The sequence below is a fragment of the Vigna unguiculata genome, chromosome 7 (assembly GCF_004118075.2).
Source record: "Vigna unguiculata cultivar IT97K-499-35 chromosome 7, ASM411807v1, whole genome shotgun sequence".
In the NCBI taxonomy this organism is placed as follows: Eukaryota; Viridiplantae; Streptophyta; class Magnoliopsida; order Fabales; family Fabaceae; genus Vigna; species Vigna unguiculata.
In genome coordinates this window covers 5144681-5216769 of record NC_040285.1, presented here as the reverse complement: position 1 = coordinate 5216769, position 72089 = coordinate 5144681, and the positions used below count along the sequence as shown (strand labels likewise).

Here is a 72089-nt window from a genome sequence, read left to right as displayed (position 1 = left end):
CATGTCACGTGTTATTTTTTTTTATAAAAAAAAAAAACTAACATCGGTCTAGCCAACACTTTTCACGAAAAGTAAAAAAAATATGGTTTTGGTCACTCAAGTTTAAATTTAATTTGAAAATTGTTCCTGGTTGAAACTTGGTTGAGCGGGATTGTTTTGGTTTGAGAGCCCTTGGCATAATTTCTTCCCTAATTTCCCTGTTTCTTGTTTTCTCCTTTGCTCCTTTTAAGTTTTTTCCTCTTTCTACTCTACTTTACCTGAAATTTACAAAAAACAGGGAACAAATGACTTCTTTTCAACAAAAAATTAGAACACTACAAAAATTTTATATATTAGCTACAGAAAATTTTGTACATGATCCGTAGCTAATCCGTAGCTAAACAATTTTGCGACAGATTAACTACTAAATTGCTAGAGAATTTTCCGTAGCTAAATACAGGTAGCTAATTAAAGAGGGATCAAATTCATAGCTAATTTGTAGCTAATTCATAGTTAATCCTTCTCTATTCCCTCTCTAATTGAAGTAAAAAAGTTTTACAATTTCTAGTTAATTCGTAGCTAATTCATAGCTAATTCCTCTCTATTCCATCTTTAATTGAAGTGAAAAAGTTTTAAAATTTCTAGCTAATTCGCAGTTAATCCCCAGCTAATTCATAGTTAATCCGTAGCTAATCTGTCGTAATTTTGTTATCGCTAATCCATAGTTAATCTATCGCAATTCTATTGTCGCTAATTCATAGCTAATCTGTCGCAATTTTGTTATCGCTAATTCGTAGCTAATCTGTCGTAATTTTGTTATCGCTAATCCGTAGCTAATTTGTCGCAATTTTGTTGTCGCTAATCTGTCGCAATTTTGTTCTCGTTAATCTGTAGTTAATCTGTCGCAATTTTGTTGTCGCTAATCTGTAGTTAATTTGTCGCAATTTTGTTCTCGCTAAACGGTAGCTAATCTGTAACTAATTTGTTGTAATTGTTTTCTCGCTAATCCGTAGTTAATTTGTCACAATTCTTTTATCACTAATTTGTATCACAATTGATTAGTTAATTTATTGCAATTCTCTTAATCTCCTACAAATATTATTTTGTTAATTATAATTACTTAATTGTTATTCACTCTCTATTATGAGTCATGTCCATAAACCTATGGCCATAATAAAAAAAGAAGACAAAGAAAATAAATTATTCACAAAAAGTGTCTAAATACCTCCAATATTTGCAATACCTATTTAAAAAGGATAGATAATCAATCCTACGATGATCAAAGTATATCCATCCAACAGTACAAAACAACATAAAAGTTTCCACCAATGTATAATAGTTTTAGGACACAAAAGCATTGGAGGGTATCAACAAAAAGTAATGCATCAACACAATTAAAACATAAACAAAGTTTTGGATTCTTTAAGACATGTCTTCATTATTGTTTCTTCAAAGCAGACAATAATTCTCTCTTAAAAGATTGCATTTGCTCTTGCATCTGTTGTTGCATAGTTGCTTGCATTTCTGCTTGTGCCTTCATTTGTGCTTGCATTAATGTTTCTATGAAGGTATTAATCCTAACGTTTCCTGAAACACAAACACAAATGTTTAATATGTTTATGAAACAAACCAGATTCACTACACTCTAGAATGCCGATAAAAAAAACAATACTCAAGAACATGACTAAATAGTGAGCACTTTTTACCTGATTAAGCATCCACTTCAATCCAATTGCAGCTGAGGCCTAATTTTTGGAAGAAACATTTCCTCTTCCTTCTCTAATAGAAAAAGTATCCTTATTCAAGCTTATATTAATACCACTCTGTAAATGACTTTGTAATTTCCTTTCTTGTGTGAGTTCAAACTTTTGGCACCTAACATGTAGTTTGTGAAGCGCCTATGAAAAGGCTTCATAAACATTATGCAATCTAATTCGTTTTTATTGTTACAAATATTTTTCTTTCTATCAGGTCCTACGATCAAACATTTAAAACAAGTAAAAATATCAAACTCTAGATAGCTACATTAACAATCAGAAGCTCTTGGCAAGTTGGCTCAAATTTTCAACCTTAAGTAGAACATAAAGAACAAATGCACTTAAAGAGCAGGTGCACCACACTAGAGAGATAAATAGTGATAGGTAACAGTCAAAATTATTACGCATCAATACCAGTACATCAATTTGATTACTAAAGTTAAAGTGGAGATAAAGATGAAAATCACACCTTCCCTTGGAATAATGATCCATCATATAAACTTTATAAACAAAGATCGTATACTTTGTATTGACCATGCACATTAAGGTTTCAAAAGAATAAAGTTGTGATAAGATAATAAATTATCAACACTCATTGCACAAAGATACTTGGAGAAATTAGTTATCGTAGCAAATCATGTAATGCACAAGAAAAATGAGTAAGAGTAATTGCTCAAATTTGTGGAGGAACTTGGAGCATGGCATAATCTTTAGAACTTTAGGTACTCAACGTATCTATTTACAAGCAGTAGAAGGGTTCAAGAGCACTAGTAATTATAATTAAAAGTTGAATGGTTATTTGGGATACTGTTGATTGGTGTTTTACACGGTATCATTAACCCAAGTGATTGGTGTTTCTTAATTGTTCAAAGCAACTCAGCAAAAAAAGTTATCCAATGATTAATAGAAATTAAATAATGGGCTGGCATATAATTATTTTGTATAAATTAGCAAAGAGAAAAAAATTATAGAATATATAAATGATAAAGAATGTATCAAATAAAATAAATATATTTTATTTAATTACTTTATATTTTTTCGGTTGTGGATCTATAATATCAATGAGAGATTACACCTCTGCAAAAATTTTGTTACTTAATGGATGAAATTTGAGGTGGGGGAATTAATTTAAACAATTAGGAAAATATGATTACTAAATGCAAGACTCTAAAACCAAAAGGACTAAAATCTAAACATAGCAATGATAGATGACCATCTATGTACAAATTCTGTTAATTAATGGATGGAATTTGGGGCGGGGGAATCACTTTGAACAATTAGGAAAATATGATGACTAAATGCAAGAAAACCAAAACTAAGAGGACTAAAACTGCACATAGACTCAAGTACACGAGCTAAAAAAGCAACCAAGCTTATAACTTACGAATGTCTTTCAGATTCATTTAATAAGGATCATAGGTCAAAGACACAATTATTTGAAACTCAAAGCTCAATTGCTCACGTGAATCCTCAAACAGAATCGTGTGCCCAAAATTATTACACTCACGCAATTATAAATTTCACATATTCGATCATCTCATAAAAGTTTATGAAATAAAAACATTAACATAAATTCACCATAATAAACTAATGTAAAAATATTCATCTAGTTCAAACAAATAAAAAAGTAGATTTTATCTATCTAGCAGAAGAACATTTCAACAAAACATTGTGAAGCATGAATAAGTGAAATCGCACACCTAAAAACGAATCGATGTAAGGGAGACTCTGGATTCTCCAACTTGAAACAAATGATACTTTATCTCCTCTTTCGTCGATTTTTCGATTAACCTTGCTCTTGCTATCAACATCAGCTTTGAGTCATCTTCACGTTCTGCAAATTCAAGAGTTTTTAACAAAAAAATTAAACCCTAATATAAAAATTTTTGGATTAAACTTACCTTCCCTGAGAAGCCAATCGATTCCGATTGCGGTCAATCATGTGAATCCAACCGTGAGTCTAACCTTGACAAAAACCATTTGAGAATGCCAAATGATAGGGTTTGGAAACCGTGCTAGTCTCCACGATGATCGTGAGATAGAGCATAAAAGCATCTATGAGGTTGAAGATGGTGTAGAAGTTGAAGATGTTGCTTTCAAAGACGCAAGTGGGGAAAAAATCCTAGACGAAGAAAACGAAAATTATAAGTTATTAAAGATTGGTTGAATTAATGTATTCAGATTTGCAAAACGAAAATATGAAAACCTTAAGAAAATAAAAGTTTGGTAAAGTGAAAGGAGAGGGTAGAAAGAAGACGCTGAAAGATTTGAAAATTTAAAAAATGTAGACGACTGATGATGACTGTTTTTGTCTTGTCTCTGTGGATAAAATATTATATAGTTAATTATCTTACATATATTTAAATTATTTTTAATTTTAACTTTCTAATATAACTTGAACTTTTATTTCTTTTAAATTTATAATATTCCGATGTGTAAAAGATAGTTACAAAGGTAACTAATAATATTTTACTTTATTAATTAAAAAATAAAAATAAAATTCTTAAATTGTCAAATTAAAATAAAAAAATATGTTATAATTTATTTATTGATATTGATATTGATATTTTATATTTTATATTTTAATATATACAATTATATTTAAAAATAATAATTTTAAATATTTAAATTAACAATAATTTTAAAATATTTAAATTTTAAAAAATATATATTTAAATTAAAAATTGTTTTTATTTTTGAATTTAATATAATTTTAATTGAGAAGGAACAATTACAAATATATATTATGGTAGCTATTTTGCTACGAACAAGTTATAATTTTTTTTTCATCGCTAATTTCTTGCAAATTAGCTAGGTATTAGCTACTAATATATGTTATGGTAAATTTGTAGTTATTTTGTTATGGATCAGCTACAATTGTATTCCTTCGCTATTTTCTCTCAAATTAGTGAGAGATTAGTTACAAATATATGTTTTGGTAAATCTGTAGCTATTTTGCTACGAATTAGCTACAATTTTATTTTTTTGCTATTTCCTCGCAAATTAGTGAGAGATTAGCTACAAAAAATTTTCCTCGCTAATTTCTCTAGCAAAATACAAAATTTCTTATAGTGGACACATGTGACTAAAGCTCATTTTACTTAGGTTAAAATACCTTTTTGGTCCCAATTTTCGTCAAGTTTTTTGAAACAAGTCCTAATTTTGGTTTTGTGTTCAAATAGGTCCCAATTTTCGTCAATTTTGTTCAATTGGGTCCTTTTTTGCTAAAACCGTTTAAATCATTAACGGCCATGAATAGTGACTGCCACGTGTCACTTCGTGATTTTTTTTATTTTTATTTTTATTTTTTTAAATTTTTTAAATTTTTTTTAAAATGTACACGTGTCAACCTAGGGGTGTGCCACGTGTCACTTTGTGGTTTTTTTGAATTTTTTTGAATTTTTTTAAACAAATTTTAAAATTTTTTAAAATTTTTTTTTTAAATGTCCACGTGTCAACCCAGTAGCGTGCCACGTGTCAAAGTCAATGTTCTAAATTCAATTTGGTCCCTATATTTGTTATTTTTGTTCAATTAGGTCCAAATTTTTGTTAACATTAACCAATTTGGTCCCTCTCCAAATTAAAACCAAATTTAATTTTTATATTAAAATTCATATTTTTTATTAAATATCTTTATTTAATATATTAAAATTCACATCATTATAACTATGATATAAAAATTAAATTTGGTCACATCCTCTATAGGGACCAAATTGGTTAATCTTAACAAAAATTAGGACCTAATTGAACAAAAATAACAAATATAGAGACCAAATTGAAAATGTTAACTTTGACACGTGGCACACTATAGATTGACACGTGGACATTTAAAAAATAATTCAAAAAAATAAAATAAAAAATTCAAAAAAACCACAAAGTGACACGTGGCACATAGAGATGGCAAATAAACCCGTGCCCGTGGGTATCACCCGAACCCGTCCCCGTTTTGACGGGGAATCCCCGCTTTGACTGCGTATGGGTATGGGTATGGGTAATACCCGAAATTTTCAACTGGGGATGGGGATATATATATACCCGCCCAAATACCCGTCCCCGCTTAAATTACTAAACTATTTATAATTTATTAAATAATCTAAAAAATATATATAAATAAATAATATATTTACACATAAAATATAATATAATATAATATAATATAATATAATATAATATAGTATATATACATATAAATAAAATATACTTTTATATATATATATATATATATATATATATATATATATATATATATATATATATATATTTACACATATACATGTAATATAATATAATATAATATAATATAATATACATATAATATATATACATAATAATATAATATAATATATATAATATATACGTATAAAACAAATTAATCATTTAACTAGTGAGATCTTTTATAAACAAATTTATAACATTACAAATTTATAAAAATTTAAAAGAAATATATATATATATATATATATATATATATATATATATATATATATATATAAACATAAAATATCTACGCATATAATATATATACATAATAATATAATATATATTATTATATTTATATTATTATATAATATAATATAATATATACTTAAAATAAATATATATCTATAAAATATATATATATATATATATATATATATATATATATATATATATATATATATATAAACATAAGATATCCACACATATAATATATATACATAGTAATAATAATATAATATATAATATAATATAATATATATAAATAATTTTATATATATATATATATATATATATATATATATAAACATAAGATATCCACACATATAATATATATATATACATAGTAATATAATATATAATATAATATAATATAATATATATATATATATATATATAACATATTTCTCATTCTCTTTGTTTTTTGTTATACACTTTGTTTACTCTCTCAATTGTCTGGTTTGTTTTTCAAGATTTAATTTCGAAGGTAATTTTTCTTCTTATTACATAATTTTTACTCTCTGTACATGGTTATGTTCAAATAGGTGTTCCTCAATTTCATTCTATGAAATAATTTTTAGGTTACACATTTGATTATCTTTATTTATTTATTTATTTATTTTTATGAAAATGTTTGACTCTTATTTTGTAGCTCTTCTTTTTGTTACTTTGGTTATACACTTTTTTACTCTCTTTTAATTGTTTGGCTTGTTCTTTAAGGTTTAAGCAGATCTTCAAAGTACTTTTCCTTTTATCATAATCTTAATTATACATTTTTTTTTCCGTTATGTTATGTTCAAATGGATATTCTCAAATTTGGGTCACACATTTAATTATCTTTACTCCTTTATGATAATTTTATTTATTATTTATTTTTTGCCAACTGATATTGCCATATGTTATAAGGATGTGTTTTTTAGGTTAAAGCAACGTGAAGCTCAATACACTTCTTTGCCAACTGATATGCAGTGGAAATTTGCAAAGGATGTTTGTCGAAGGCTAAAATTATTTAATGACATCACAGAAATCATTTCTGGCTCCAAATACCCAACTGCCAACATCTTTTTCCCAAACATTTGTGAGATCAAGATTGCAATAAATGATTGGGTTAAATCTCCTGAGATAACAAATATGGCAATACAAATGTTAAAGAAATTTGAAAGTTACTGGAGTGTTATTTATGATATATTGGCAATTGCTTCAGTTTTAGATCCAAGGTACAAGATGGACATGTTAGAATATTATTTTTATAAATTGTATGGTAATGATTTTGATCTGAAACTTAGTAGGATTCGTCAAATGTGCTATGATTTGGTTTTGGAATATCAATCAAAAAAGAATGAAACTTCTTCTTATAGAGCTACATCATTGGAGTTGGGAAAGGATGTTGATAATGATGCGAATGAATTTTTAGAGTTTATGGCAAAAAAGAAAAAATCTAGAACTACAGTTATGAAAACAGAGTTGGATTATTACTTGGAAGAAGATAATTTGCCGGTTACACAAGAATTTGATATCCTATCATTGTGGAAAACAAATGGGTTAAAGTTTCCAACCCTTCAAGCAATTGCAAGGGATGTTTTAGCTATTCCAATAACAACTGTAGCTTCTGAATCTGCTTTTAGTACTGGTGGTCAGATATTAACTTCTCACCGTAGTCGACTTCATCATATTACTATAGAGGCTTTGATGTGTACAAGAAGTTGGATATGGAACTCAAACCATCTAGGTAAGTTACTCAAATTTATTAATATTTTTTGTTAGTATTTTTTGTGAATTCTCATCTAATATTCTACATTTGGTGTTTGTAGGTGTTAAAAAATTAAAAGGAAAAGATGTTCTCATGAGTGAAAATGAATCTGATGAAGAAGGTACATTATATTCTAGTAATTAAAATTTTCAATTTCAATTATTATATCATATCTAATTTTTCATTTTTTTTCTATGTGTAGGTGGATCGAATGCAAATGAAACCACTGATCATTTGTAAAATTAATAAATATTTTGGTTATTATAAAATTTTAGTAATGTGTAATTTTTTAGCTTTTATATAATTATTTGAATTTTATTTAGTTGTTATTTGATACTTTAATTTGAGATTTATACTATTATAATATTTTTCTTAATATTTGACATCATGAAAATCAAAAAGAGTATGTTATTTTAATATTGAATATTTTGATAGTATCATGATTCCGTTGGTGTGATTTTTAAATTTTTTTTATAAAAAATATTTAATTGATATATGGAACAATAAAAAAATGGGTATGGGTATGGGTATAAGAAAATACCCGTTACCCGGTAGTGATGGGGATGGGTCAAAAGTTGTATACCCGTTGGGTTTGGGGATGGGGATGGGGATGAATTTTTATTATGGGGATGGGGATGGGATCATGATACCCGTACCCGCCCCGCCCCGTTGCCATCCCTAGTGGCACACTCCTAGGTTGACACGTGTATATTTAAAAAAATTTTAAAAAATTTAAAAAAAATATTCAAAAAAATAAAAATAAAAATAAAAAAATTCAAAAAAACTACGAAGTGACACGTGGCAGTCACTGATCATGGCCGTTAATGATTTAAACGGTGTTAGCAAAAAAAGACCCAATTGAACAAAATTGACGAAAATTGGGACCTATTTGAACACAAAACCAAAATTATGACTTGTTTCAAAAAACTTGACGAAAATTGGGACTTAACCTTTTACTTAAATCAGGGGAATCAAAATAAAATGAACACAAGTTAAAAGCATAAGTGTCAAACTTTTGTATGAATCTTTACTGAATTTTGGCACTTATCGGTCTTTAACAAAAATAGTAAACAAAAAAATAAATATTAATTTTAATAAATAATAGGGTAAGTGAGTTAGGGATTTATACCACTGGTGAGAAGTTTCTTACAAGTTAAATGGTAAGGATGAAATCATGTCATAAAACATTATTATGTCATGTAGGAGAGTTTTAAGAATTAGTAGATACTTTCAATGAATTGTTCATAGAAAGAAAAAAAAGAGACAAACCTAGTAATAAGTATATAGGTTTAGAAAAATGCATTAATTGATAATCAATGTTATTAATCTGTACACTAATCTATATATGGGGATTTTTATTTTTTGTGTCTATCTTTGTTTTTTAATTTTACTCTTTAAATAAATATTTTTAAATGAAAATAATTATTTTATCAATTTTAATGATAATTTATTTAAATTTAACCATTTTTTATTTGATTGTTTTTTTAAACTTGACAATTTTGTAATTATAAAACTGTTTACAAAATATATTAAAACTATTTACATTAAAAGTTATAAAAATTATTTTAATTTTATAATAATAATTTTATAAATTTTTATTATCATAACAAAAATTGTAAAAAAGAGAGAATAAAGATAAAAAGTTATTCATCCTAAGTATTCATTTTATGTTACTTTAACTCATATGTTAGTTATTCATTTCATTAAAAGACATTTAAAAAATACAAATATAGTGTTACTCTCGCTTAACTTAATTTTTTTTAATGTATATATGTATTAGTTTACAGCTATAACTTTAGTTTTTTAAAAAAAAGTTGTTTTTTTATCAAAGATAAATAAGGGTATTATAAATGAAGGAATGAATTTCATTCGATTAATTACTTTTATATTTTTATAATGTATAGATTGAATATATTTGTTTGTCAACACTGTAGATATAGATAAATTATTTTCTCAAATTAATTTAGAGTATCACCGATAAGAAAATAAAATTAACACCAGACATGTTACCTAATAGGTTGAGTTTCCCTAAAATGAATGATTTATTACAAATTTAAATTTAAAGAATTAATTATGTTTTGAGTTTTCAATGAATTTGAAAATTTGCGATTTAGTTTTTATCTATCACTTCTTTTGTGTGATTTATTGAGTCTTTATAATACTAAAACTTTTTCATTGAGTTAGATACTAGTTTTAATAGTATAACATGATAATTAAATTAATTTTTCGTTTTATTTAAATGACACCACATAATACTAAAAGTAAAGATGAGAAGGGCGGGACAATGATGAATTTTGTTATTCCATACCTATGTCTTGTAGAAAAAAATTGATCTTCATCCTTATGTCCAAATCCAACGGATATCAAATTTTTGTTTCATTCCCATCCTTATCGGATAATAGGTATCAAATTTTTGTCTCATCCCATCCTCACCGGAGAACAAGTATAATCTTGTACTCATGCTGGTACCCGTTTCTTACTACTTCAATATTAATTTTAATTAATTTTGATAAAATAATAAAAAAATTACGGTAAAAGAGATATAAATTAACAAATATTCAATATTAGAAGGATGATTGTTTCTTCGATATCAAATACTTTGAAATAAATTAAAATTGTTTACATCTTAGATTAGAATACCAAATAAATTTCATAAGAACCAAAATATTTATTGAATTTGCAAACATTAATGAAACCTACTTGATAAAATTTAAAACTATTTTTAAAAAAATATAAAGGAAAACAAATATGCAAATTAAAATATATTTAAAATGTTTGTTTACTTTAATTTTTTAAATTGTAATGAATCTTTTTTGTACACTAATAAAGGTTATAATACATCACTTGATCAAAATAACGTAAGGAACAAATAACAAACATAATAATAAAATTTTGACATAGATATTTGTACCTTTTGAACTCCAATATATGTTTGATAGTGATAAAAAAAATATTCATGTCAATTACATTAAATTTTTATATTGCAGTAAATAAAAATTATTTATACAATTATAGTAAAAAAATTACAGTATAATTGATAATGAGTTAAAAAATAAAAAATAAATAGATAAAATATATCAAAATAGTATTCTACATTATGATGAAAATAAACAACAAATAAAAATATTAAAAAATTAACAAATGTGTGTCTTAGAAACAATTTGAGAGACTATTGAAAGAAATTGCACAAAAGGAAATCAAAATGTATAATTAAGGGTATGATAAAATGAAAAACATCTTAGAGATCTACGAAAACTTTTCAAATATTAACATACATACTCAATGGTATAAATAAATAAAATTTTTTTAGGGAAACAAAAAAATAGTTCTTCAAATAAAACAAAAATGAATAATAATAAGTAAATATTTTTTTTTATATTACCTAGTAAATGAAATGTTTATGCTATTAAACATTTAAATTGAGAGTATTAAACATTATCACGTGAAAGAAAAATATTAATAAATAAAAATATTAAAAAATAATAGAAATATTCAAACGTGAGACATAATATTTTTTAATTGACATACATCATTTTAACATAATTACATAAATGTTATGATAAAATGAAAAATATATTAGAGATGCGAATGAGTATCATGACAAACCAGATAATTAAAAGAAATAAAAAATAGAATATATATATATATATATATATATATATATATATATTACTCAATTGATTGTGATTATTTTATTAATTTAAACGGAAACGAGTATTATACGTCATTTTAACATAATTAAATAAATGTTATGATAAAATGAAAAATATATTAGAGATGCGATGCGAATGAGTATCATGACAAACCAGATATTTAGAAGAAATAAAAAATAAAAGTATATATATATATATATATATATATATATGGTTACTTAATTAATTGTGAATATTTTATTAATTTAAATGAGAACGAGTATTATGACGGGGATGTGTACACATCTCCATACCTAATTGAAAAAGTTAGGGATTTCTTATACCCATACTCAGTCAATACGAAAATTCTCTTAAAATGAGGACAAGTTCGGACAATATCACGATAACAGATTTATTTGCCATCTCTAACTAAAAGATTTTAATAATAAAGATCTCTTTAAAATATTGTCTGTATTTAACAAAAATTTTTTTTAAAACAAATTAAAATTAAAAAATTAAAAAAAATATAAAATTAAAAGAATTTTTTATATAACTATAAATATAAAACTAGATAATAATAACATTATGAAATATAAAATTAAAAATATAATTTCACAATTTAATTTTCACAATTTTTTAATTATCTAATTTTACGAATAATATTTTTGTATTCTATAATTTGGTAATTTTAGATTTTTATAATTATAAAATTTTATAGTTTTTAAATTTATAATGAATTAATTATAAAATATAAAAAATATTAACAATAAAATTAGACAATTAAAAAAATAAAAAACTTATGAAACTTAAATTATAATTTATATTTAATAATTTAATAATTTTATTGTTATTTAATTTTATATTTTATAATTTAATATACTTTTTATATTTTAATTTTTAATTTTAATTCATTTTTAAGAATAATTTTCGTTAAATTCAATAAATCTTTGACAAGTAATTAACTATTATATAACAACATTTAAGTAAATAGTAATTGCCACACAATTAACGGTAAGATCTAATTACAGAAACTTAACTTTAAAATTTTGAGAACTTAATAAATTATCAAAATTTAATAAGGACTTAATTGATAATTTTTGAATTTATCGATAATTCAAAACGTAATTATGGCAAATTTAAAATACAAAGCTAAGTTTACAAATTAAATTAGATTTTCCTATTAAAATAACAATGAAACATTTTCTTTAAATAGTTTTGGTAAATTACATCTTAAAAACATTCTTAAAGTTTAACCATATTTCATGAATAAAACCATTTATAAAACTATTTTTAAAATATTTAATTAAATAATCATAAATAAGTATTTATGTCATTCCTTTTTAATATAATAAATATTTATTTTAATGTATTTTTTTTAATATTTGAAATAAATGAACACATTACGTATTACTTTAATTATTTTAATTATTTAAAATAAAATTAAAACTTTTGTATTGATTTTTTATTATTATATTAAAAGTAAAATATATTATATTAAACCCATTATTTATTTCAACAATTATTTTTATGAATTAAAAAATATAAACAATTTTCCTCTTACATTAGAAAAATGGATTGAGTGAAATGGCATGGACACATGTCCTCTTTTGGTGATTCCCAGCGACGCACCCAAATTAGTTCAAACCCTCCATCACCTGCCTCCATCTTCTCAAATAATAAAAACGTTGCAAACCAGAGCCAAAAAAAAAACAAAAATATAAAGCCAAAAATACAAAGAAAACCCAAATCCAAAACCAAGAGAGAGACCCAAATCTCTCTCTCCGATCAGATCGGACACCCTCCGCGAAACGCAATACACCGCACGCAATTTCGATTCCTTTGTTCCTCCCAAACTTTCTTTTCTCAAATTTTCAAATTATTTTCCCATTTTTATGAATTCCTTTCATTGCACCGTTATTGTTCATCAGTTCCGCGATCTGGGAAATTCCTTCTGATGCTAGGGTTTGGGGCTGCTTGATTCGGATCCATTGCGAGGGTGATGGCGATTTGCGCGTTGAGGTTTTGAATTTGTGCGTTTTTCTTTTTCGTTATAGATCGTTTGTTCTTGGTTCTTTAATGGCATCGGCTCAGGTGCTGCCTAACTCCTCCGCGTCGTCGCGGAAGCAAGAACATCTTGAAGCTGGCAAGAAAAGGGTATGGATTTGTTTGTTTGGTTGATTTGGGTTTGCTGTTTCGTTTTTGTCCTGATTGTGGACTTGTTGGAGATTGAGATTGAGAAATGTGTTGTTGATTTGCTTAATTCCGTGTTTCCGTTGCTATAATGTTGCGCATTTGTGCACGTGGGAGTAATGTGGGTGGTTCGGTATAGGGTTTTAATTTTTGTGGTTCGACTTGGATGCAGTTTTTTTATTTTTGCTTGTCATGAACGTTTTGTAGCTCTTGGATTATTGTACTGATTGTGATTGGGATGGTAAAGGGAAGGGAATAGTGAAATGATTGGAGGGGAGCTGAAAGGAACTGGAATTTGTGATCTTCAATGACGCATTACTTGTCAGTCTTTCAAGGTAGTTGAGGGGCAGGAAATAACGGGGGTGGTTGTTTCTGAGTATATGCAAGAGGAGGGTCTGTTGGATGGAGCTTGGTGATCTAGTAGCTTCTTGCTTGAGGATCCGTTTTTTGGGTTTACAAAGCTTATGATATTTTTTAGGCTGCTACGGTTTTAAATTATAGTCATGGTTCAGTCATGTGACTTGATATTGGTGGAAATTCTAGACAAATGTGGCTGCTATTGTGGTGGTGGATATTCCAACCAAAAACCATGACATTACAGCCAAAGCTGTGGTGGTAGGCCATTTCCTTAAAACCGTGGTTGCTATCGTTTGGTCTGGGGATGGTATAATTGTTGATTTGGTCCCCCAATTTTTTGAGTTGGATCGATTTGGTTCCCGAATTTTTGGAAGGTTCAATTTGGTCTCCGAGTTTTTGGAAGGTTTAATTTGGTACCCTTATTTTTTAAAGTGGTTCAGTTTAGTACCTCCGGTTATAATCTAGTTAACGCTGTTTGTATAGTGGTGAGTTGTCATTGCACAATGGAAACGTGGGTGAAGTTGTTAATCGGGTTGGCTTGTTTGTTGGGTGTACTTAACATCATTTTAGTCTCTATTGATGTTTCCTTGATCAAGTGTATTCAGGATGGTATTAAAATTAGTCTTTTAATTTGTTGCACAGAGACAACTCATCATTATACAAACAGTGTTAACTGGAATATAACGGGAGTTACTAAACTGATCCACTTTCAAAAACAAGGGTATCAAATTGAATCTTCTAAAAATTCGGGGACCAAATTGAATAAACTCAAAAAATTGGGGTACCAAATCAATAATTATACCTTTTGGGGATAGTGAGAATAATCTTGTGAGAGTCACTTTTTCTCCCTTCTTGGGATTTAGTTATCCTTCTTTTTGTATGTTACTCATACATTATTGCATTAATCTCCGTCACACTTATGCTTTTTGTTTAGGACTTGACTACTTGATATGTACTAGCTAGTTTCATTGGTGGCCAGGTCTGTTTCTTTTACCATCAGCTTATTTTGCATCGACTCTTGGGTTTGATTTGCATCATACAACCAGGATTTGCATCATACTGATCCTTCTTCCCGGTTCCCTTTTTGAAGAGTCCTATTTTAAGATAATCTTCAGTAGTCATAAATAATTCAAGCATATAATAATTTATCATGAGCATTTGGGGAGTGATAAATTTACCATGTAAAAGAATAAACTTGTTAGTTTATCATACAACCAGGGAAGCCATTTACCTAATAGTAATATTGTATATTGATAAATTTTCCGTGAATGATGCCTTTTACTTCCAGAGTAGTAAATAGCAGACTACAGCAGCCTTGTGGTGTCATGGCCATGGCAACCACTATGTTGGCCCAAAGACAGAACTTCTTAAGACGTGAATTCTTGGGATTTTGCTCTTTTATTTATGGATATTTTTATTCTTGAGCATCTATATATATATATATATATACACACACACACACACATGTAGTATAAACTATTTAAATTATATCTGGAATTCCATAATAGTGGTCTTCCTCCCATAACAGATTAGGTAGGTTGGCCATTCTGTGCAGCTACTTGGGATTAATAACTGTTTTTCATATGTCTAAAGAAGATTTTCCTTTAGGTGCTAAATGCCTCAAGTTATGTTTTTATGTTGTCTTAAATGTTGGACTTTGCATGATTTGTAACGTATATCTCAGTAAATCTTGATTTAGTTAATCTAATTCTAGTCCCTTTATGTAGTTATTCTGAAGTGATTCAGTCGTTTATTAGGTTTAGAATATAATTTCCTTTTGGAATGTTATTGAAATCAGCTGTCATACTATAGAAGTGTTCATTACTTCTCTTAATCTCAGAATTCTCAGTTAATTACATTAAGGTTCTTTGAATGAAAAGGGGCGTTCTTTGTTTCTAACTTTTACTTAAAGGTTCTATAGTGGGCATGTCACTGTGATAGTTCTGCATAATGTACCCTTTTTGTCAAGAACCCAGTATCTCTACTTACAATTGTTTGGTGAAGATTTATGAATGTGCTTTTTTATATTTGACACCTTGCCTTAAGCAATAGCCCTCTGGGCTTGAAGTGTTGGCAATTCATAGGTCTACCTTAGTCTGTGTTGAAATTTAACTTGTAATTAAATGAATTGGGCTAGGTTACAAGGAACAAACTGTAGATTGCATGATCATTAGAGGCTTTGAGACCTTGTCAAGAAATACATCACGCCTAAGCTCAACAGGAAGACACAGATGAATGATCTATAGATTCCATATATTTTCAATGCAATTTGATTACTCATTTCATTATTAGTTCTAAGTTACCGTGTTGTGCTACTTTGTAGTTTGTACTACTTCTGAAAAACTATTCTCTTTTGTGCTTTTCATTTTGTCAATCTCAAATATTTTGGATTTTTGGGTCTTGCAGCTGGAGGAGTTTCGTAAAAAGAAAGCTGCAGAGCGAGCCAAGAAGACTTCAAACTCTAGCCAAGTTCACAATTCTGATGATAACTTGAATAAAAAACAATCTTCTGAAGTTGAAAATGTACGCATTAACCAGTTTGATGGAGTTACGACATCTGATGGTGTGGGAGGAGCTGTTACTGACAGTTCAACTTTGGGGATTGGTAATGACAAGACTCAGAATTTGTTTAGCCAAAGTAGTAATCAAGGGTCTTTGGCTGGTAAAACTTCTTTTGTGAGGAATGATCTTAGTACACCTCCTACCAATTTGGTGGAGGCAAATTCCAATACTGATGAATATAATAGATATAATGCTTTAGTTATTGCATCTACAGATTTTAGACAAAACAATGTGACAAATAATGTGAATGATATGTATGGAATTCCATCAGGGGCAACAAACCACCAAAGTGTTCCTCTACACCCGCAAGAAAGTCAAGAATTTGATAGTAATGCTAGTCAATTTAGTTTACATGGGATGAATGATGACCAGTCAAACAAGAGTAACAGCTCGTTGAAGGATTATGCGGTTACTGATAATCTCACTTCACATTTTCCTTCAAAAAGCATACCTCAAAACTCTGTTGATGCTCTACAGCAAATCAAGCTGACAAATTTTAGCACTTTAGATAGTGGCTACTCACATAATTCGCTTTCTGGAGGTAATAGTTTATTTTTCATTTTGCTTTTATAGTTTCAAATTTTTGTAATTTGTTTCTTGTTTTACCTTTTTCATGCATACAACCTGACAATCACATAGTGCTCTTTGCCGACATAGTTGTGCATAATATATGTTTTATTTCAGGTTTCAGTGAGTCTTTCAGCTCCAAGTTTAGTAGCTCTGATAATAATCTGCCTAGTCTTCATGGTGCAACTATGCCAAAATTTCATTCCACAGGTTTCGAAGCAAGAAGTTCCTCTTATAATACACAAATACTTCCATTGCCAGTGGAATCTAGTTCTAGGAGGTCACGCCCATCTTTTCTTGATTCTCTAAATGTCTCCAGGACTTCTTTGGGCTCTCCATTTCTTCAATCAGAGGAAAGTTCCTCTGTGTCCAATCATTTAGAATCAAGCAGCAATGATATACCAGGCTCTACTTATTTCCCTAAGCCACTGGAAGAGTCTAAAAGTGTGCCGCTTTTCCCAAATTTTAAGACTGAGAATGTTCATAGTTCACTTGAGCATTTAGCCCCTTCTGTTGTTGATAATGATAATCTTGGTACTCTGTTAAGTGCTAAGGAAAATGGCATGGAGAAGAATGCATATTACTCATCTTCAAAAAATGAAGACTTTGCTGCTTTAGAACAGGTGATTTGTGCTAGTTATAGTCATGATATTACTTTCTTGGAGCCTGTTATATGATGGATTACTGCTTTACTTTGTTGATGCTTTTTTTGATGAGTTAGTATAAAAAAAGTGATTTTGTTCTGTTTATTGTTTTCTGCTTAATTTACCAGCTACAAATGTCTGTTTGTACAAGCATCTGGTTGATGGGAATATGTTTGATATGCTAAATATGAGCTAACATGTGCCTACTTTTTATTAGAGTTGGAGAAATTTTTATGATTTTGTGCTTAAATTGTGAAAGAAATGTCAGTAGGTTAGAACTAAGATATTTCCGTACGTGATTGTGATATTTATGTTTGTCTAGTTTAAACCAATGGAATGTGGATAGAAATCATCCATCATATTGGTTCATCCATTCAAGCAGCAGGATATTAGTTATTAGTCTGTTATTTGTGGTAACTATATCCAAGTTAGTTCCATTAACGGATTGGAGGTAGTTTAATTATTATGAGTTTTAGAAGCTAAATTGTCATGTAGTGGCAAATTGATTATAAAACAGTTCTCTGTTAGAAACTTCAGGATGACATTTAGGTGTTGCAAATAACTGCTTTAGAAAACAGTTTGTACTAGAAACTTTAAGTGATAGTTATATGTTGAAAATAACCCTATTGTACGTGGTCTTTCCATCTGATAGTAGGTTTTGTAATTACCCAGTGTGAAGTTATTTTGAGTTTGTGGTCAGAGAATACTTTGGTTGGAGACTTTTGTCTCTGGGACAGCAAACTCTAGTGCTGTGTTGTGTCTGATATTATAACTTATTATTTTATTAATTGGTCTTGTATCTGTCATACACTAGGGGTGTAACCTCACTATTTACTAGTGTAGGGTTCTACTTTTGATATGTCAACTATGAGTTGATTCTTTCTTTGGTTTGTGGGTCTAAATGTATTTTATCTGAGTGATGAACTTGCAACAATGAAATGATGCATATTGGTTGTACAAGCAGCATTAGAAGCTCAATTTATTTGTATCTTATCTTTTGTGCTTTAGTTTATTCTTTCTTCTGTGGGTACTCGTACATTCTGCTTTGCATATTTGTTTGGTCTGTAGGTCTTTTCTATGTCTCTCAACTTGCAAAAGTTTGTAATTGTGATGCTTTAACTGAATTTGTAAATTGTAATTTTTTTAGTCGGTATTGAAATTATTCCAGTGAAAATGCACTCATGTTATAGACATCTTAATTTTCCACTCCTTTATTATTATATGGGAAAAAATAAAGGTTATATTTGTTTATATTTTTGTTCTCTTTTTATTTTGCAGTATATTGAAGATCTAACAAAAGAGAAGTTTTCCTTGCAACGTGCTCTTGAGGCTTCTCAAGTTTTAGCCGAGTCACTAGCTGCTGAAAATTCAACTCTAACCGATAATTATAATCAACAGGTTTGCCCATGTATTGCAGTATATAATTTTGAGGAATATTCAAGTTTGACACTGTTGCAGTTTTTAATTTCATTGACGTTGTTTTCTAATCTATTTTCTCTTAAAACCTAAACTACTGGTAAGTGACAACTTTATTAGTTACTATAGTTATAAAACATGCCTCGGTGTTTCAGAACTACCGGTCATTGCGCATATTATGATATTTCTTGTAGTGCTATTTAATTTTAATAATTTAATATGAAGAGCAACAGGTTTCCAGTAATTGGAGGCACTTGTACTGTACTCCTTTTATATTAGATCAAACATCTGAACATTTTGGCCTGTGATTGTGTGTGTGAAGGAACTTAATTAGTTGTGGTAGTGTAAATGTCTCTTGCTTTTTGGTCTTTCAATTGTGGGTGTATAAAGGAACTTAATTAGGCTGGTGTAGTTTTTTTAGTCAGCGGGTTAGTTTCTTACCGTATTTTGAATTTAACTTGGTGCATCAAGTTTACTTGTGGTAAGATAGTTGTTTGTAAGGATATGAAGCAGTCACAACAATTTTTTGTTTCCTTGTTTTTGTAGAGAAGTGTTGTCAACCAATTAAAATCAGATATGGAGAAGTTACAAGAAGATATCAAAGCCCAACTGGTTTGTATCAACACTACCTTTTTGCCATCTAGTTACATAATTTTTTGGCTGTGCTGGTAGCTTTGCAAATTCATTTGCGCACTTGCTTATATTTATATTACTAGATCATATATTGGAAATATTTTTATAAATTTAATTATTATTACAATGTTGTAGTTATTATAAGTTAAATATTAAAAAATATTTTATATATCAATCAAGTTGCTCATAGTCTTTTGAACTGCAATATTAGGGGGCTTAAGCTTGATTGAAATAGTATACTTAGCCTCATATAAAACTTGATGCAAAGATAATCAAGCATCGAATTAAGCGATGCACACAGAGCTTGTTGAATTGAGCTTCTTATTGAGCTCATTGTGATTCCTTCCCATGTCTTCAGTAAGTAGAAAGTTTATGGTTGGATTAATTGGATGGCTCTTTGTATCAATTTGTCTGGATTATGAATGATATAATTTGGTAAACACGATAGCTGTTTTCACTTTCTTGATATCCTTCCATTTCACTTTATATCCTTGGTTTCCTGAAATGGTGCACCACTAAGGCTTATTTGGGTAGCCACAAATTTAGGAAATGTGCTAAAACAACAAAAGTTGTTCATGATCATCAATTACCTTTTGTTTATACAATCTTTTTCAGCGCTTTCCACAATCTTTTTTCTTATTTATTAAGTATATGTGATTATCAGTATTGTTAATAATTGATGGCATGGCGGCTTATGGTGGAAGCCATGGCAGACCAAATAAAATTAGCACATGTTTGTGTGTGTATATTACACATTAAGAAAGCTATATGGAATAAACTGAATAAAGAATATTTAAAGAATAAGCTAACAAAGCAGAATTGAAAAAATTGGCAGTATAATTATTGAAAGCAAATAATTATAAAGCAGTATAAATATAAGAAAAAGAAGCATAGACTTTAAAAAGAATTGGATAAAACATAATTTAGAAGGAAGAGTTAAAAAGAGGTATAAATATTAAAAAAAACAGAATTGAAAAGAATTATTATCTAAAGAAGATAAATAATTAATATAAATAATGAAAAATAAAAATATTCCCATAAAGAAATAAAAAACCAAAAAGGCCCTGAAAGTTGTTCCTGAAAGATTTCTAAGAAAGGAGGACAGAGGTTGCCTGCCCCCGGGGTGGGGCATTGATAAAGCTTTTAAGAGTATTTGACTAAATGTTTGGATGCTTATGGGTTATGAAGGTAGTAAGAAAAAGTTTGTGACTGTTCCCTAATGTTTTAGGTTTTAAATCCTATTTTAGACCAAGTATAGGTCAGAACAGATGGCCTTTTTAAAGCCTTTTCCACCCTTTTATGCCATGGGTGTCGCTCACATTGTTGCCAACATTTAAAACCTGCTATATATGGCGATTTGTTGAAAAAGCACCATTGGTGCCAATCATGGTTTGTATGTAACAACACTTTGTCTGTTTTTAATCTTGTGCAGTTTATCTGTAAAATACTGATATTGGGTTCCTGTTTGCATTTTTCAAATCTACATATATGGTCATTGTTAGAATAATGTATATTATCTTCTAAACAAAAGTTGTTGTGTTGTTCTGTATGTATCCTTGGTTTTTTTTTTTTTTTTTTTGATTATCCTCGGGATTTTTTTTTCTTTCCTTAAGCTTTTGTTGTCAGCCACTGATCCCTGTCAATATATGAATCTGAAGCAGTAGAGAGAGATCTAAGTTAAGAATTCTCAAGCTCGTTCTCTCGTATATTGTTTTTTAAGTTGGTATTAGAGCAGGTCAGTCCCGATCTGCCTGTCTTGTCCAGTGAGAAAGTGTTTTCCCCTGCTGCCTTTGATTTAAGCAGTAGAGTGATCTGAAATGCCGCTGTGAGGGAAGCCCAACCTGATTGGTCATAAAGACTTGTTCTCCCTCATGTTCCATCACATACTGTTTCTCTATGGAGCTCAGTCAGAGGTGTCTTGCTCACTCACAGCATTCCTAACTGGAACACCGTTGTGCTGCCTCCATGAGTTTTGTCAACTTCTTCTGTCATTGTTCCAACCCTTACCTTAGCTTTTCGAATTGTTCATGTGTAGGTTTTCTTTAACAATAAGCAAGTTCTCCTTTGTTTTCTAAGTGTTTTTTTTTCGGGGTTTCTACTACAGCTGTGGAACATTTATCTGCTGGACTTGGCACTCTTTTCTTGGTCTCCAAAAATTATTTTGGAAAAGCTGAATGTTAAATTTTTTTATCTTGGTTTGCTTCTGTTGAACTATGGTTTCTTTGCTAAGGTTTTCATGATCACTTGGAAAAAAAAAAGAGTGTGGGATCATCAAATGTTGAACAATGGAAGAAGTTGAGGTTCCAACTTTGTACACTATTGTGGCAATCTGTGATTGAATACAGTGGAACCCTAAGAACACCCAAAACATATAAATCCTCTGGGAAGCATGTTCAAAACATCTTTGCAAATGACATTTAGAGATTTTATGAGTCTGCTCATAATTTGGAATATCTTAAATGGATCATGATATAACATCTTTTATTACTTTTTATTGAGGAACTAAAAATGTTCTTAGTAGCTAACTCATTGGAAGAAATCAAGTTAAAGTTGGGTAAGTTACATATTGTGAATACTCTTCGTGCAATGAATCAAGATTTTGATCATATTCGGGATCAAATCCTAACTAGTCAAGAAGTCTCATCAATGAAGAACTTAACAACATTTCTACTCTTATTGTGTTCTTATTTAAAATTTAGAAATCCTCATGAGTATGCTAAAGCTTCTCCCATAGTCTCTAATCATGGAAGTGAGTTAGTGGCAATTGAGGAGGGCATGGTGGCTGAGGATGTCATCGATGCTCTTATTGTAATAGAATGTATCATACTCATGAAAATTGTTACATGTTGCATGGCTTTCCTAACAAGACATCAAATATCTGCAAATCTTAAAGAGACGAATCAAAGTTTTTTGGTGAAGAATATTGGAGGTTAAAATCCGATAGCCGAGCACAAACTTCTACACACCCTTGTTTGTCCACAATCTACATCTCACAATACATAGAAAGTCAAAATCCATGGATAATTAACTTAGGTGCTTCTGAACATGTTTCTGGTAACACTTCAACAAAATGGTATATAAGAGAGAAAAAATATATGCTTGGTTGAAGCTGTACATACCGTATTACTTGGTAGTAATATACTAGTTCATCAATGAGTGATGCTATTTTTACAACTTGTATTCTTATCAATAGAAGGTCTTCTTTGTCCCTTGATGATAAAATTCATTATGCTTCTATGTTTCCAAATGAATCTCTTTTTCATGATACTCCTCATGTATTTGGTTTGTTTTATACATGACTTGTCTCTAGATCTTGACAAACTATAGGCAAGAGCCATCAAATGTGTCATCCTAGGATATTATTGTCTTCAAAAATGGTATTGTTGTTATTCTTCTGAAACAAAAAGGTACTATGTGCCTGCAAGTTTCACTTTTTTGTTGAAGAGACATCTTTCTTCCATTCTCTTCACAAAGTTGATTCTATCCAACATGTCTCTCCCATTCCGACAGTGGTTGAACCCTTGTTTTTTCCTGCTCATGATAACTCTCCAAGTTCCTATGCTACTTCAAACCCTCTAAAGTCATTGTAGTTTCCTATCATCACTTATCAACATTGGCAACAAGTGGCAAATTCTTGAACATAGTCATACATGGGGATTAGTTCTTTTGTCACTTGGGAAGAAGCCAATTGGTTGGAGATACGTTTATGCCATTAATGTTAGCTAAATGGTGAGGTTGATCGCTTGCAAGCTCAAATGGTGGCCAAAGGCTATACTCAGATATATGGTCTGGATCACATTTGTACTTTTTCTCATGTAGCTAAAATGACTATTGTTCCGCTCTTCTATGCTATTGTAACTCTTAGGCATTGGTGTCTTCATCAATTGGATATTAAGAATTCTTTCCTTCATGGTGATTTTGAGGAGGATATCTACATGGAGTAACCTACAAGATAGTTTTGTTGCTTTTAAAGGGAGTTTGAATTGATTTGCATCTATGGTCTCAAGTAATCTTCACATGCTTGGTTTGGAAACTTTAATCATATTATTCAAACTTTTGGCTGAAATGTAGTGACAAATTCCTTGAGAGGAGCTTGGATTTAATTTATATGTTCCAAGCTTGGAACGCACAATTTGTATGCTCTAATTTGAAGGGAGTGTTAGAGTGGTTTATATTATATTTCAAGCAAGAACTATTGCGGTGTAAGCTTGGAACATACAATTTGTATATAGCTTGAAGGGAGTGTTAGAATAGTTTATATTATCTTTCAAGCAAGAATTGCTGCACTGTATCTATTTGAAACCTAGTAGTATCCTAGGGGCTTTTCTTGTTTTGTCATCTTTCCTTAATTTTTGCAAAAGCCTGTTTAAGCTACCAATCCAATATATAAATCTGAATCAGTAAAAAGATCTAAGTTAAAATCCCTCGAGCTCTTTTTCTCGTATATTCTTTTTTAAGTGTCTTCAATGATTTTTGCAGTGTGGTGTTTTTCCCGAAATCTAAGATTGTTGTGGTCCTATTTTGGAGCTAAAGGTTTTAAGGCATTAAGCTTGGTTTAACTTCTGCCACATTATTGTTGATTGTCTTTGGTTGAAAATAGACTGGTTTCATGTCAACAGGCTGAGCTTGAGGCTTTCAAGAGTGAATATACAAATGCTCAACTAGAATGTAATGCAGCTGATGAGCGTGCAAAATTATTAGCATCTGAAGTTATTGGTTTAGAGGAGAAGGTACTGATTTTTCTTGGTATGTTTGCCTTTTGTTCTTTTCAGGATAAAATATAATTTCTCCCATATTTTATCTGAAATCCTGTTGTTAACTTCACTTATTTTGAAATTTTTTAATCTTCATCATGTTGGCATTTTCTGATATTTGATTAACTACTCTACTGTCATCTGAAATTAATTGATGACTAAAAGGTTATGCAAAACAGATAGAAATGATAAATTAAGAAATAGTGTTATTGATATATCTTCTAATGATTTGTTGAAGGAATTATCATGAAATGAATCATATCAATGAAACTAATAAGTTAACTATTTTGACTTTCTCATTATGCTTCTATCGTTAGATACATGACATATTCAAAATTCGCTTAACATACCGAAGGATAACATGTATGTGGGTGGAATGTTCTTGATCAAAAACCTTTTTGTTGTAGGCATGTATCCCATTGTGGAAATTCCATAGAATCTAGAGACCCAAACTATTCTAGGAACCAGTTGAAATAGCATGGGAAATTTTTTAATTCCAAGAAGAGCCAAGCTGACCTGATACTGACATTGGAATTGCTTGCAACACAACAACACCACTACTTTTTAGTGAGGGTGATTGTTGTGCACCAGCTTGGTTTTGCACAATATTGGTTGTGCACGCTGGTGGATTCTGTTCTAGCAATTGGGTATTTGGGTACTTACCTCGGTTCTAGAAATGATGTTCATTTGTGAAAGTTTCAATCTTAATTTATAACAGTGGGGTAAAAACTCCTTTGGACTGTTTGCCATGTTATAAAATGTGTTTTGTTGCCACTCAATTAATCAGACGACTTTGTCCCCTTTTCATTCAGTCAAAGGAGCCAAATGCCCTATTTTTGTGTGCACAAGCTGGAAAAATGCATCTTTTCTCTGTGCTTGGATAAAACTCCTTGGTGACGCCATCAATCACAATCTCGAGCCAACCCAGATGTGTTGCAGCCCCATCCCTGTTCAATTTTCTGCTGCTTTTGTGTTGTCTGTGCAGTCTGTTCTTCCTTTTTGTTTCTTTCCCTTTCTTTGTTGTTTTTGAGTTGTTTTTTTTTAAGATTATTTTTTATTGCTAATGATGAATATGTTTTTAATTTTAAGTAAATTTGTAATTTTTAAACTTATATATATGTCTAATATATATATGATTCTTAAACTAATATACGCACACATAATTGAACTTTAAAAGTAATTTCATACAAGTTTTGAAGATTCTATTTTGCATTTTGCTATCTACGTATGTTCCTTATTCTTTGAATATAAATTTATATTAGAGGTTCATTCTTGTTTTATGTTTTGAACTCATGTTCAGTGTCAACCCTTCATCTTATCCTAGGAAGGGTCTGAGTTTAATGATCCAATAATTTTTTTATGGAGACTTCAAAAGAGAAAAGTATAATAGCTTGGATTATTTGTAGCACATATCAGAAAAAAATTGATTTTGTACTGTGGAAAAATTTACATATAACTACGAATATTTGTATCTTAGACAACAGAGATGTAAAGCCATTGATGAACTTCCTCTGAAAAATTGAATGTTTTTAGGAGAACAATTTGTTAAGAAGCCTTTATAACGGAAGGGTAACTCCATTTTTTAGAATTTATAATTAAATTAACTTTCAATACAAGTAAAGTGGACCAGTGCAATGTCCGGGCTTGAAGTGCTAAACGGTTCACTTGTTTAAAAAGAGTTCAACATCCATATTTCAATGTGTGCAGAGTGGTTATGTAATGTCTATCCCCTAAATCATGGGGTGCAAATGTCAATGTTCCAATTTAACTCATGTAGGTAGATTTTTGTGTATAGATATAAAAAATTATTAGATTATAGCTTTAATCTGTTGTGTTCAACAAACGTGTCAGGCACTCAGACTAAGATCCAGTGAGCTAAAGCTGGAGAAGCAGTTGCAAAATGCACAAGCTGAAATTTCTTCATACAGGTACTTTTGAGGTTTTAAATATCCTTCAAATGAACTATAGATGGCAAGATTTTTATTTGTTGAATATTCAATCATTGATTCCTGCCAAAAAGATAGCACTAATATGAAGGGTATTTGTGTTAGGAAGTCTGGTCTTATATTTAATCTTGCAATTGTGGTTTTTAATATCCAAATTTGATGGTATTTTGTCGTATCTCTGAATATTTTAAATCATTGGACAAGCTCAAAGCATAGTTAGTTAAAGAAATTTGAGGTCATTGGTGAATAGCTGAAGTGGCGCTAGGATGTTAGTTAGAGCCAAAGAATGAAAGAAAAAAAAGCGATGCCATTCCTTATCCTTCATTTTCTGCCTAAGCCTTTAAGAAATCTGTTCTTACACCACATTTCATGCATGTTTGGGTAATTGGTGCAGAGTTGCTGGAGTGGGCTTTATTTCTGAAGAAATAATTTTGAAAATCATTGTTCTCATACTTGGTTTTCCCTCCCATGCTTATGTTTCTTGCATGGAGATTTCTTTTCCTGGAAGTTCTTACTTTTTCTGGTAAAATATGAAAATGTAATTTCCTAGTGTTTTAAGAGAATTTTATGGAATTATTTGGGAGAATCACCCACATTTAATTTTTGGTGGTTGAGAAAATACAATTGAAATTACCTTTCACTGAATTTAATTTTGTTTTTGGCACTAATCTAACATTGGGTTGGCAGCCAGACATTGAAGCTTTTATTGTATAGATACCTTTTTCTACATTTTTTAGTTTAAATATAATTGACCTCATTCTGATGGAATTTGACTTTATGTCAGCTCCTCATATCCTTTTTATTTTGTTGTTTCTTAGGCATTTTAAAATATTTTTCTTGTTTCATCTAGGGCAATAACTGTTCATAATAAATATTGCAGAAAGAAAATTTCTAGCCTAGATAAAGACCGCCATGATTTGCAGTCCACTATTGATGCTCTACAAGAAGGTAATCGGACTTTAGCTGTTTTTTATTCTTCATTTCAATTTGACGAATTTTGATGTTTTATTTGAAGTTTAACTTTTATTTATTATTGGCCATCCGGATTTTGTTTAATGTTGGCGCCTATAATTATTTGAAGCTTATAAACTGACAATGAGAATAGAAAATAGAAAACAAATGTTTTTGGATTGTAGATATGACGCCTCTCTCTAGCTTACAGTCATACAAACAGATAATATTCATTATCCAAATTCCAATAATCTGAGTACTTTGCTTTTAGTCTTTAGGTTTTATATTATTGAAAATAATGCTGATCTTATGTGCTTGTAGAGACAAATGTTACACAATTACTATTGTCCGTAGTTAGGTTCACTTTGTGGTTACCTATCAAAAAAACCGTTTATCCTTAGTTTTAACTTTGCGACATTGTCAAGTCTGATATCTATAACTCTATGTGTATTTTTTTATTTTCTCGAGCTGTTGTTTCTGAAACAAATACTATCTTTTGCATGGAAGTCTTAACGCATGCCTACTTTGATATTTTCAGGACTTAAATTGTTGATGGTTTTTACATTTATTGTTTTTTCTGTTAGGAAATCTATCATAGTGCATATTGCAGAATTATTTTTATGCTTATCTCTTTTAACTGTTTATCTTTTTCTGGATATATTAGAGTTAAGTGAATTTATCTGTTGGACCTTTTCTTTTTATTGGTGTATATCATGTGATTAATTCATTTTGTCCTTTTGAATTACTTGTCTTTTCCTTATGAAGACAAAAATATTGGAGATGTGGTAAAAAAATCCTAGTAAACCATTCATTGCAACCTCTTAATACGAATCAAATGCAAACAAATTTTGTTTAAGTTGAAATATTGTAAACTCAGAAACCCGTGTTCTTTCTTTGCTGTTACCCTGATACAGAAAAGAAGCTGCTGCTTTCTAAGATGCGAAAGGTTTCAACGACTGGAAAGTCTATCGAGAGTCAAACTAGTAAAAGGGATATTTCTACATCCACAGAGGATTTAGGTTTGTTTGCCTTAGTTAGCGCTATTACTTTTGTCTGTTTTTGGTATTCTTTATGGTTTTCAATTTACATATGCTGTGTATTCGGCATCAATTGGGCAATTTTGCATACTAATCTTCAACTGAAGCCTGTTTCTTTGTTCCCTTATTCTTAAGTAGGAATAAGAGAATGAAATGCTTAGTACCCACTAATAAAATATGCTTAAAACAGAAAAAAGTGTAAGGTCTATAAAAGTTCTTACGTAGGCAATCATGTGAATATTTGATGTAATATACTTAGCTTAGGTTCATTTTATTTTATTATGTTATTATACTTGAAGATTTAGAGTTTGCTGGAAAGACTTGAGTGAATATCTATGCTCAGCAGCAATATGCATACATATATATGTATGTATAGAGGGGAGGGATCCACCTACTCTTGGAGTAAATTTAGAATGTTGCTCTTAATTTGGACTATTTATTTGATTTCAAATCAATGGTTTAGATTAAATAACTAAAACTCCTCACGTGACCCATCTTTCACAAGTAAGCTTTTGTCTTCTCATCTTAAACCAGTTGTCCCCTATCATAAAACTCTCCGAGCATTTTACTTCAGGGGACTCACCACAAGAGAACAACTTCAGTATGGCTTCATTGCACTGTCGCAAGTGCAGCAAACTGTTGCTGTGGCGCCACAGTGCCACCATCTCGCTCTGATCCTATCCACACTCTTAACCATCCCAACACAGGGTTTGATATTAAATTCTTCAACACTTGAAGAATTTGGCGGTATAGCCTCTTCAAAGGAAGTTCCTGTATCTGTATGCATAACATTAATGGCTTCAATTCGTGGTCTTGGACAATTATCAAATATATGTTATCATTAAGCAAGACAAGTTCTGCACGAAGTTACATTATTTCAATAATAAGAACTTCCAAAAATACATTTCTTGTGTTATAAATTATTTACAAAAACTAGAAATAAACAGTGTTCAGAATCATATCATATTAGGCATGAACACCATAAATTAGAGTATTTTAAAAAAGCATCAATTAGTGAAAGAGACATGATTTCAACATTTAGTTAACATTATAAAATGCTAAATTGTGGTCATGTGCTACTATGAGATATGACATTAGCCGGTGTGGTGAGCTGGGTGGCATTAGCGGCAAACAAGTATGACAAAGCTCTCGTCCTTCATCGTAAGTCGCATTTTAAGTGCTAAATTTGGACTGTTAACGTAAAGTAAAACATGTTCCAAATTAAAAGTGACTGGTCTTACTTATTTTTGCACTAAGTGTACTTTAATATATAAATATATATTATGGATGATAGGACGATCAGTTGAGACTAGAAGAACCTGCACCTATGTAAAGACTTTTCAGACTACATAAGCTGTACAAGACTATTTTTCTGACAGCTGATACAACTAGTCTTTTCTCAACAGTAGTTTACTAAAATGATAATAATATCAGCACTCCCCACCCATCCCGCTTTTCCCTTATTGCAAGAATATCTAATACACGGGTAACGTAACCAAGATCTGGTATCCGATTTTTCCAGCATATATAATCATGTGTTCTTTCTTATATTTTTACGGTGAATGTAACATTTGTTGGTATTTGCTCTTTTTGGTTAAAGTCACGAAAGATTAATAACGATTTCTTTTGGATCATATGCTCGTCTTCATTCAAGGATTTTTGTTTGAGTCATGAGTCATGACTGGCTGGCAACTGATACTGATTAGCAACTGATACTGATTAAAGTACTTGCTATTGCTTTTAGTATTTTACTGGATTAGTATATCGTTATGTTTATATATCTATATTTAATGCAGCAAGTGAAGACCCAGCTTCTAACTCTTCTAACCCCGAAATCAATGATAATGCTGCTGAGGCCTCTAGTTCATCGTCCTTAGTTCCTGAAACTAGACGCTCATCTCTTGGCGTTTCTTCTGTTAATATTCCTCATGATCAAATGAGAATGATTGAGAACATTAATGCACTTATTTCTGAGGTAGGGTTCGGTCTGTTGAGAATTCGGTGGGTGGCATATACCGCGCCTCTTTTCTGTTTACTATTTAGAGAATTTCTTTTGCCATCCATATTGCTTTCCATATTTTTCTAGAGTAGTGTGAAACTGTTATCAAACAAGCCCACATTAACCTGTCTACCTTTTTATGTGTAGCTGTCATTAGAGAAAGAAGAATTGATAAGAGTCTTGACATTGGAATCATCTGAGTGTTCCAGGATGAAGGTACTTCAATTAGAATGCATTGTATTAAATGTAGAAAAAATAATTTTAAAATAGGAGATGTTATACGCGGAATAGCTCGTTATTTTACTTAAATACTTGTAATCTTATAGTTGAACTGCTAGCGTCCTAAATCAAAAGGATAAACGACATCCTTAGAATGTGAAACATAATAATTCGTGAAATCTAAATTATTTAAATTCAAATTACAGATTTAGGAATATATTTGCAACACTAATAAAAATGTGGGAGCTGCTTCTCTAAAGTTAGTTAAATTATAGAAAATTTCCTTGCCTTAGTTTGTCACATTGTGGTCTGTTTTGTTATTTTGGTTGTCTTAGTCTAACCTGGTAATATATGTTGTTTCTTTTCCTGGTTGAAGGAAATAAACAAGGAGTTGTCCCGAAAACTTGAGGTCCAGACACAAAGATTAGAGCTTTTGACTGCTCAAAGCATGGTCCATGAAAATATTTCTACTAAGCAACCAGATTCCCGCAGTGTGTATGAGAACATCCCATATGCAGATGAGGGTGACGAGGTAACCTATGCAAATTTTTACTGTAGTTTGGTCATGTGATCATATCGTCTGCATGTCTAGTGTGCAACGTAATTTATACATCGTCGTTTTTATTTTGAGGTTTTGATGACGAATCCCAGAATACTATTTTATAACTGAAAGCTTCACTACTTGCGAGTAGTGCAGATATCTATATGAAACATTAGAGACCTGGTTTATGTTGTTAGTTAGAAGTAGTGGGTTTGTGCTGGAACCATATGAAGCAGTTAAGATTATAGAGATTAGAAAACTTGAAAATGAAGAAAAAGGAATTGATGTGATTTTGTGGTACTAGGTTGTGGAAAGGGTGTTGGGATGGATTATGAAGCTGTTTCCTGGAGGACCTTCAAAAAGGAGAACCAGCAAACTTCTTTGATGGGATTTACATCGGACTTGTATTCGTTGTCACCAAAGTCTTACTCAACTGTTTGGATGAATCATGAAGCTGTTTCCCAGTTGCCACCAAGGTAAAAGGAATCAGCACATTTCAACAACCCCAGATCCATGAGTAACATGTCGACAAAAGTCTACCGAGTTGCTTTTTGTTCTTGTAACCTCCTCAACAGGGTGGAGGTCGCGATCTGTAAATTTTGAGTGAATTATACAACAAATTCTTGAAAAGAGTTGGCTTTCTCTGAGCTGCTGCTTATTGATCGGTGGTAACTGGCTGCAATTATTTTGGAAGATGGTAATAAAATCTGTTGTGCCGTTTTATCTCTTTGATTGACAAATTTTGTGGGTATAATAGTTGGGGTATGAAAGAGACTGTACTAAGAAGCTTAGTGAGAGAGACAGATGAGTTGTTAGAGAAAAATGAGATGTGAGAACATTTGTTGAATGTATATGCTAGATAGAAGTGCAAACAGAAGATTATTATATTGACATGTAATTGGAGTCTGTATTTTCAGTGCTTCACCTCACTTATGAACATTATATTTCCTTAGTATATACAGTGAACTTCATTTACTAGTTATTGCTTCAACAGTTTCAGTTGGATTGTCTAATTAATTACCTTCAAACTCGAGCATTGAAATGAGGAATGTTACAGATTTTCTTACTTTCTTTTTTCTTTCTAAAACTCTGCTGATTGAGTGAAAATTGTTAAGTACTCCAATTTTAGGGTATTCTCCTTGTTTCAAGGAGACTAATTCAAATTCGGGATTTTAAACAATTTTAATAAAATGCCTACGAGTGTATGAAAGAAGGTACCTGAAAATTTCTATTTTCTAATCAACATTGACGAAAGGCACCAGAAGAACGTAGAATTGGAATTCATTTTTAGTATCTCCGATTACTTGTTGGAATATTTCATATTCATCATGAAATAAGACTCCCAAAAACAATTTACAATTTATTCCAGAAATGTTCTTTTAAAAAGTGTGAAGAGAAATTTCGCTTTATTATTTTGTAGTTCCGGAAAGCTTTCCGAATTGTCTTTCCAGTCTCCGCCCACCAACTGAAGTGAAAGTCATTAAAGAATTAATCAATTATTAAAAAATAAAATAACAAGATTTAACTGTACGCTATTAAAGTTATTTTTTAAGATTATTATCATTATCAGGGATGAGTATTCGTTTGAGATTTTAGAGGATATTTTTACATAAAGAAGTCCTATAGATTATTTGGTATCACAATTTCATATTTATATTTTATTATTTAAAATATTTTTTTTAATAGCATCTTAAATGAATGTGAACCCGAATAACAAAATAAGTATATGTAAAATTTAAAATTAGAACAGAATTGCATTTTTTTAATCTAGAAACTAACATTAGAAAATAAAGTAACAGGCCAAGATAAAATAAATACTAACAAAGACCTACATTGTAAATTAGGAAAAATGAAAATATCCATAAAAGAGTGTAACACACTAAAGAAATGAAAAAGAAAATCCTTTTTTCTAAGTAATAGAAATCTTTACGTATACGTAAATGTGCGCCATCTCCAATCACTGTCAGGACACGGATATGTTTAACTAAATATTTTTATAGCACCGATTGGAAAAATGAAAATAATTAAATTATACTTTCTAAATATTTCAATTTTCATATAATATATACTTCCCCATTTGAAAACAACTGAAGTTTAAAGTTTTGGAAATAATTTTAAATTTTCTGTCTTAGTTTTCAATAATATTTTACTTTATATTTAGATGAATTATGTCAATATTTGTAAATAATACATTTATTCAAAATATAAAATTATTTAAATAAATAAAATTTATTGTTACTCTATTAGAAAAAACAAAATACTCAAACTACAATCATCTTAAAATATACAAAGTATTACTAAAGAAAAATAAAATATCTTAAAATATACTAAAAGTATTACTACAAAAAAATAAAATAAAATGAAGAAAAATTGTTAGATATTTGTTTGTACGTGGCATGTTGGGGCCCCATCATTATGAACTAGTGGAGCAGAAGCTACGACAATGCACAATCTAAGTCACCTTTGTCACTCATGAAATCTCAGTTCTTCCACTTCAACTCAGCTATGTCAATCTTATCTCTCCATGCCAACCTCTCCTCTCTACCAATTTCCCTCTCCATTTGTTCTTCTTCGTCCAAAGGTTTCATCCTCACAACTACCCTTCAATTTCTCTAATATGCTTTATCTCATTCTCTTCTCACTCATCTTTTGTTTCCTTTACTTCCATTTTGGGAATCAGATACAGATAGTTCTTTGAGAAAGGATTGGAGGAAAAAGTCCAAACCTATCCCACCAGGTGGCATCTACCCAGCAAAAGATCATTGCAGGTATATACTTACATACTTTGTGTTTGTGTGAATGTGTTAGTTATCTCCATTTCTATTCAGAATAGAAAAAGGGTATGTATTTGAAAGAGTAAAGAAGTTTACACATAATTCAAGCATAAATCATTTTTGTATAATGAAAAATGATTGACTTATACTATAATTATCTTTAAAGTCATAGATTTCTGTTAACAGACTATTACATTGAGAGTGCATAACCATGAACTCTTTTATTCATTAAGTTATGGAACATGTTGTAGTTGCCACATAACTTTCCATGTGATTAGTTCTCATGGTTTGGTTTTGTTATTGTTATTGTTCTTTTGGGACAGTCGTTGTGGGTTGTGTGATACATATTACATTGCCCATGTCAAGAATGCATGTGCTTTCTTGGGAGATGGAATGTCCAGGATTGAAGTAAGTCTCTTTCTTTCCTCTGTTGCTTATATATCTGCAATGCATAAGCTAGGTGCCACCCTTTGTTTTAGTCTTGTAAAAATATTTTGCCTAACTAAAGTTGCTTATTGTTTTCCCTTTCAGAGACTGGAACCCGTTGTTCATGGTAGAGGAAGGAAAACTGATAACATGGATGAGACCTACTTAGGGGTATATGAGGAACTTTTATATGCTCGGAAACTTCTCCCTGTGGAAGGTATTTTTTCTAAGTTGGGAACAGAAGATTCTTTCTCATTTTGGTGTCTTTGTTACTTATGCATTCTTCTGAGTTTGGTGTTGTCAGTTTTGAGGGTCTTCGAACAGAAGATTCTTTCTCATAATGTCATTGACCTTATCATATATAGTAAATAAAGTCATGTGAAACAAATTTGACTAATTGACGAACTGAATCGTAATGTAAATTAAACAAAGGGTCTAAATGATTGCATAATTTGGAGACCAATTTGAATGCTGATTCTATATTTTATGCTTCTGTGGAAAGCCAAGAAGTTATGACTCATGAGGATGTTTATTCTTTATATATATTAACCGATTTCCACAAAAATAAAAAAAAGATGAAAAGAACACTGTTTAACACATTGATATGGACATATATAAAAAATTCTCCTTATTTGGCATTTGCATATTAACAAAAGTTCTGTTTATTTCCCACTGATTTAGACCAGGTTTCTTGACTAAGTTTTACATATAAAATTCTTTCTGTTTATAGGAGCTCAATGGACTGGTATAGTAACAACCATCGCAATAGAGATGCTTACATCAGGCATGGTCGAGGCTGTCATTTGTGTACAAAGGTGATAGAACATAATTTCAATTCTAGATGGGTAAATAAGATGCTAAATTTTTTATTGCTGAAACTGACATTTTCTCTGTTAATGCCTTTGATGTAACTTTGTTTTATTATAGTGATCCCGATGACAGATTCGGTCCAAGACCTGTTTTAGCAAGGTCTGCATTTTCTTAATGTCCTATCATGATATTAAGTAGTTTTCTTTCTAAAACACTGTTTATTTCTTCAAATTTCTTGTAGGACACCTGAAGAAGTGTTGGCTGCTAAAGGTGTCAAGCCAACGTTATCACCTAACCTCAATACCCTGGCTCTTGTTGAGGTGTGCAAAATATCTTATTGGGAAAGAATTTTTCATGATCTAAGTTGAATAAATCTTTTATACAATTTTCTGTTGCGTATTGTACTAAATTATTTAGAAAATCAACTTATCTATTAATATGAAAAGCCATCATCTAGGCTAGTAAATGAATGGGATTGCAGTACTAGGGAATGTCGAATGTTGAGAACATAATGCTAAACAATATATGGGAATGAGAAGCAAGGGCATTTTGATTTTTGTTCTTCAAAATATAAGAGATATTGAGAGATACAAATGAGGAAAGTATTAAGAATCTTCTTTGTGAGATTCAGTATATTTTCCTCATTTTATGCACCTTGGCTTTGGAGATAATTGAATCCATTCTAGTGTTTTGAGACCATTACATTTAATTTCAAGACGGGTATTCGATTTCTCCTTTGTGGTTTTACTGTTCTCTTTGTTCTTGTTTATTTGACATTGTTAAGAAGTAAACTTTAAGTCTAACTTAACCTCACACAACCGTTTGTAAGCTGAGGTTTGCACCCACTTATATATTATGAAATTGTCTTATCTCTAATTGATGTGAGACTTCCAACACATCCCCTCACGCCGAGGTGTATACATCTGGTGCGTGGGGCTAGACATTAATGGGTGGTCCGATAGCGGCCCAATAGAAACACAAATCTTGCTAGGATAGGCTTTAACCAATGACTCTGATACTATGTTAAGAAGTAGACTTTAAGTCTAACTTAATTCTACAAAACCAGCTTGTAAGCTGAGGTTTGCACCCACTTATATACTATGAAATTGTCTTATCTTTAGTCGATCAGAGACTTGCAACAAAATTGCCCAAGAGCATCTGGTTCTTCAAAAATTTATTCTTTGCTTTGAACGGTGGCAACCTATATTTCTGCCTCTTATATGAGAGAGATCTGTAAACTAGTTGTTTATTCAAGAGTGCCTTAGATATATAAAAGAAAATTTTAACTTTGAGAAAGTTCCGTGAGATGTTGTGTGATACAAATAAAAGCCAACCTTTGAACTGCCCATGATAAACTTTACATATAGCTTATTTGGTTCCTTAATTTCAGCTGTTATAAAATTTATCGGTTGTATTCTTCAGAGGAAAGCTTTTATATTCATAGTTATTCTTTCTGAATTATCATTATGATAGGCTGCTGGTGTCAAACGTCTTCTTTTCTGCGGTGTAGGTTGCCAGGTGCAAGGTATCACTACTACAAAGATTTACTTTTTGCAGTTTTTCATCATTTTCTCCATTGTGACTTGTAATGTTGTAATGCAGAATAATTTCTTCGATTGCAGCATTAAGATCTGTGGAGCATCACTTAAATTTGGATAAGCTCTATGTTTTAGGCACAAATTGTGGTATGGAAAAGGTCTAGTGTTTTGCTATATATCCCTTTAAATCATTAGTTTAATATTTATAAAATCAGAAATATCAGTTATTTCTTAATGCATCTGTTTAATTTTGTAAATTCTTGCGCTCTTTCTGCAGTGGACAACGGTACTAGGGAAGGGCTGGATAAGTTTCTAAAAGCTGCGAGTGAATCACCAGAAACAGTTCTACATTATGAGTTTATGCAAGATTACAAGGTTTTCTGCATAAAAGTCATTTCTGGTTTAGAGCAGTTATGGACAAATAAACGTTTTGGTTTTGAAATGGAAAATAAATTGATAATTTATGATTGTAAGAACCACCAATTGATTTATTTAGAACAGTGCTTTATCATAACATCTTTGTGTATTACAATTTATTTTATGTTCCTAAGTTGCTTTTTCAAACATTCTGGCAGGTTCACTTGAAGCATTTGGATGGTCATATAGAAGAGGTATATAATATCCCTTTATTGTACTTTGTTCATTGTGTTTCTGAAGCATGAAACTTTGTTCAGTTTAAAAGTTTATCCCATACAGGTTCCTTATTTCTGTCTGCCAGCAAATGATTTGGTGGATGTTATTGCCCCATCTTGTTACAGGTAATTCTTATTTTACTTTGCGTAATATGATGGCATGAAATTTATATACAGGAATCAATATTTTGTTTATACTTCAATTTCTTATTTATTCTTTCATTATATGTTGCACTAAGTTGTCAAACTTTTTTTTCCTTGCAGCTGTTTTGACTATACAAATGCTTTAGCTGTAAGTCTGCCTTATCTGCTTCACCATGTTGTCTTTTTGACAAACATATTTTAATTTAACTTAGGAGGATTATGTTAATATCTTCTAAGTGTTTATAAAGTTGTCTACGTACCAAATTCTTTCACCATATATTGTTTAATCACTTCCCATGATGCTAAAATGTTTCAACTTTTTTCTTGTTTGTAAAATATTATGTCAAAATTGGTTTTGGTTAATTATTCCTTAAATATTAAGACATAATAACTTGCCATCTTATACTAAGCCATAATAAACTTGATTAAATATTCGGTTTGTATTAAGGATTACATATGTGACTACTTTTGTACTCTTGATTACAAGTTCCCTTTTATTGCCTTAAATTTGATCTGAAATTGTATTTTAAGATGACAATATAGTCTAACAATGAGCTTACTTATGACAACTTATTGATTGGATCTTATATTTTATCTAAGCATTTATTTATTTATTTATATTGTAGGATAGACTTGAAAAGAATATCTCTTCATTCTTAAAAAATCACATGCTTTTTTCATCCTGTTGTAAGAATCAATTTTTCATGCTTGATACACATGCAATTGATCTTGTTAATATATAACTAGAAGCTCCAAGAAAAAAAAACTTCCATTTACTTTCTATTTTATGTGAGTGTGAAATATGAAGAAGTATTGTTTATTGCCAATTTTGCCATGTGATATATCCTCATTAGGCTTGTTTTGCTTGATGTTCACACTGTTTGTGCATCCTTTTTCATATTAAGAAACTTTGAATCAAGAATAGAAAAATAATTTTCAGGACATGGTGGTTGGATATATGGGCGTGCCAAAATATTCTGGAATCAGTATGCCACAACATCCACAATATGTTACAGTCAGGTAACTCGATGGACTGAAAAATGCAAGTGTCTCTTTCTTTTTTTTTACTTTTTTTCACAATACCATTTTATCCATATATGTTCTTCATATTTCAGAAATGTTTATTTGCCAAATCATGCATTACCTTTTTTGAAGGGTCGAGCCCTATATATTTTTGTTAAAGGAATTTTGGAGTCTTGTATGAGTGGGTTAACCTTTTCATAACAATGGTATCTGAGTCTCGTAACGAATCCAACCTATTGAAGGAAGGAAGGACGTTTGTTAAAAGAATTTTGAGGTCTTGTATGAATAGGTTAATCTTTTCGTAACAATTTTTCTGTTGATATGACAGGAATGAGCGTGGAAGAGAGATGTTGAGTCTTGTGGAGAACTTACTAGAGATTAGTCCAACAATTAGTTCTGTAAATACTTTTCCATATAAGCATATTATTTTTATTTTATAATAAAGAAGAGTATGATTTTTTCCATTTGATTCAGGGGGATAGGCGACCATTTGTCATGGAGACTGTTAAGGCTGATGATGAAGCTAAGTTAGGTATATAACATGTGCTTTGTATAAAAATGGATTTTATGGATTCATCTATATAATTAACATAGAATATGACAGTTATTACATTATCTTAGGCTTAGAGTTTCTCTTCTCTGTTTTTATCAGTACTACTGTATATACTTTCAGAGTTGATTACTTCTTTCTTTGAAATTGTTGATCAGGAAGAGGTCCTTCTCAACCTGCCCCAAAATTTGTTGGAAATATTCTGGCTTTTATACTAAACCTGGTAAAAGATTCATAGCAAATTATCCATTTATACTTGTATATTATGCATGACATAACAAAGTTTTTGGCTTTGGCTTTTATGTTCAGATTGGTCCTAAGGGTCTTGAATTTGCACGTTATTCACTTGATTATCACACCATTCGCAACTATCTACACGTGAATCGTTTGTGGGGCAAGGAAAGGTATGTAGAGTATTCATTAAACTTAATTAACATAATTATAATGAATTGATCATAATGATTTGACTGTATTTTTTAGATTTTTTTCTCCAATTTTGATCACACGGAATTGATTTGTACAGATTCTGAGATTCTTTTTCCTTAAGCCTTTGAAGTTAGGATAATTTATGGCAGACCCTTTGGATGTTAAGGATATGAAGTTTGTTTATATTGTTGAAATGTAATGTTTGCAGGGCTGATAGGCACATGCCCACATATGCTAAGAAAATTGTGGATCTTTACAACCAGAACGGTCAAATTGAGAAGATGATTTCTAACAAGTGATTCTGACACTGTCATGGATAACTTCAAAGCTCATAACATTGAATTCATGAAAATGATCACCAGATCATAACATACTCTATATTTGGCTAAAGAAGTGATTTGCAGTTTGAACAGCACTGAGTTCATACAAAGATCAGGATAGAGTATTGAGAACAGTTTTTTCTTTGTTACTTTTTGTGGCATCATATCAAACTTATAACTCCAAATTCTAAAATGTTTTGTTCCTAAATCACAGATTGTAAATCAGTGCTTTTCAAGCAATGTTAATAATTATTTTACCAATTTAAACCATTTGAATTTTTTAGTCTAAAAAATATGTTATCATTGGAAACAATCTTTGCTTAAGAGAAGGATCATCATGAAAGGGTTAGTTTACTCAGGTTGGTTTCATTCATTTAAATCTGGAGCTTCTGTTGAAATGATTAAAGTTTTAAAAGGTTAATACTCCTATGTTTTTATGTTGTTACTCCTATATATACACTACTTTTTATGTAAAGTTGGTGTGTAGAAGTTAAGAAATATAATATATTTTTGAGATAAATATGTTTTTTTTTCCTTAACTTTGAGTGAATTTTAAAATTAGTCAATTTTGAAACTTTAGATCAATTTAGTCCTTCAATTCTCGAAATATGTGGATTTAGTTCTTTTAATTAAATTTTGTTAAATTTATTTGACATTTTAAGCCGTCTCATAATAATATTTAAATATTAAAGTAAAAATGTGTCAAATAATATAAACAATTAAAATACAATCCTGAAATGTATACAAACATCAAATAAACCTAACAAAATTTGATTAAAAGGAGTAAATCTACGTATCTTGAAAGACAAAGCATTAAATTAGATCAAAGTTTCGAAATGGACTAATTTCAAAATTTATTTAAAGTTAAGGGACCCAAAAATATATTTAATCCTATATTTTTTAAATTTTAAAAAAATAGTTGAGGTTTTCATTTTCACTTCTATATTAATACACGCACATTAATTTAAAATAATAATTAATATTATCTTAAACTTTGCATATGACATATAATTAGAAATGTAAACTATTTAAAATTTTGAAGTAAAAAAGGAACTGAAAAGTAGTTTATATTTTATTTTTTTATGAAATAAAAAATAAGTGATTATTTTCTAAGATAAAAGGAGAATCTCAATTAGACATTCCTTTAAACTTGTTTTAACCAATAGATATTAATATTATCCTGACTCATATCATTGAAATTATATTGAATTTCTTTTTTATTATTCTTCTTCCTATTTATATATGTCTGTAAAAGAAATTAAGGGAGATATTAACCCAAAGATAATTTATACCGGTACATACGATTTTATATAACTGTATTTGCCATTATTAAGTAGAAAAATGCACTCTTTATTAAATCTATATCATTATAAAGGGAGAACAACTTTTTTTTGCAAATGCCTTTTCTGTCATTTTTTACCACACAATTTTACTCTCTGTTACATTAAAATAATTTTATTATTTAACAAAAATAATAACTATACATTATCTTTTAACTAAAATCAACTGTATAACCTTTCAACTAAAACTATAATCAGCAAAAATCTTCAATTTATTCTAAAAAATTTACTTATATTTGACTTTTTAAAATTTTATTTTATTTTACAAATAGAAATGTGGAGATACACGTGTCGAATAGTATTATAGGTATTGACATATAAGTTAAGAGGGGTTCTTATAAGTCAAAAAAAAAGTAAATTATTGAATAAATTTTTTTAAACACTTGAGATAGTATGAATATAATTTTCCCTATTGTCAATGTTGGATTCATTGTTCCATTAACACAAGTATTAGTAATGAGACCTGAGTCCAACCACATAAGATATTGACACCAGCGAAAGAGGAGGTTTCACTGGGAGATACAACACCGATGATATTTGAGCCCAACCACATAAGACATTGATATCACTCTCAACCAAAAACCTTAAGACAATGAGTTTATGAGTTTTTATCCTTATATAGTGTTCTATTTTTTCATTTCTGACCAATGTGAAACTTAGACTCATACTTGGATTCCTAACTATAGTTCTATTTGAGTATGATGTAATGTTTTTTTTTTTGTCACCCTTTCTAAGAAAATTTCAATAACATTATAACAATATTTGTTGAATATATGAAGGAAAATGGTGTGTAGGGATTAAATCCTGGCAACATAGAAATAATAAAGTTTGTGTACTTAGAAGAACGTAAAAGTGTTTGTTTTGGAGTTACACATAAGACATGATGTACAATGCATGGACATGGAGGCATAACACGTGCAAGTGGATAATTGTGCTTGCATCATGATACCATAAATGGTAACAATATACGTGCAAAGGATCCATTATCCTTTTTATAAACTTTAATATATACATATATATATATATATATATATATATATATATATATATATATATATATATATATTAATTAACATGTATATTCAAATAAATACAGTTAACAGTCATATATTTAAAACTCACTTAATGAAAGTATTATTATTTTATATATTATAACATGTAATAAAAATGTTTTAGATAAAGTAGAAAAGTGTATAAAATGATATATGTAGGTGATGTATGAAATGATAAGGCATCGTGTGGCTAAGCAATGAGAGCATCTTAAGAATATCTTTCTCTTCTGCATTTCTTTTCTTTATAATCAAACTCATTCAAATTATAGCTGTTGTCGGCTGTTGATTTAAATTTGAACAAATTGTTTTTGGGAGAAAGTAATCAATATTATTGCTAAAAACAATTTCAAAACTTTTGAACTATGAATCTATATATTACATCGAATTGTCAATTTGTTTAAGAAAAGAGGGAAGGAAAACATAGCTTCAAATATAATAATATAAATGATATGCATAATTTGAAAATATCTTCGAGTATTGTTGGAAGTCTTGCATCGACTAGAGCTAAGGTCAATACATAATATATAAGTAGGTGCAATCCTCACTTTACAAATCGGTTTTGTGGGATTGAGTTAGGCTTTAAAACCCACTTGTAACATGATAATTATTTTGAAAATTCTGTTCTATACGATATTGGGCCGCTAACAGACCACCACTAATTTCTTGAACCACGCACAATATAAAATAATTTAAACAACTTAGCATTAAGGCTGGTTTGGTATAACCTCTCTATATTATAATATTCACATAAAATGACATAATATTTTAATAATATACTATATAATATGCTTATAATAAATATAATAATTGTAGTGAATTTTTTAATGTTACCATTCATTTGTCACCTTCTCTGCGATTTATTGAAAAACAAAATCATGTATACTTTTTTTTTTCACAATTTAGAAAATAAAAATATGTTTAAAAATGTATTAAATATAGTTTTTGTTTATATAATTTTAATTTTTAGAAAGGAAAAGTGTACGAAATTTAAAAATATATTAGTAACTATTTCAAAAAAATCCAATTTAAAAAGGATAATTTCCTACGCACGTATATTATTATTATTATTATTATTATTATTATACCTTGATAATCATCTAATTATCCTGAATTTAAGATTGATGATATATATATATATATATATATATATATATATATAATTCACATTAAATATTGAACATTATCAGAATTTTCTTATTTCTTATTTATCTTATTTGTATAAAAATAGGTAAATTCTATCTTTTCATGCCACGACCACAAAAAAACAGTTTTTAACCAATTAATGAGAATGAAATTGAGATAATAAAATAACTACTACATTGAATCAACCACTGATAATAAAATTATTTAATAGGATAATTTCAATATTACTTTTACTTCTTTTCATTCAATAATTTAAAACTAGTACAATCTTATAATTTCCGTATAACAATCGGTGAAAAGAAAAGTTAAATCATGTGATTTCCTATCAAAGATACAAAATCACATTGATTCATTAATGCATCACATATAAGATTCAGAATAATAATTTAAGATTCATCAAATAACATGAATCACAATCAAAATAATTTAACATTCATGGATGATACTATGAATAAAGCAATAACAATCAAATTCTAATAAATTATTATGTTATAAAAAGACATTTTTTAATAAATGTTTTTAAGTCTAATTCAATCTTACAAAATGTTGGATTTGAGAGTTGTGGTCAGCATATATATGACATTGGTCTTACACTTATAAAGCATTTGATATCAATTTTACATAAAAATCTTAAAGCAATAGTGTTATGAGTCTTTATTCTTATATAGTGTTTAATTTTGTTTATTCTATCCAATGTGAGACTTTGACTCAGATTTTGAACTATTTTCAACATAAAATTTGTAAGATAAAGTTTAAATCTAATAATACATTATAAGTTTAATAAAACTTTATAAAATTATGTGTAAGGTAAAATTGATTAAAAATTGATTTAAATATTGGGTGAGAAGAAAACATGGAGGAATGGGGTGTGGGTGGTGCCACCCATGTGCTTTCTCTCCATTGACGAGTGTCGTGTTTAGGTGAGTGGCTGCAGAGCTTTTATGAGAAACCTTGGAAGTTGTAACGTGATTCAGACAAAAAGTACAGAGAAATGTTAATGGATTCAAATTCTAATAGTAAATCTTTGTTCTATGACATGTAATAGTGGAGAAAACGGTGCTTATAAATGAATGGGTGTATTTTCTTCCCATAGATTTGGATTATCCCACTTGCAATTCTATGTGAGAAGCATCCAAATGGGGCCATTCAAATGAAAATGGATATGTGTGTGTGCATAGGAACTCTCTATCATGGGTTGTCTTCCTTTTCAGGACTTGCTATTTATTTGGTTTGAAATGTGTGGACCAACACATTCCACACAAATTATTTTCAGATGTCTCATTCTCAACATAAATTTACTCATATATAATGTCTTGAAAGTCGCACAATTATTAGTAATAAGATTATTTACGGTCAAAGCAAATCTTACTTTACAAATCAGTTTGATGAATTGAATTAAATATAAAGTTCACTTCTTAACATGTTATCAAAGTAATGAGTTAGAGTTTATTCTAGAAAAAATTGTTAAATGTGGGGGGGGGGGGGGGGGGGGGGGGGGGGGGGCGGGGGTGAAGTGGTAAGGCCAACCTTACCTTACAAGCTGATTCTGTAACGGGTTTTGTTGGGTTGAGTTAGACATAAAGTTCACTTATTAAATCACAGTCATGAATTAAAGCCTATCTTAGTACATTTTGTTATCTATTGGATCTATTATTTTATCTGTTATCAGATCATCCATTAATGTCTAGTCTCACGCATAAAAAAAAAAAAAAAAAAAAAAAATATATATATATATATATATATATATATATATATATATATATATATATATATATATATATATATATATATATATATATATATATATATATATATATATATATATATATATATACTTCACCATGATGAGACGTGTGTTGGAAGTCTTACATTTATTATATAACCAATTTAACGTCTATATATGAGTGCAAATTTTACTTTACAAGTCAGTTTCGTAGTATTGAATTAAACATAAACTTCATTTCTTAACACCATGGTTTACAAATCTTGGATATGATATCTTAAATTAAATCACAGTATAGAAGATAAGTCATTTTACTAGAATTTCAATACAATCTCTTAAATTTCAAGCCACACAAACGAAATAGAAAAAAAAAATGGTTGGTTTAGAAGTAGAAGTGTGTTTGCTTGGTGAATCTGATACACTCTTCAAATGTGCACAGCCAAAACTTGTTCTTTCCTCTTTGTGTGACATTAGTTTTCAATGTTCAAAATGGTAAAGAACCTATTTTATACATATACTTTCGAAATCAACTCCCTAAATAATTATGTTATTCTGTCTCAAATGAAATTTATCTTTTGAGGTAATTTGAATGAACTATGGGATTATAGATTTTAGAAAAATTATAAACATACACACCTTCATTTTTCATTTTTTTTTTATGGACAATAGAACGTTTATGCGTTGTACATTCATTCTATAATTGACCACAACATATTAATCAGGTTTAAAAACGGTGCGAAGTTTAAAAATTTTGAAACAATCTTCCTCGGTTGTAATTAAAACCGAGACATAAAATATATTATATCCGGTTGGACTGATAATTGAGACATAAAAATTGGTTTAAATTATGAAAATGTTATTGTATCTTAATATGTTTCGTTTATACAATAACCGAAATAACCGAAGTATATATGACAATTTAAAAAGTCGAAATTACACTAATGATTTGTTTATCTTTTTACCACAACATACCGATTAAATTAGTTTAATATTTTGGTTAAATAATACAATTATATCTAAACCAATATGTCAACAGTAATACATTCAAATACTACATAATCATTAAAAAGTCACGTGAAATCTTCATAATCATCATCAACCTTGTGATATGAAGAATCAATTATCAATATATTTATAAATATAAACGAAACATGGTTAAATAATTCATTTTTTTCAGTTAAAGGTCTCAACTGAGAGTCGTATGTGAAAATTACATAACCATCAAAAGGAGTGAGTGATTAAATTGACGTAATATTTTGGTTAAATGGGTACATAAGTGATACTAGGTTAAAATCCAGTTGAGTGGTAGCAAATTGATGTATAAAAGTTTTTGTGATATATATGTTTATGAAGAGTGTAGATTTGATCATGTTTGACATTTCCGATGATTAAATGTTTTGTCAGTTTGGGAGGCAAAGAAGTGACTTGATGAATTAGTAATTTGATGATATCCTTGTGGCCCAAAATGTGGACTCTTTTCTGTGATTTGCGTGGCCCAGACAGATCTACCATATCATCTCTTTCCATCTATTTTAGTTACACTACTACAATCATCTATTCTAATACCAATTCTATATCAATTTAGAATTAGTGTAGAAATATATCTATTATTTGGGTTTGAAAAATTTTAAATATACAAAAATAGATGATTAAATCATGTGTTTAAGATTTTATGAAAACTTTTCGTAAAAACAAGGTTCATGTAATGAAGTTTAAGTTAGATGCACATATTACTAAGTTTTTTTGTAAAATATGTATTTTCCTTATTGAATGCAACTCTGATAAGAAAAATGCATTGTCAAAGACATTTTTCAATAATAGTGATCTTTGACATGTTATCGAGTAGCTTTAGGTTGATATATTCTTTAGAGAAATTTTGCCCTAAAACTTCCAACCATAAAAAAGTGTGTTATCTCAAACATATTATTTATGATCTCACCATCTCTCATGGTGAAAGACTCATATCGGTTTTCAACCTACAAACTTTTTTATATTTAATTTTTGACAAAGCACATATAAGAATGTATAATGCTTTGTTATTCAATTATATTCCGTCAAATTTATCTTATATCCTGTTCTCTTATAACATTTTGATAGTAATGTATTTTCTTGTTATTATAGACCATGGTTGATAGAACGTTGACCTAATCACATCTTCATCTTGTCTTTCCATTAGGCACAATCTTTCTATAGGAACATTGGTGATCGTGTGAGGGATGCTCTTTGAGTAATCAAATGTTCTTCTATGACATGATAAATATTGATTGTGAAAACATAACAAATACATAAAAAAGAAACTATTGAATTGTACATTTAAGATTTTAAGAAAACCTTTTACAAAACAACATTTGTAAACTTGAGTAGATGAAGTTTAAACGGTTGAGAAGCACCGTCAAACTATTTTTCCTAAGAGATATTGTTGACGAAGTTCAAAAAATACTTTTAAAAATTAATTTAGAGAAGAAAACGAATTTACTAAATTTAGAAAAGTAGAAATATAATTAAATCTAATTTTTTAACTAGCAAATAAAAAAACATAAATGAAAGAAAATCACTTTCAAGAATAAAAAAACTAATCATGAATCAAGTAAGATTTCTATCCCTCATCACTTGGACAGTGGAAATTTTCAAGTTAATTGTTGGGTATTGGGCTCCCTTCCTATGTGAAGAAAATGCCCAAAATTTGAGAAGCCCATGTCTCACTTAACCTAGTGGAGAGGAGGCTATAAAATAAAGAGAGAGGCAGAACAATAGAGTCAGAACACACTGAAAGTCCTAACGCATAGAGGGAGAGGTAGAGGGAAAATTCTGTTTACGTTTTTCACAGAGCTGTCACAGTAGAATCGGCACTGCGGATTCGTTCACCGTTGGATCGGGCTGAAATTTTTACAGCAGGTTTGGAACTCATTGCTCTTCATTCTGACCGGTCGGATCTTTGATACGAGGTCTGAGTTGGGAGATATTAATTTTGCACTGCAGCAGTGATTTGTAGAGGTTTTCCCCTCTTGTTCTTCTCTATTTGAAAGCTTTGTTGCTTTGTTATTTGGTTGGGTGTTGGCACTAATTTGTGCTATTGATTGAGACTCTTTTGTACTCTTGTTGATCATATTGAAGCTATTTCTTTGGTCTGGACGACTCGTGGTTTTTACCCTTGATTTGAGGGGTTTTCCACGTTAAAAATCTTGGTGTCTTTATTTGTGCTTTTGGTGATTTATTATTGCTGCTCTTTGATTATTGCTCCTCATAGATTCTTGCAAGTTAGGGGAAATTATATCCGCTGCATTCTCTGGTATATTGTTTGTTATTGTTTTCCCCATCAGGGTGGTATCAGAGCTCTTGGTTGGGCTATATTTACTTGCTTGAATGATGGAGGCAAATGCAAAGATGGTTGCTTTGAATGGTACAAATTATCATTTATGGAAGGGCAAGATGAAAGATTTATTATTTGTCAAGAAATTGCATCTTCCGGTCTTTACTACACAGAAGCCAGATTCTATGTCTGAAGAAGAATGGGACTTTGAGCACCAACAGGTATGTGGTTTTATTCGACAATATGTTGAAGATAATGTTTATAATCATATTGCTAATGAGACACATGTCAGAGCTTTGTGAGAGAAGATTGAGTCTTTGTATGCTTCTAAGTCGGGCAATAATAAATTGTATTTGTTAAATTGCTTGATGAATTTGAGGTACAGGGAGAATTCTTCTATTTCTGATCACTTAAATGAGTTTCAAGGGCTTCTAGATCAATTGTCAGGAATGGGCATAAAGTTTGATGACGAAGTTATGGGATTATGGTTGCTTAATACTCTACCAGAGTCTTGGGAGGTATTTCGGGTTTCAATTACGAACTCTGCCTCGAATGGTGTTGTTTCTTTTCAGATGGCAAAAAGCGGTGCTCTTAATGAAGAGATGAGAAGGAAGGCACATGGTTCTTCATCTCAGTCTGAGATGCTTGTTACAGAAGCTAGGGGGAGAAGTCAGAAAAAGGAACATAAAGGTGGTAGAGAGAAGAGTAGGAGCAAGTCCAAGTCAAGATACAAGAATTTAGAGTGCCATTTTTGTCATAAAACTGGGCACATTCAGAAATACTGTTTTAAGTGGAAAAAGGAGAACAAAGACAAGAAGGGCAAGCAGAGAGAGAATGACCATGATGATGATGATCGTGTCACTACTGCTACAGATGGTGATCTTGTTCTTCTTCGTGACTTTGAGTCCATCAATCTTGTATCTGATGAGAGCATGTGGATTATTGATAGTGGTGCTACACTGCATGTTACACCTAGGAAGGAGTTCTTCACATCTTACACTTCTGGTGATTTTGGAGTGTTGAAGATGGGTAATCATGGTGAGTCTAAAGTGATTGGTGTTGGTGATGTTTGCCTGCAAACCAACATGGGAGTGCAGTTGTTGCTTAAAGGAGTCAAACATGCTCCAGATGTTCGTTTTAATTTAATCTCTGTGCAGTTGCTTGATGATTGTGGTTATGACAATCACTTTGGTTCTAGTAAATGGAAGCTCACTAAAGGTAACTTGGTTATAGCCAGAGGGGAGAAACAATCTAAATTGTACTGGACTAAAGCTTTGGTTGCTAAAGACAGTGTGAATGCTATGTATATGGAGGCATCTTTGTGGCACCGGAGGCTTGGTCATATAAGTGAGAAAGGGCTTAACTGCTTAGCTAAAAAGGATGTGCTTATGGGATTGAGAAATGCAGAATTGGAGAAATGTTCTCATTGCATGGCTGGTAAACAAACCAGAGTATCTTTTAAGAAGCATCCACCCTCAAGGAAGTCATAATTGCTTGAATTGGTGCATTCTGATGTTTGCGGCCCATTAAAGGTAAAATCATTTAGTGGTGCACTTTACTTTGTTACTTTTATTGATGATTGTTCCAGGAAGCTATGGGTCTATGCTCTTCAGCGGAAAGGTCAAGTACTTGAAAAGTTCAAGGAATTTCATGCTATGGTTGAGAGACAATCAGGCAAGAAGCTGAAATGCATCCGTAGTGATAATGGTGGTGAGTACCGTGGACCTTTTGATGTTTATTGCAGGCAGCATGGCATTAGACACGAGAAGACTCCTCCTAAAACTCCTCAGTTGAATGGTCTAGCGGAGAGGATGAACAGGACCTTGGTTGAAAGGGTTAAATGTATGCTTTCAGAAGCAAAGTTGCCTAAGCACTTTTGGGGAGAGGCATTGCTTGCAGCTGTGCATATTATTAATCTCAGTCCCGCAGTTGCTTTGAATACTGAGGTGCCAAACAAAATTTGGTTTGGTAAAAATATTAGCTATGATCATTTGCGTGTCTTTGGTTGCAGGGCATTTGTTCATGTTCCTAAGGATGAAAGATCCAAGTTAGATAAAAAGACAAGGCAATGTATCTTTATTGGCTATGGTGAGGATGAATTTGGCTACAGGTTTTATGATCCTATTGAGAAGAAGCTTGTTAGAAGCCGTGATATACAATTCATGGAAGACCAGACCATTAAAGACATTGATAAGGTGGAGAAGACCACACCCGAGAAAGATAGTAATCTCACTGATGGTAATCCGATGAGGTTGCCCGCTCACAATTTGGAGAATGTTGAAACGGAAGCTCAAGACAATGAGCAACATGGTGATGTTGATGATCAACAGTTTGGAAGTGGAGTAGAGGTTCCAATTGATGATGCTCAAGAGGAACATGATGATGATGACGATCTTGGTGATATACCTGAATCATCTCAAGTCCAACTCAGGAGGTCTAATAGACAGAAACAACCTTCTTCAAGGTATTCTTGTGATGAATACATAACCTTGACTGACGGTGGAGAACCTGAGTGTTTTGAAGAGGCTTTGGATAGTGAAGAGAAGAAACAGTGGCTGGATGCAATGCAAGATGAGATGAAATCTTTGCATGATAATCACACTTACGACTTGATGAAATTGCCTAAGGGCAAAAGGGCATTGGAAACTAGGTGGATTTTCAGGGTGAAACAAGATTCAAATTCTACGCTTCCAAGGTACAAGGCCAGATTAGTGGTGAAAGGTTTCAGACAGAAAAAGGGTGTTGATTTCAATGAGATTTTCTCACCTGTGGTGAAAATGTCATCCATCAGAACTGTGCTAAGTTTAGCTGCTACTCTTGATTTGGAGGTTGAGCAGATGGATGTGAAGACAGCTTTCCTTCATGGTAATTTGGAGGAAGAGATGTACATGAAACAACCTGATGGTTTTCTTGTTGAAGGCAAGGAAGATTATGTGTGTAGACTAAGGAAGAGTCTATACGGTTTGAAGCAGGCCCCAAGGCAGTGGTATAAGAAGTTTGAGTCTTTTATGTGTGAGCAAGGTTACAAGAAGACTACTTCTGATCATTGTGTCTTTGTTAAAAGTTTTTCTAATGATGACTTTATTATCCTGTTATTATATGTTGATGACATGCTTATTGTTGGAAAAGATATTTCCAAAATTGACAGGTTAAAGAAGACACTTGGCGAGTCTTTTGCCATGAAAGACTTAGGAGCTGCTAAAAGGATTCTTGGCATACATATCTCACGTGATAGGAGAGAAAAGAAGATTTATCTATCACAAGAGCAATACATTAGGAAGGTGTTGCAGAGATTCCAGATGGAAAATGCTAAAGCTATGAGTACTCCTCTTGCTACTCATTTTAAACTGAGTGTTAAACAGAGTCCTTCAAATGAAATTGAGAAGACCAATATGAGTAGAGTTCCTTATGCATCTGTGGTGGGCAGTTTGATGTATGCAATGGTGTGTACAAGACCAGATATTGCACATGCTGTTGGTACAGTTAGTCGATTTTTGTCAAACCCAGGTAGAGAACATTGGAATGCTGTGAAATGGATTTTGAGGTATCTTTATGGTACAGTTGATATGAAGCTTTGTTTTGGAGGTGATAAACCTACTTTGATGGGTTACTCAGACTCAGATATGGCTGGGGATATTGATTCCAGAAAGTCCACTTCGGGCTATTTGATAAAGTTTGCAGGAGGAGCTGTGGCTTGGCAATCAAGACTACAGAGGTGTGTAGCGTTGTCTACTACAGAGGCAGAGTTCATTGCTATTACTGAAGCATGCAAGGAGCTGTTATGGTTGAAGAAATTCTTGCAGGAGCTTGGTTTTAGGCAAGATAAGTATTCATTGTTCGTTGATAGCCAAAGTGCTATCCATCTTGGTAAGAATCCAACCTTTCATTCTAGATCCAAACATATTGATGTGAGGTATCATTGGATACGTGATGCTTTGGATGCTAAGTTGTTGGAGTTGGAAAAGGTTCATACAGATGATAATGGTGCTGATATGATGACTAAAGCATTGCCAAGAGGGAAGTTTGAAGCTTGTTGTGAGATCGCTGGTTTGGCGGTTCTCTCCACATAGTTGTGAGGGGGAGATTTGTTGGGTATTGGGCTCTCTTCCTATGTGGAGAAAAGGTCCAAAATTTGAGAAGCCCATGTCTCACTTAACCTAGTGGAGAGGAGGCTATAAAATAAAGAGAGAGGCAGAACAATAGAGTCAGAACACACTGAAAGCCCTAACGCATAGAGGGAGAGGTAGAGGGAAAATTCTGTTCACGTTTTTCACAGAGCTGTCACAGTAGAATCGGCACTGCGGATTCGTTCACCGTTGGATCGGGCTGAAATTTTTACAGCAGGTTCGAAACTCATTGCTCTTCATTCTGACCGGTCGGATCTTTGATACGAGGTCTGAGTTGGGAGATATTAATTTTGCACTGCAGCAGTGATTTGTAGAGGTTTTCCCCTCTTGTTCTTCTCTATTTGAAAGCTTTGTTGCTTTGTTATTTGGTTGGGTGTTGGCACTAATTTGTGCTATTGATTGAGACTCTTTTGTACTCTTGTTGATCATATTGAAGCTATTTCTTTGGTCTGGACGACTCGTGGTTTTTACCCTTGATTTGAGGGGTTTTCCACGTTAAAAATCTTGGTGTCTTTATTTGTGCTTTTGGTGATTTATTATTGCTGCTCTTTGATTATTGCTCCTCATAGATTCTTGCAAGTTAGGGAAAATTATATCCGCTACATTCTCTGGTATAATTAAATCTAATTTTTTAACTAGCAAATAAAAAAACATAAATGAAAGAAAATCACTTTCAAGAATAAAAAAACTAATCATGAATCAAGTAAGATTTCTATCCCTCATCACTTGGACAGTGGAAATTTTCAAGTTAATTTAGTTTCCTCTCTTGAACCTTAGTAACATTATATTTTGATGAACAAATATCTAATCTATATTTTTTTTTGTCACAACATATATGAAAGAAAGAATCAAGATATTGACTATTGTACCTACCACATTTTTTCAAACGCAAACTCGGGTTATAACTAACATTTAAAAAATTAAATATTAATCGGTTGTTTAATTAGCATTAGTATTGGAGTTCTGCAAATCTACAAATACAAATTAAAAAAAATCTTATTAAGATAGAACTTCGAAAAATAGTTCTAAAAATAAACCTTTCCATGTTTAACAATAGAATACTTGACCTCTTTTAACTGTAGGAAAAAGACAAGAAAAGAAGTGTATTTCTTGATAAAATATAGTCTGTCCCAATTATTGAGAATCCATATGTGGAAAATTAATGGAATCAACATGGTCTCAACAATCATTGCAAGAATAAAAATAATTCACCATGCATTTTTAAAATTCTTCTCATACATGATAGAGTTGTTGGCATAAATATATACATGTGTAGCAGTGACCTTTGCATTATGTTTTGTTGAAATAAGAATTTATCTTTTCTGGACAATGTCATTGTCATTCAGAATAACAGGTTTATCTCAACCACAACCTAAGTCACTCTGAGAATAACAACTAATTGCCAGCCACATTATAGATATTATTTATGTTTGATAATAATTTCAATAGTTGTGACTCACACCGGAAGTTATATATATATATATATATATATATATATATATATATATATATATATATATATATATATATATATATATATATATATATATATATATATATATATATATTTTGACAATACTTAAGAGTGAATTTTAAGTTAGATTCAATTCTATAAATAAGATTTATAAGATAAGGTTTGTATCTACTTATATATTTTAAATTTTTTATATTTGTAATCGATATGTAATTTCCAATACACTCTCTTCATATACATATCAAAGATTAGACTAAACAAATTAGTAGTAGTATGTAGCAATCCAATACACTAAAAGAAATATGAGAACCTAGAAAATCTTATTTTAAGAGTGACAGTGTTTTAAATAATGAGATCCTATTATTATTTTAATAATAATTTTTTTTTCAAAATAAATAGAATTTTTATAAAATGATCTCATTACTTAGAAAACACTTAATCTCTCTAGAAACGTCTTTATAGAACTCTCTTCCTTCTCTCTAAAGTCTTTCACCGTACGTTCATCTTTTTGAAGATCGGAGATCGCTAGAGTGATCACTGCAGCGATATCTCCATGTTTGTCCGATCAATTTTCTAGATTGAATAAGTTGTTTTTCTGCTATTTTCTTGGTTAATTGTTCTTATGTCTACAAGTGATCAATTGTGAATCGCATGTGACTTCTAAGTTTTCCTTGTGAATCTTCGTTGATAAGTGGTTTTGATGATGTTCCCTGATCGTGTTTATGTTGCTATTAGGTTGAGTTGTGAGCTTGGTGGGGTAAAGGGGAATTTGATACTCTTTAGGTCTCTAAGCCATCTGTAGGTAAGGGAAGCTAATTAGATTGCTTAGAACATGTGAATTTTTTAATTGATGGATTACATGATTGAATTTGATTTTTGGCTTGTGAAATTGAGTGGTTTTGTGTTGATTTGTGTGTATGAATTGATATGTTAATTGTAATGTGAATTACTTAGAAATGTTATGAAACTAATTTGTTCTATTAGTTCAAATTGCACTGATGTTGATGATAAAATAAGATTTTTGTATACAAATTGATATTCGTGACGATCCTCTAGCTATATGGGTTGGTTGAGACTGTATAATTCTGCATAATTATTGTTCTGCAGAATTCTACAGACTCGCTGGTAAGCAAATACACGGTGGGTGAATTATGAATCAAGGATATCACTGATTTGGGAGTCGTTGGGTGAGTAATTATCGTTGGGCAACTTTCAAAGCAAGGATATCCTTAATTTGGCTTTCACTGGGAGAGCATCTATTGTTGGGCGAGTTATTAGGGATTTAATTCCCTGGACTCCCAGTGAAACACTCACTGGGAGAAAAATCTAGTCATTGGTCGAAATGTGTGTTTCGCACAATGAGAAGATGGGTCTGTTGTGTGTGTTCTTATGAGTAATTTTCTGCACCTAATTGATCAAGATAAATATATTTTCTGTTGTTTCTGAGAGTTTGGAATGAGATGTGGATTATAGAATTTCAAGGAGAAATTCTAGGTGGAAGCATTAAGTGTATGCATTGGCATAAAGATTCTTTATGGTGATATCCTTTCTCAAATAACTTTCCACACACAAATAGAGTAGAGTAAGTTATGTTGTGAAGAGATGAAGGAGGTCCTAGCCACTAGACTTGATCAAGTCCTAGGCGCGAATGGGGCTTACCTTGTGAGTGATTGGGTGATAACCCTTTGAGGCTAAATTTTGTAGAGTTTGGGAACCAGCATAAGTGTGCATCACCATGAGTATGATGTTTAATGCATATATCCGGATAATTGAGTCTAAAGTCATTTGTTCTTTATGCATATGTATGTTGGTGTGTTTTACTAGTGAATGTGATTGCTTTTGAACTTAAATGTTTAACCTTGTTTACATTAGCATACCCTTTTGTCTGCATATGTATCTTGTGTTATCTCTTTTGCAATGATCACTTAATTGTGTGAGAAGAAGAGAATGCAGGTGAGGATGAGGATACTCCTCTCATGGTCAGTAGTGAGTCCACTGAATAGAGTGGCATGGCATAGGTGCAGCCTGTGTTTTGTTAAAAAGTCATAAAACTCTTAACTCTTCTTTGAGTGCTTTATGTGTGTATACACACACACACACACACACGCATAAGTATATTTCTACAGTTACTTATGAGATGATTCTTTAAATGTTTATATATATATATATATATATATATATATATATATATATATATATATATATATATATATATATATATATATATATATATATACTCGTTTCACTATCTACTTTGTATTATCGATATATAATATTGTGTTTAGTAGTTTAGGACTATTAAATGGATGTTACAAGAAAACTTTTAAACAATGATCAATTTTAGTGACAAAAAAATGTTAAAAGACCAATTTCCTAATTAAAAACCCATTCTTTTGGTTCTCAAAATGTTGGTAGCTAATGTTAGTAACTAATTCATAATAGAAACTATTTTAGTTATCAATGCTTAGACCATTTATTATTTTTTGAAACTATTTAAGTTGCCAATAATTTTTAGTTTATAAATTGGTACCTAAATTGATCACTATAGTGACTAATTATTTTGTCACCAAAATTGGTCATTGCTAAAGAATTTTCTTGTAGTGATAGTGGATGATATAGGTGATAATGTTAATTTTTACCATTATCCAAGCTATATTTTATTAGAAAAATCATCTCTTCCAAAACTTTTAACCTACTTAATCCTCAATTTTACCTTACTTTTGTAAATAAATACATTTTGGGTTACATTAATCTAAATATACCATTAATCCCCATTTTTGTGTCCTTTTTGTAGATGGGAAGCTTTGTTCCAAAAATCCAAACAAGTGAGTGATCATGAGTAGCAAGAAGAAGGCAAAAAGACACTAAATGTGGAAGAAACAGTAATCGCCTAGCGCCACAAAGACACCGCCAAGCGACACCTTCTTCCAGTGCCAAGCGCCAGGCGCCAGCCAGGCGAAAATCACCCTTCCAACAGCTCACCGCCTGACGGCATCTGGAGACCGCCGAGCGGTACATGCAAAGTTCAGCACTGTTTGGTGGCTTGCGCCTGGTGGTGAGAGGCTTCCGCCAGGCGGCAGTTTTCGTTGATGTGTCAAGTTTGCCCCTTTTTTTCTGTTTTCGCGAGGGGAAACGGATCTTTGGCATTTTGGAGGCACGAAGAAAACATTTGGAGAGCTTAGAGGAGTGCTAGGGCTTGTGGGAACAGCTCCATCTCCCTCTTTGTATCTCTTTCTCTTCCATCTCTTTCATTTGCAAGCTTGAGCTCTCCATGACAATGGAGAGCTAAACCCATTTTTTGTTGGGGTTAGATGTAGCCACAAAACTCTTGTGTAAATGCAAATGTTTTGATTATATACATGAATCTTTCATTAATTGCTAATCTTCTTGTTTCTTCACTTAATGCTTGCATTGATTTAGCCATCTATTGCATGATTTTTGGTTCATTGGGTGTGGAAATATCTTTTGAAACCTAGATTTGAAATAAGAAAACTCAATGGAGCTTGTACCTAGGAATGAGGCTTGACCCATTGGTTGTCTTAAACCTTAGTGCATAAAGCAAAATTTGCTTATTAAGAGTTCAAGGAATTGACTTTTAATAGGGAAATTTAGGCTCAATCCATTAAGGAATTAGGGTTTGAGTAAAATTGTTGGTTGACATTAGTATATTAATGAAGAGGATGTTAAATTGTAGTTGCATGAGAGCATAGTTGGTGAATTCTAACCCCGGCAATATCAAGTCATTTCATTTCTAATCTTTTTCATTCACTAAGTGCCTTTAACTTCCAAAGTTCAATTTTAATTATTTATGCAAAATTTAATTTCATACAAAACCCCAAATTATGAATTTATTCATTAGTTTAAATTAGTCACTACTTACGCAAATATTTAGTATACACGAGTCTCTTGGGAAACGATATCCCGATCTTACCGGTTACTACTTGCGCGACTTGGTACACTTGCCAAAGTCTTAACAATAGGTCCAACAAATCTCATTAGGATAGACTTCAAATGACTTTGGTATCATGTTAAAAAAAGTGAATTTTAAACATAACTCATAAAAACCAGCTTATAAGAGAATATTTGCATCTATTTATATTTTTTAAATTTGTCTTATCTTTATTTGATGTGAGATTTTTGGTTGTCTAGATTAGCAACATATGCGTGTACATTTTAAGTTTTCTTGGATAAGGGATTATTTAATTCCATAATAATTATTTTTATACTATTTTTGGAAAAATAGTTTTGTTATTATTCAATTTTCAATTGAAAATGTTAAATTATTACATGTAATATTGATTTATAAGGTTATGAATTGCCATCCCAAATGTGAACAACCAATTTTAGGAAAGGAAAATAAACTCACCCCAATAGATATTGTTCAAACTCATCCTCATTTTAACGGAGAATTTCCGTATTAAAAAGGTATGGATTTGAAGATGTGGATGTAATGTTTGTCTCGTCCTCATACCCACCATAATAATCATCTACGTTTGATCTCTGCTTCCGTTTAATTTATTAAAATACTCATAGTCTATTAGTAACTTTATATATATATATACACACACACTTTCTATTTTTTATTTCTTCTAATTATTTGATTTATCATGAAATGTATTCGCATCTTTAAGATATTTTTCTTCTTATCACAACATTTATGCAATTATGTTCAATTGATGTATGTCAGTTAAATGTTTTTTATTTCTCACATTTGAATATTTCTAACATTTTTTTTAATATTTTTACTTATTGTATATTTTCTTTTCACATGCGATAGTTTAACACTGTCAATTTAAGTGTTCAATATCATTTACTAGTAGTGGCAGAGGTCAGAAGGGCAGGCGGGGGCCACGACCCCCCTCCCCAAATTTTTTTAATTTTGTTTACTTTATTTTATATTTAATTTTTTTTAATTATATAAATGTTTAAATTTTTTAAATCGTATTTATCTTTTTAAATTAAATAATATTATATTAAAAAATAATAAAATTAAATTAAGTATTTATTTTATTGATTTTATAAAATACAATAATAAATAATAAAACATAAAATCAAATATATAAAGAAAAAAATTATTAAGATATTTTTTATTTTCTCTACCATTGTCTTTTAAGTTTATCATATGTTGTATTCTTCTCTCATCCGTATTTTTTTTTTACTAAACAAAAGTTAGACAAAAACTCATCATTTTTGTCCTCATTTTTTCATATCTTCTCTTTCATTAATAAATAAATAAAAAGTGTAAGTTTCTCTTGTCTCACTTGATAGAGAACTATTTGTTTAACATTTAGCATTAGTTTTATCTCATGATCTTTTTGTATATTCATTTTTTATTAATATATAGAAGAAGAAACAATATACTATGTGATCTTCCATAGTCAATTTTTAATTGTAACTTGATTATCATTGTTTTTTTTAGTAATTATGTTTCTCAACTTTTTATTAGATTATGATAAATTATTTTTTAGTTTTAAACTTATTTCTTAAATAGGTATATTGATGAAAAACAAAAGAATAAATTTATTTTATAAAATAGAGAAATTGTTGGTAAAGATGAAAACATGATAATATAGTTGCTCATTGCATAATAATGAGATGAAAGATTGTGAAGACTTTTTAAATCAAACGCACGTTAATAAAATGAAAGAGGAATATTTTGCAGATAATATGGTTATTTGCATCGAAAAAAGTTAACTGAAAATTTTATTATGATTCAATTACCATGAGTTCAAAAATATGAAAAAAATGATATACATTCCTTTAAATATATGTAATTTCTTTGATAGTTATAGTTATACTAGATTATGTATTCATTTTTATTGAATTAGTCACAATATTATTAAATATATAAATTTTGAATATATTATTTTGGCTCCCTAAAAAATTTTGGTGAAGATTTGCCATGTTTACTAGTAATGGCAGATCTTCTAAGGGACTATGGTGCCATGACACCCCCATTTTTTTTTTTTGAAATCTTTTAAATTTATATATTAGAATTTTTTTAAAGTTTTTTGAAAATTTTAAATTATATGTAGTATTGGAAATCGATGAAAATTAAATGTAATATATATTATAAATTGATAAAAATTAAATTAGGTGTCTTTTTACTTCTTTTATAAAGCATAACATTCAACGATAATAAATAATAAAATATAAAATCAATTATAGTAAAGAACAAAAATATTTATTAAGATATTTTTTTCATTGTCTTTTGAGTTTGTTAGAAAATGTACTCATTTCTCACTTTCATTGGGTTTTTTTTCAGAAGAAGTTAGAATCAAACTAATTATTTTTGCTCTTATTCTTCATATGTTCTCGTCCATCCTTGAACAATAAAAAAATGTAACTCTCTTATCTCACTTAGTAATGAAATATTAGTTTAATAGTTAACATTATTATTTTTTATCTCATGAGTCTTTATATATTATTTTTTATGAATATAGTGTAAAACTAATGCGAAAAAATAAGGACTAATATTCAGTCATTATCACTTTCATAAAAATCTTTTAATATTTTTTTTTTGTTTCAAACCCTTGCTCTATATCCTTTAATGTTAATGGTATAGTATACAATAGAAAAGAGGAGATTTAATGACCCAAAACACAAACCTATAAAATGTATAGAGTTCTCTGGTCATCACATAGTAGTTGTCACAATAAATTATTGTCAATGAATTACAATCAACATTTACGCAACAATTATAAAAATAATTGGCAAATGGACCATATTTATAGAAATAGTTGACCATGTGAATATCTCGTATTATCCTCACATATCATATATTTAGAAAATTTTCAACATTCTCCCACTTGGTCCATTTATCTCTTTATCAATCAATACAAAAAAACTAAATATAGTATTTGGTTTTTCATAATACAATATAAAATCAAGTTTAGTGACATTTTGTTATGACAATATTATATTAGTTGCATATAGTATCTTACTATTACGATTATTCTTTTTACAAAAGATGCAATAGACTCTACATATTACATTAGGGTTTGAAACAATCGATCTAGTATGGGCCATTAGTATAACAAGTAGCATTTTCTTTCACTCCTATTTATTTTGTCACTCTATATTCATCTTTTCCTCTCCATTTCTCTTTGTTTCATTTCACTTCTCTCTTTCATTCTTTTTTGTTTCACTTCACTTCAATGAAGAAGCTTAATGTAATCTTAATGTACTTGGACCCCAATTTTTTTATTTTACATTTATAAAATAATATACAAATAAAAATTATTTTTTATATTTTAATATATTTGTTCCCTTCAAAAATTTTAAATCTAGTTTGACCCTACACAAGAAATATGAAAATGTGTAAAAGGAGATGAGACGGTGAGAGATAGATGAATTGATTGGTTGAAGTAGAAACGATGATTATGGAATCTCTAAGTACGGAATAGATGACACACTTCACATCACACTCTTACTTTGCCAAATTATGCTTTCAGATCTTCTGTCTCTCCTAACTAAGTACCTTCCAAATATTTCTAAAATAATCATTTTCGAATCCATTTTAGACTCACTTATGCTTCTCTTTGAGAAAAGTAGAAGAAAAATTATGAAATGCAAGATAGAAAAATAAGAAAAATACCTCCACTACATGAAACTCGAATTTAGATTTTTTTTGTTAGATATTTTATGTTCTTTATCTATCATGCCTTCAAAATATACATATAAACACTAATTTTAACGTTTTAAATTTATTAAAAATAATTTTAGTATGTTAATATAAGTGTATTAATTCATTTTCTTACTTATTTTTAAGGGTTAAATATATTTTTAGTCCCTTAACTTTCAGTAAATTTTGAAATTAGTCCATTTTGAAACTTTGGACCAATTTAGTCCTTCATCTTTCGAAATACGTGGATTTAGTCCTTTTAATCAAAATTTTTTAAGTTTATTTAACATTTTAAGCGCGTTTCATAATAGTATTTAACTTAACATTAAAGTAAAAATGTGTCAATAAGTATAAACAACTCAAATACAATTCTGAAATGCGTACGAAACATCAAATAAATCTAAAAAAATTTGATTAAAAAGATTAAATCCACGTATTTTGAAAGATGAAAGACTAAATTGGTCCAAAGTTTCAAAATGGACTAATTCTAAAATTTACTGAAAGTTAAAGGACAAAAACATATTTAACCCTATTTTTAGTTGAAAGTAAATTTTTCTTTTTTTTCTTCTCTTTCAAATCAGCTCTCAATTCTTCCTTCTTTTTTCGCTTTCTTTCTGGGCATCCCTTCTTTCAAGACTTACAAACAAAAAGATTAAGGTTGTTTTATTGGAATTAAGAAATTCAATAACTTTTTCATTCAAATAAAAATCTTATGAAATTTCTATTTTACTCTTTTTCTCTTTCCACACACACAATAATACATATATAAATTATTTAAAATTAGTATAATAAAAAAAGTAATTAATGTTATATTTTTGTAAAATTACAAGTAAATGAAAGCAATTTTTTTTAAATATGATGAAAAAATATATATTGTTCAATTTATTTATTTTTATTCCGTATAAATTTTACATTCTAGTTTAACACATTTCTCACATTTTCTTCAGATTAGCGAGAAGAAAATGTTGCATTTATCTTCTTTCAGACTATTAGTCAATGGAATCCTTTTTTACATTTATCTTCTTTTCCTTGTCACCAAGATAGTGTTTAGTGGGAAAGAAAAAGAAGCATAAAAAATTACTTGTATATATTTAAGAAAAATATAAAAATAAAATATAAATTGAAATGAATAAAGAAAAATAACAAATTGTATTTCAAATAAACATGAAAATGATATAATTTAAAATAATGGGTTTCGATAAAGTCTTTGTCGGCTTGTGGTTTTTCTTAAAAGTAGCCATTTTTTTTGTTGATAAGGTAAGGTAGCCATTGAAGGCCATGCAAGTTGTCTTTCTGTACGTAATAGTTGATAGAGTTGTATATCACACAACGAAACTTGTCAAATTATATATAAAAAGAATGTTAATTTGTACTGTATGACTTATTGTCAAACCATCGGTAAGATAGATCAAGGACAAGCGATCGTAGGCCGCTCGCTATAGGAGGACTTTTCCTTGGGAGGTTGATGTGGCAATATCTTCCGAGTGATTTAAGGGAGCTCACAACCAAACGGCCCCCATGTTCATTTCCATTTAAACTTTGTCTCCACCTCTGTGGAGACATCCTCATCTATGAAGATGTCCGACAGGACGCACAACCCTCTGGTCGGGCGGCCACACCAAAACTGGACCAGTTAGTGAAAAGTGAATTAAAGTCATACAAGTCACTAATCAAGTTTGAAAAGCAATTGGGTCATGATTAATAAACCTTAATCACGGGCCCATACCAAAAACTATAAATAGAGGCCCAAGGTAAGTTGGTAAGGACTTTGAACTCGCATTTATTACAGCATTTATTACTATCTTTCGATCGAACTTGAACTAACTTAAGTATCGAAGTCTTTTAGACAGGTATCCCGATCACTCGATCAGCCGAGCGGGAGGAGAAAAGACACCAAATAGGAGAAAGAATTGAACAAGCTAGTTGAGGAGAACATCAGACAAAGGGACATAAGGATAATTCGAGTGTTAGAAATAGTTGTTTGGTCCTATACCCGAAACATATGTCTATGCCAAATTTATGATGCACTAACTTAGGAAATATAAGGATTTAAAAAAGAATGAGAGATAAAGTAAAACATGTCAAAGAAATTAGAAAAAATTATGATTTGTCATATCTTTATTAAGATAAATAGCATCGAAAAAAATAAAAGAGTACAATCTCTCAGGCCGAGGTATATATATCTTGTGTGTGACCGATAGCATGTGGAATAAAATGTCCAAGAAATTTCTCTAGGATAGACTTTTTAAGTCATGGCTCTGATACTATGTTAGAAATGGATTTTAAACCTAACTCAACCCTACAAAATCGGCATGTAAGGTGAGGTTTGCACCCCACTTATATATTATAAAATTGTCTTATCTTTAGTCGACGTGGAACTTTCAACAATTCATAGTAATAGTTTATTTTTTTTATCATTCAATTATAATTTAATAAATTGTGTGAATTATTCCTATTTTTTTATTCTCTCTCATGCATTTGAATCTCTTTCTATGTATGTATAAGGGAGTATATATATATACAAGAGTGGAGAAATAAATCAAATAGGTTTTTCACAATAATTTAATTAAAATATTTTGGTCACTTGAGATTAACTTTCCCCACCTTTCATATATGTTACGGAAAAAGTTTGTTTGACATTATTATTCATAAATATCAAACATTTGACACTTGATTTTTTAATAACATATTATATTATAAAAAAAAATATTAATTAATATTATAATAAAATATTAATATATTTTGAAAATTTAAGTTGGAGAATGATTTTACCTTAGTTTGTCATAATTTCTTGGATCAACAAATAATATTTTTTTAGTCTTCTAGGGAGATAATGTTAGTACTTACATTTTTGTGAGCATATAAAGTTCAAAGGTGTCATATTTTTTATAAGAAAAATTATTGTATCGAAAAGTTAACTAATGTTCCTTTTATTCATAGATAACAATAAAAGTGGTTTAATGTTTTATATCCATATATATATATATATATATATATATATATATATATATATATATATATATATATATATATTCATAATAGGTATAATTTGCCTATGTTTCAATTTTTATCATGTTTGGTGTAGTCTCCATCCTTTGTATTCATTTTTTTCTTTTTTATAATACTAAATTTTCATGTGATGTCAACGTTCATAATGATGTTTAACATAGGGTGGAAATAGAAAAAAATAAACTTAATTAGTAATTTGGTCTCTATGTTTAGACTTTTGATTTGTTTTGGTTCTTATATTTATTTTTTGCTCAATTAAGTCCTTATTTTTTGTAAAATGACTCAATGTAAGTGTTGAAATGTATCCGTATTGATAATGGTATTGAGTATCATGAATCTTTTGATGTTTATTGTAAATAACTTGGTATTGCATATGAGAAGATCGTTCCTAAAATTCCTCATATGAATGATTTAATGAGAGAAAAACATTACTTGAGAAGGTGAGATTTAGTTAATTACTTGAGAAGGTGAGATGTATGCTCTAAGATATTAAATTATCTAAACATTTCTGGAGTGAAATCTTATACACAACACAATGCGCATTATCAATCTCGCTACTTCTGTTATTCTGGACAATAAAGTGTCAGATCAAATCTTGTTTGACAAAAATATACAAAATTTATAAAATAAGAAAGTTATTTTATAGTCTACTATAAAACTTTGTTATGAAAAGATTCTATATTTGGTTTGTTAAAAAGATAACTATATTACTCTCATAAAATGAAAAGAAATTTAAATATCTTATAATTTAAATTACAAATTTTTATATTAATTTAAAAATAAAAAATGTATTTAATTTATAAAAAAAAGAATATATTTAGTTTTTCTTTTTAAATTATCGGAGTATAAATGTCCACCCCCAGTTTTAGTTGGGTGCGCCCCTAGTTATTGACATTTCTCTTATACACCTTTATACTCATTTCAATCATTGAGTTGCATATTTTGTTTTTGTTTTTGTTTCTTTATCTTAAAACTTAAATACTTGCTTTTATATCTCTTTCTACTTATTTCTCGCACCTCATTTCTGTTTTATACCTCTTTTCACATATTTGAAAGCGAACTTCATATATCGATCTATTGGAAAAGATGGGCATATAGAGTAGTAATTTTAGTTTAAAAATTTTCACTAAAACAGGATCTTATATTTACCATTTAATTTTTTTAGTATTTTTTTATATCCTTGATAAAAAAAAAATAATGTCAAAGTTTGTTTCTTTAAATATTATGGCACATTGTAAATCTCCATAGTGAATGAGGTATTTCTCTCTCTTTCTCCATTGACCACATGAATCTCCCTTAAATATAGAAGCATTAACAATTAAAAATCTTACTATATGATGCAGAAGAGTCAATTTATTTGAGTTTTTTTTTTCAATTTCATTCCTATCTCAAAGCATCTCTCAAATTAACTAATTTTCTTTTGACATTAGGATATCTGTCCACGTGCTTTGAAAGATGTCAAATATTCATTGGGCCTATGTTGTAGGACAGAAGCCCATTAACATGTCTTGTGAATGAATGACTTTGACCTAGAGAAGAAACCATATTATGAGGAGAGAGAAAGGGCTTTGACTTTATTAATTAAACATAAATCTTGTAATTCAACATTAATCAAGTATGAATCAATATTCCTTACAACTAAAATACAATAAACAATTACATTAAGCAAAAAAGAAGCAAACAAGCCTCATCTTCCTTTCTACAAAAATAGCCAAATTATTTTCACATAGTGGGTTTCCTTAAGGAGAGGGCTAAATTTTTTTTTTACATATTTTTTTTTCCTAAAGAAGAGAAAGAAACAAAGCTTATTTGTAGGAGATCACACACTAATTTTCTCAAAGTTTAACTGTGCATTGAGTTTCTAAAGTTTAAAATAAATTCGGTTTTGGTATCTCAAAACATTTTAGCTATTAATTTTTCAATATACTCCTATACATTAACTTAAAGAAACTAAAATGATTATTTTTTTATTTTATATTAGAATTTGAAAAACCAAAACCGAATTCACACTAAACTTTAGTGACTGAAAACATAGTTAAACTGGTATTGGGACTGTACTATGTTTGTAAGTTATGAGAAAGAAACAAAACATCCTCAAAATGATTGTGATGAAAGTGAGTGTCTTGTTCAGAAGTGTGATATGCATCTCCTGTGGCGTGCAGCCACAGTTTTCCTCTTCTGTTTTGTTTCTTCTTTCCAGCTTTTGGCAATGTCATGAGCCACATTAATTGCATCCAAAGAAGCACCAGAAAGGCCTCTCCTTGTGAATCCAACTGCATAAAGACCACCTTTTCCTTTCCACCCATTTGGAAAAGGGTTTCTTGGAGTTCCATCATTGGAAAAGAACTCATTTTCCTGATCAAATCAACCACCACACATAAACATTGCATTTTAGATATAACTTACACAGAGTCAAAAACTCATGCAACTCACTGCATTATCATCATCTGCATTTATGTTGTTTGTCCCTAGAACAGAAACATCATAATAATGTCTACAAATGTACTAAGCAACCATGTACCTACATAGATGCCTACAAATTTGGAGCATTTTCAGAATTCATTGAAATTGATTCTCCCCACACACAGACACACACCTTCCCTGGTCTTTCAATAGGGCCAGAACCCTCTGTGGGGGGCTCGCTCATAAAGGGTACAACAGAAAAAAAGTTTTACCCTTTTGCAGTGTTTACTTTGAAAGTTACTATGTAGTGTTATTTTTTGTAGTGATTACTTTGAAAATCATATTATTGAACTAAAAAAAGAAAGCACAGTGAGTGAATAGTGGAAGAAACATGTGTTTTACTTGTATAAAGAAAAGAAAAACAAAAACCAGCTGCCAAAACTAGCAATCTAACATGGTTTTTGGTTTTATAGAGAGAGAGAAAGTGCAGGGGTTAAACCCAAATGCAGGAGAAAGTATGAAGGACTAACCTTCAACCATGATGGTACATTGCTGTGATAACCAGTGGCAAGAACCACAGAATCAATCTGAAGAACTTGGCCATCAACAAGTTCAACTTTCCCTTGCAAGAACCTTCTGATTCCAGGAACCACTTTGATTTTGCCAGATCTAATTTTCTGAAGGGCCCCAATGTCCAACACAGGGGTCTTCCCTGCAGTGTGCTTGAATTCCAAAGGACCCACCGAAGGCCTTTTCAGACCATACTTTTCAACATTCCCCAAAATCAAACGTGCCAGAATCAGCAGTATCTTATCAACCATCCACAGAGGTAGCCTCTTCATCAACATCACAGCAACTTCAAAAGTAGATTTCCCAAAAACCTCTTTTGGCAAAACATGAACCTGATACATAAATCATCAAACAAAACAAACCTTAAATAATACACTTAAAACACATACTCAACTACTGTAAAATGCTGAGAGTTTTTAGCACTCACCGAGCTTCGAACCACCATTGAAGGTTTTGCATTGTGGTTACACAGATCAAGTGAGACCTCCATGCCGGAATTCCCGCACCCAACAACAAGCACTTTCTGTCCTGCAAAACCCTCTCCGGATTTATACTCACAAGCATGCATGACACGGCCACCGAACTCTCCCAACCCTTCAAACTCCGGCACCACTTTCTCAGAGTTTTCGCCGGTGGCAACCACAAGCCACCGGCAAATGTACTCAACCTCACACTCAGCAGCAGAAACCGAGGAGGGTCCTTTCCTTCTGCTGATGGTCTTGACCCTCCACAGGCCAAAGGTCTCATCGTACTTGGCAGACTGCACTGTTTCATTGAACTGTGGGGCTATGTTGAAGTGGGTGGCGTAGGACTCAAGGTAGCTTATGAACTGAAACTTTGTGGGGTACTCGGGGAAGTCCTCAGGGAAAGGGAAGTTCGGAAGCTGGCAGAACTGTTTGGGGAGGTGAAGCTTGAGGCGATCGTAGGTGCGGTTTTGCCAGAGAGAAGCAATGCAGTTTGCTCTCTCCAGGATTATGAATGGAACACCTTGGTCTTTGAGTCCTGCAGCCACTGCAAGACCCGAAGGACCAGCACCTACTATCACGGGTCCGTTCACCCAAATGCAACGCCTTGAGAAGAGATCCTCAGGGTCGAAGTTCTGAACCATTGGTGGCATGTTCAGACAAATGTCATGCATTTTTTGTTGTTGTTGTTGGCTTGAGACAACCTTTGATGTGTGTGAAAGAGTGTTGTTTAGAGGTGAAGATTATGTTGAGTTGATTGATGGTGATAGAGGGTGATGAAATTGACTTTTGATGAAGGATTTGTGTGAAGCGATAGAGAGAGAGATAGAGAGAAAAGAGAGAGATTTGTAGTTGAATTGAGGAGTGAAGAGGGTGAAGGGAAGCATGAAGGGTATAAATAGGGAAAGGGGTGGAGAGTTCAGAGGAGCATGTGTATGGAGATATCTAATCATTGAGGAATGAGATTAAACTCTACACAATAAAATAATTTTGTATAATAGTAGTGTATATATAATTGTATCCCTATTTTATTTACCGCTTAATAAAATGTATACTATTTTAAATAAAAATATATCGGTTTAATTAGTCAAATGTATCTGCTTTTATTCATAAGTGTTAATTTTGTACTTATTTTGAAAAAATGTGTTAGTGTGGTATTCACTTTTGTTCAAAATCCATTTTTCAAAAATTGAGATTCAATTGACACATTTTTAAAAATGAATACCAAACTGGCACATCTAAATGAATATAAATGTGGATATTATCTGACTAATTAAACCAAATATATCTTTTGTTTCAAGTTAAATTGCTTTGTTTTTCTTTTTCGTTTGTAATATCTTAATGTTTGAACATGAGTTGAAATCGTCGTGCATGGAATTGGACAGATGAAAGTTAAAGAAATTTATATATGATACATTAAGGGTTAAATATGTTTTTGGTCCCTCAAGTTTTAGCGAAATTTGGAATTAGTCCCTCATCAAAACTTTTGACCAATTTAGTCCTTCATCTTTCAAAATGCGTGAATTTAGTCCTTTTAACCAAATTTTGTTAAGTTTATTTGACGTTTCAAGCGCATTTCATGATAGTATTTAAATTATTTACACTGTTTGACACATTTTTTCTTCAATGTTAATTTAAATACTATCCTGAAATGTGCTTAAAATATAAGATAAACTTAACAAAATTTAGTTAAAAAGACTAAATTCATGCATTTTGAAAGATGAAGGACTAAATTGGTATAAAAATTTGATGAAGGACTGATTCCAAAATTCATTAAAACTTGAGGGACCAAAAACATATTTAACCCATACATTAATTTTATTGCGTTTAAGATGAGAATTGAGAAATATATATTTAGACGAAGGGAAAGTACAAGTGTTTTTAGTTAAATTTAGTTAAATAATATGAATTGGATTAATTTAATTTTAAATCATTTGAACAATAATAGTTAACACTACTTTATGTCATTTCATTCTATCTGTTATGATGAATATAAAGGTACACTTATATGGGGATTCTCAAATGATATGGTTGTGGGTCTCATTCTTGTTTATTACAACTAATATTTTATTTTTAAAGTTAATCTATTCATAATATGATTGATTTGATTGTTTAGCTTAAAAAGGGTAGATAACTGTACATGCAAAATATCAATTTATTATTGGAAGAGGAAAGCAAACCCATATGAACCCACAGGTTAAAAGGGTCATAGTTTTAGGTCATAATTTTTTTTTCTTCATAGTTCAGATGTCTGTGGATATTAGCATGTGCATTTTACTCTGTGTCAGGAACTAGATACTATCAATTTTTATAATTCTTTTCTATTGATTTTAAAATTTCAGTCTTCTGTTATTGCTTATTGATTGCCAAATCACTTATTATTTTATCCTTATAAAATAAATATTAAATAAAATAAATACATTCAAACATGATAAATATTTGTATAAAAAGCTAATTATAGTTTATAAGCACGAGAAACACTAAGAAATAAAAAAAAAGTGTTTGAGAATCAAAATTTTACTAGCCTCTTTTTTAATATTATTTTTAAGGGTTAAATATATTTTGGTCCCTAGTAAATTTTAGAATTAGTTCATTTTAAAAATTTTGACTAATTCAGTCCTTCATATTTCGAAATACGTGGATTTAGTCCTTTTAATCAAATTTTGTTAGGTTTATTTGATATTTCATATGCATTTTAAGATTGTATTTGAGTTGTTTATATTGTTTTACACATTTTTGCTTTAATGTTAAGTCAAATACTATTATAAAACGCGTTTGAAATGTCAAATTAAATTAACAAAATTTGATTAAAAGAACTAAATTCACGTATTTCAAAAGATGAAAGACTAAATTGCTCCAAAATTTTGAAATTGACTAATTTCAAAATTTAGTAAAAGTTAAGGACCAAAAACATATTTAACCCTATTTTTAATAAAAACTAGTTACAAATAAAGTTGGGGATACATGTCTATTAACTTATAACATATTTAAAAGGGTTAATTTTTAAAATTTTGAATAAAGAGAAGTACAATAAAACCTAACTAGATTAAAAGGAACATTCTAGTAATCCTTGTCAAATGCTAATCAACACAAGATTTCAACCTAATCCATCTCCATCTCCAAGGTCAACTTGTCAATTTTCAAGATTCAACAAGTAGTGCATCATTTAAGCAACTGCCACATGTTTGTACTTGGTGAAAAGTTGGGGCAATTAATAGTTGATTTAGGGTTACCCTTCATAAATTTTCATGTTGAAAGGGATTGTTCATCATGGTGGCTTTTTCTTATTTTTGGGAATATTTAGATGTATTATATATGTACTCTAGCAAGTTCTTGGTCAAGTATTATTTTGCCTGTTTTTGTGGTTAAGGGAAATGAATGAAGAGAAATTTGGAAGCTTCAATTGGGGTATATATGTCACATAAATATACACATGATGGTGATCACACATTAGTATATCATAATGTTGATGCCACAAAAGTTATCAACATGTTAGGGTTTATCACTTGAATTGATGGAACAAACAAATTTGATAGTTCTATTTTGTAGTGACACCTTGCAAATAGATTGAAGTTTTTAGTGACATGAGAGTACTATCCATTACCAAAAATTCTTCACCTTCTTTGATGAATTATTCCAAATTTTTGTTTTGCCCATTTTTCTAGAGACTTCAAAATGATTATCTAATAACTTTCCAAGTTCCAATATGGAATGTATAGTGAGACTCATTAAAGCGACAAGGTTTGTAATCAAAATCGAATGAAGAAAGCCTCAGTTCTCACTGTCCCCAAAGAACT

At 30.4% G+C, this 72089-nt stretch overlaps 3 protein-coding genes and 1 long non-coding RNA gene across 14 annotated transcripts; 2 read left to right on the top strand and 2 right to left on the bottom strand.

The window, feature by feature from the left end:
• Window positions 1-1193: 1193 nt before the first annotated feature.
• On the bottom strand, window positions 1194-4027 carry LOC114189648. Of its 7 annotated transcripts, none has more exons than XR_003605706.1 (3): window positions 3943-4027; window positions 3638-3858; window positions 1194-3570 (listed from the first exon to the last, which is right to left on the bottom strand). It is a non-coding gene; the product is annotated as an uncharacterized LOC114189648 (long non-coding RNA). The 7 variants fall into 7 exon arrangements; XR_003605707.1 differs by lacking the exon at window positions 3943-4027 and having other exon boundaries at window positions 1194-1566; window positions 1686-3570; window positions 3638-3936; XR_003605710.1 differs by lacking the exon at window positions 3943-4027 and having other exon boundaries at window positions 1194-1556; window positions 1686-3570; window positions 3638-3936.
• Window positions 4028-13255: 9228 nt separating this feature from the next.
• LOC114189643 (protein BLISTER) lies at window positions 13256-32401 on the top strand. Of its 5 annotated transcripts, none has more exons than XM_028078269.1 (14): window positions 13265-13748; window positions 16548-16803; window positions 16975-17244; window positions 17388-17893; window positions 19193-19312; window positions 19877-19942; window positions 24583-24693; window positions 26569-26645; window positions 27544-27611; window positions 28529-28633; window positions 30448-30626; window positions 30798-30866; window positions 31246-31401; window positions 31715-32401. In XM_028078269.1, exons 1-14 carry the CDS (start codon window positions 13671-13673, stop codon window positions 31793-31795), a joined length of 2142 nt encoding a protein of 713 aa, XP_027934070.1. In that variant the 5' UTR covers window positions 13265-13670; the 3' UTR covers window positions 31796-32401. The 5 variants fall into 5 exon arrangements, 4 of the variants coding, with proteins under 4 accessions (XP_027934072.1, XP_027934069.1, XP_027934070.1 ...); XM_028078270.1 differs by having other exon boundaries at window positions 13266-13748; window positions 16548-16746; XM_028078268.1 differs by having other exon boundaries at window positions 13263-13748; window positions 16548-17244.
• A 1439-nt stretch (window positions 32402-33840) lies between these two features.
• On the top strand, window positions 33841-40320 carry LOC114189645 (7-hydroxymethyl chlorophyll a reductase, chloroplastic). The gene is made up of 19 exons (XM_028078272.1): window positions 33841-33991; window positions 34091-34178; window positions 34508-34592; window positions 34716-34827; window positions 35341-35425; window positions 35538-35579; window positions 35662-35740; window positions 36894-36945; window positions 37043-37105; window positions 37236-37333; window positions 37534-37569; window positions 37655-37716; window positions 37855-37882; window positions 38675-38754; window positions 39086-39155; window positions 39232-39289; window positions 39466-39530; window positions 39617-39711; window positions 39942-40320. Exons 1-19 carry the CDS (start codon window positions 33883-33885, stop codon window positions 40030-40032), a joined length of 1398 nt encoding a protein of 465 aa, XP_027934073.1. The 5' UTR covers window positions 33841-33882; the 3' UTR covers window positions 40033-40320.
• Window positions 40321-66471: 26151 nt separating this feature from the next.
• LOC114189646 (probable indole-3-pyruvate monooxygenase YUCCA3) lies at window positions 66472-69141 on the bottom strand. The gene is made up of 3 exons (XM_028078273.1): window positions 68256-69141; window positions 67789-68160; window positions 66472-67210 (listed from the first exon to the last, which is right to left on the bottom strand). The coding sequence occupies exons 1-3, from the start codon at window positions 68964-68966 to the stop codon at window positions 66983-66985; spliced, it is 1311 nt and encodes a 436-aa protein (XP_027934074.1). The 5' UTR covers window positions 68967-69141; the 3' UTR covers window positions 66472-66982.
• Between the last annotated feature and the right edge of the window lie 2948 nt (window positions 69142-72089).

Bases quoted from the DNA above. Each gene is read 5' to 3' on its own strand.
- LOC114189646 (XM_028078273.1), bottom strand. From the start codon at position 68,966: ATGCATGACATTTGTCTGAACATGCCACCAATGGTTCAGAACTTCGAC. The intron at 68,161-68,255 runs GTGAGTGCTAAA...TTTATGTATCAG, and splicing joins CAATGGTGGTTCGAAGCTCG to GTTCATGTTTTGCCAAAAGA. The intron at 67,211-67,788 runs GTTAGTCCTTCA...TGATTTGATCAG, and splicing joins ATGTACCATCATGGTTGAAG to GAAAATGAGTTCTTTTCCAA.
- LOC114189645 (XM_028078272.1), top strand. From the start codon at position 33,883: ATGAAATCTCAGTTCTTCCACTTCAACTCAGCTATGTCAATCTTATCT. The intron at 39,290-39,465 runs GTATATAACATG...ATTGTTGATCAG, and splicing joins TGATGATGAAGCTAAGTTAG to GAAGAGGTCCTTCTCAACCT. The intron at 39,712-39,941 runs GTATGTAGAGTA...TAATGTTTGCAG, and splicing joins CGTTTGTGGGGCAAGGAAAG to GGCTGATAGGCACATGCCCA.
- LOC114189643 (XM_028078268.1), top strand. From the start codon at position 13,671: ATGGCATCGGCTCAGGTGCTGCCTAACTCCTCCGCGTCGTCGCGGAAG. The intron at 19,943-24,582 runs GTTTGTATCAAC...TCATGTCAACAG, and splicing joins AAGATATCAAAGCCCAACTG to GCTGAGCTTGAGGCTTTCAA. The intron at 30,627-30,797 runs GTAGGGTTCGGT...TTTTATGTGTAG, and splicing joins TTAATGCACTTATTTCTGAG to CTGTCATTAGAGAAAGAAGA.